This window comes from Ruditapes philippinarum, unplaced genomic scaffold (genome assembly GCF_026571515.1).
Source record: "Ruditapes philippinarum isolate M1 unplaced genomic scaffold, ASM2657151v2 ctg7193_1_1_1_1, whole genome shotgun sequence".
Classification (NCBI taxonomy): domain Eukaryota; kingdom Metazoa; phylum Mollusca; class Bivalvia; order Venerida; family Veneridae; genus Ruditapes; species Ruditapes philippinarum.
In genome coordinates this window covers 1-60,519 of record NW_026858210.1, presented here as the reverse complement: position 1 = coordinate 60,519, position 60,519 = coordinate 1, and the positions used below count along the sequence as shown (strand labels likewise).

Here is a 60,519-nt window from a genome sequence, read left to right as displayed (position 1 = left end):
CAATGTTTATTTTATATAAATCAATAGTTCAGATTTTGAAACTGCGGGCATTATTATAACAAAGTAATATCAAAAGCTTTTTCAAAAACAAAAAATTTTTTTTTAAAAAAAAACTGTATTATAAAAACAAGTCCCTTTTTTAAAAAATAAAAATTTAAAATAACAAATGGGGTGCTTTTAAAGGGAAAATGTCCTAAAGTGTGCCAAGTCCGAAAAAAGGACGCAAATAAAAAATTGGGTGGGGAAATTTAAACAAAAGCCCTTTTTTTAATAAACTTTTTTTTATCTTTAGTAAAGACATAAAGTTTTTAAAAAAAATTTCCCCCCCTTTTTCTGAAAAAAAAATGAAAAAAATTTTTAATTTGGCAATTTTTCCTTCTGCATGGCTATTTAGTTAAATGGAAAGTGCTTATTTTATAAAAATTTTCTTTAAAAAATGCAAAACTGTTTTTTTTTTTAACAATTTTTAAATTTTGGCGTCTAAAATAAAATTATATGATCTCTTCCAGCTTTAATTTGGTTTGGAAAAAAGAATCCCAAAGCAGATGCTACAAATGAAAATTTAACACTTGCTGGAAAAATGAAAAAGAAAAAAAAAACCCTTTAAAATAAAGCTTTGCTTCCCCACACCCTCCCAAAGGACTAAAAACTAAATAGAAAAAAAGGAAATCAAAAACCCTTTTACCCCAACCCCCAAGGTTGACAAATGGTTTTTTAACCAATTTACAGTTATACCTAAATCAGATGTTTAACTACAGGCCCTTTTTTCCAGGTTTTTGGGGAAAAACATGACCAATCCCCGGGGAATAGGGAATTTAAAAGCGATGTTTTCTAAAAATTGGGAGAAAATAAATGAATAAAAAGTTTGCGAGAAAAAATGAATGCAAACAATCCTGTCTAGAAGGGGAAATCTTCAAAACTTTTAAAACCCACTAATAACAGTGAAAAAAGCATTTTTTTTCATGGGATTTTAAAATTTTTTTTAATTCAATATTTATTTTGAACTTTCTTTTTGGGGAAATTTTTTTTCCTGTGGATTGGAAAAATAAAAAATTACAGTTCAAAATTTTTTTTTTGGGGAATAGGGGCCGAAAAACGGCTAAAAATAACCCAAAAAAATCCCAGAACTAGAAAATTTAGAAAAAGGTTTAAAATCCCCTGCAAAATTTTATAGACCCCCCCGGTTACATATAGGAGCCGGTCAAAACAAAACCAACAAAAAGGGGGTTTTTGCGCCCAGCAGGGAAACCCAAGACCAGCCTGGGGCACCCCGGCAGCCCTGATAAAGGATCCAGCTGTTCGCTTAAAAACCCTTTTTGTAATAGGGTTTGAAAAGGCGAACAGCATGGATTGATCAGACTCCCTTCAGGCTTTTTCGGGAAATCCATGCGGGTGGGAAACCCTTTATTTTGGGTTTTTGTCGTAAAGGGCGGTTTCATTTTTTTAAAACTTTCCCTTTATTATACATTTAAAAGTTTTAAATGAACCATGGTTTTAAAATTTAAAAAAAACCCCGCTAAATGTTTTTCCCCCCTTTTTTTTTAAAAAACCCCCCAAAATTTAAAAAAGGAAAAAAATTTTTTTTTTAAAAAAAAATTTAAAAGGGGGGGCCCCCCCCCTTTTCCCTTTAAAAAAAATTTTTAAAAAAATTTTTTTAATAAAAAACCCCTTTTATTCAATTTTTTTTAAAAAAAAAAAAAAAAAATTTTTTTTAAAAAAACCCCCCCCTTTTTTTAAAAAAATTAAAAAAAAAATTTTAAAAAAAAATTTTTAAAATTTTTTTTTTTAAAGGCCCAACTTTTTAAAAGACCTTTTTTTTTGGAAAGGGGGGGTTTCTTTTTTTTTTTAAACCCTTTTAAAAAAATAAAAAAAAAACCCAAAAATCAGGGAAAAAAAAAGGGGCCAAAAAAACCCCCCTTAAAAAAACCCCCCCCCCCCCCCCCAAAAAAAATTTAAAAAATTTTTCTTCCCTTTAAAAACAAAAATAAATAATTTTTTTTCAAAAAAAAAAAAATTTTTTTTTAAAAAAAAAAAAAAAAAATTTTTTTTTTTTTAAAAAAAAATTTTTTTTTTTTAAAAATTTTTTTTTTTAAAAAAAATTTTTAAATTTTTAAAAAATTTTAAAAAAAATTTTTTAAAAACCCCCCCAAAAAAAAAAAGTCTTCCCCTTTTCCCCTTTTTTTTTTTTTTTTTTTTTAAAAAATTAAAAACTTCCCCCCGGGGGGGGGGTTTTTCCCCCCCGGGTTTTTTTTAAAAAATAAATAATGTCTTCCCAGGGGGGCCTTTTTTTTGGGGGGTTTTTTTTTTTTTTTTTAAAATTAAAAATTTTTTTTTTTTGGGGGGTTTTTTTTTTAAAAAAAATTTTAAAAAAAATTTTTTTAAAAAAAAAAAAAAAACTTCCCCGGTTTAAAAAAAAAAGAAATAAATAATGTCTTCCCCCTTTTTTAAACCCGGGGTTTTTTTTAAAAAAAAATTTTTTTTTTTTTTTAAAAAAGGAAAATTTTTTCCCCCCCCTTTTTTTTTTGGGAAAAAAAAAACCGGGAGGTTTTTTAAAAAAAAACCCCCGGGGTTTTTTTTTTAAAGGAAAAAAAGGTTTTTTTCCGGGGAAAAAAAAAACCCCGAAAAGGTTTAAAAAAAAAAAAAAAGGGCCCCGGGTTTTCCGGGTTTTTTAAAAAGGGAAAATTTAAAAAATTTTAAACCCTTTGGGGGGAAAAAACCAAAAAGGGGAAAAAAAAGGGGGGAAAAAAAAAAAAAAAAAAAAGGGGGAAATTAAAAATTAAACTTCTAAATTAATGTCTTCCTCAGCAACCTCCTGTGTTGAATTCAATCAACACAAACATGCATGTTAAATAGAAAGAAAAGATTTAACATCCACTTACAGGCATCATAGCTTTCGGCCCACTCTCCATGCCTCGTTGAGGACTTTAATTCTCTCCACATCGTTCAGCATATCTGTACAAGATCTCCTACTGCCGAACTGGTGGAGTGGCGTGTCGAGCCCTACTCCACGTGGGCTCCGAGGTTAGTGCCGTTCTCGCTAGTAGCCGAGTTTGTACTACTAGGCGTGCTCACTTTGGTCAATACAGCCGGGTTAAACGTCCATCTAAAATGATATAAAAGTACTTTGAAGGAATGGTAGACATTATATAATTCTATACACATTTTTTATTTCGAGTTTTGAAAAAATATTAATTGACCAGGGAGTTTTCTCAGCTCAGACTCACATCTCAGGTACTGTAAGTAATTGGTAAGAAATATGCGCACAATAAACACTGGCCAATAAAAATCCAGAAATTTGAGACAGAGCTCAGAAAATAGTTTTATAAACATGAGGCCTGATAAAGACAGTAGATTCCTCTTTGAGCATTATTTCAGATAGGAATGAGTACCTAAGTGGAACCATCCGCCATTCAATAAACCAGCCTATATGGCATCCCTGGGCAGTGGCAAGATTCAAGTACACAACTAAATGCTGCAAATGATTTGTAGCAAGCAACTTTAATCAAATGACAACTGAAAGCCAAAGTTTACAAAAATATCTATGTACCATTCAAATTATCACACATAAAACTCTCTTTTTTTTCTTCTAAAAAAAAAATCAGACCTGCAATTTTTTATATGAGACTATTTGAACTTACTTAACCTTCATGAGGTCTTAGATTTTTTAAACTCTTAAATAACATAGATAATGTAAGGGAGGTAATACTTCTTAATAAATTGACACATCTTATTTCTTTTAAATTCTGAAATATTGCTTATAAACTGTCCATTTTAATCTTCGAAGATATCATCGCAAAATATTTAAAGCAGCACGCCTCCAGATTTATGTTAGTTTTCATGAAAATTTTGGAAATGTATTTATTTGAGTAAAATATTTTGAGGTGAAAAAATAAGGAAATTTACATATTGCCATCGGCACTTACAATCCAAGAAAATTACTAAAAGGGGTCAACATATGCAATAAAGCCCTTACTGCATTAGTAACCCAGTAGAAATATGGTGATAAAATACTGCACATTAAATAACATGTAAAATATTAATTGGATCTTATATGTTTTTACCTTTCTTAAAATTTTAGAACATTTTTCTCAAAATTGTTTTTCTTGAAATATTTTGGCTCATCTGGAGGCGTGCAGCTTTAAGTTCATCAAGTACACTTTATTCTTTTGTAGAAGGGAAGACCTACTTAGGTTTATTTCTATGAAGTTTGGTCAAAATCCACATTGTGGTTTAGGAGTACATGTTCTTTAAAAGAATTGCAGATAATGGTAGTTGACAAGCACATATAAAGACGAAGAGTTTTGTAAGCTTCAGCTGAGAGGGAAATTATTTCCTCTACATCTCAGAAAAAGATAGTAGAATACTGCCTCATATTTACATCTGAGGAAAGGACAGCCAAATATATTGGCTTAAAATTTGCAGAAAAACAACAATTGATACTGCCAACCTGTGATACAAGAATGATTGTCTCACCTATTTCCACTAGAATATGATACAACAATATCATGATCTTCATCAATACCAACCACTGTCCCAGTCTGTCCTAAACACTGTAATATATGATAAAATTTAGTTATACAATATACTAGGTAAAGAGGTTTTTTTAGTATTTATTGGAAAACTTAATTTTACCAACAGTTATTTTCCTACAAATTTGTCCCAAGTTTTGTTTTGTTTGTTTTTACTTAAATTTTTTTTTACGACAGCAGATACAATGACAGTATTCGTACTGTGTTTACCTGTAGTATCTAGAGTATTAAACATAACATCTTCTCCGTGTATTCAATTAAATGCCTCTTTTACTTTAAAAAAAAAGACTGTATAGCAATTATCAGTATTTTCAGACATCAAATATGAGCAAGAAAGCAAACTTACTTCAAACATTCCATCTGCCCATCCACCATGACCATGTTGGAGAGACTGAACTATTTCAAAGTCTAAATCTACATTAACCTGGTCACCAATAGCCAGACCACCAGGACCTGACCTTGACCCTGGACCTTGTTCACCTGTAAGTATAGTGATTCAATGATATTAAAGGGACTCAACTGAGGTTTTTTTGACATGAAGTAAGTAAGTAAGTAAGTAAAGTCTTTATTTACTGAGGCTACACATTTGGTTTCCCAATCTTCCATGTGGGCCTCAAAACATAAATATACATAAAATATACATAATTTACATAATGGTTATACAGCAAAATTTTCAAATAACATACATGAAGACAAAAATGCATAATATATACATGAAAACACAACAAAAACAATGTACATTCAAACAAAATACATATTCAAAACACAATGCATGTACATATATTACTTAATACTTAATCTATGCAAGACCAAGGTACTTATGTGAAATTCCAACTGATATAGGAAGCTTGGAATTTTCTAATAGTTTCAGATTTACGAATAGAATGAGGGATATTGTTCCATAGTTTAGGGCCTGAATATGTCAGAGATGAAGGGACTGGAAATAATTTTCCAAGATAAATGTTCCATTTGATGTAGGTCTAGACAAATAACCTGTGTGCAAAATTTCAGATCATTCGCTTACTCCATTTTTTCAGAACAATTATTCTAATTTTGAAAATGTCCCAAAATTGAAAACCATTTTTGACTCAATTCAGGCTTAGAATAGCACACAAAAAAACATTTTCAATAAATTTCCATGTATATTTCTTGATTATGGTTTACATATCTTTCTGTTTTGAGTGCCAACGTTGATCAATGTAAGAAATTCAAATGTTATCTTTTAAGGCTTTTGGACCTCAGTGGAGTCCCTTTAAAGGAGCTCCACTGAGACCTAAAAAGCTTCAAAACATAGAATTTGAAATTCTTACAAAAATCAAGAGGGAAAAAAAATATGCAAAGTTTGAACAATAACAAACATGCTCAGAAAGAAATTGAAAATCATTTTTGTGAGATTCTTCACCCGATTTGAGTGAAAAGCATTGTAACACTTTTCATTTTGGGTCATTTTGCACAATATTGAAGACGATTCTGGAAAAACAGATAGAAAGAATGATCTGAAAATTTGCACACAATTTATTAGTCCAGCCCTTCACTAAATAATGCAGAAATCTCAGAAAAATATTTCTATTTGTGTCATGTCAAAAATATTCTCAGTAGAGTCCCTTTAACAAACATGCTTTAAGATTTTAATATATTTTAAGTATTTGAAACATAATGCCTCTTATTCCCATAAAATAGCTATTGATATTAACTATTTTAACATGGTTTCCACCACTTTCTAATTACAAAACCTTTTAAATGTGTTAAAAATATATATGGTCTTTAGAAAAGAACGTGGACATGTAGTGCATTGTCAAACATCAAGTACACTACTGCTTGGTGAATGTTGTTCAACAATTTTCAAAATATCTAAAAATTCTTTTTCTAAGAGTATTGTCATTGGCTTTTTTGTCAATTTTTAATCAAAAGAATGAAAGATGTTTGAACATAACTAATGCTATACAACAGTTTCTTTTGCAAAAGAGCTCAAAATGTTTAATCACATCAACTTAATATCAGTGGCAGAAAAGTGGCATACGAATGACTCATTTGCACATAGTATGCACGGTCGTGCCATGCCATTTTTGCAAACTGTAAATAGTGGACAGGAATGGATAAGCTTCAAATATCAATATTAATTTTGAAAGTATTGCTGTATGATATTACACAGTACAAATTCAGGTGTGCAGTAAAGTAGATGGGTTAAACAAATACATATATATGTATTTCTTTATATTTTCAAGGAAAGTAATGAACAGAATATTAAAGGGACTCAACCAAGGTTTTTTGGCATGACCCGGCTGGAAATAAATTTTCGGAATTAATGTTCCATTTGTTAAAATGATATAAGTCTTGACAAATAACTTTTGTGCAAAAATTTCATCTCGTTTGCTCACTTTTTTTCAGAATCATTATTCTAATCATGAAAAATAACCCTGAATTGAAGACTTTTCACTCTAATTGGGCTATTAATACCAGACAAATAAGATTTTAAATTTATTAGAGTATATTTCCTAATTCTCTTTTACATATCTTTCTATTCACATGTTCCTCTTTATGTCTTTTTTATTCTTTTGGACATAAGTGGAGCTACTTTAATTTTGTATGGATTCCATATAAAATTAATATTAACCTTCCTTTCTGATATTACTGTTATGCTTAGAACTTGAATAATAAAATTTCACAAGTTGCTGAAATGAACTTGAAAATAGTACATACCTAAACATGGTAAATGATCTCGGTACACTGTCCCACCTTTGGCATCTGTAACAACCTTGAGGTCTGACTGTAAAATCACATAATGATATACAATATAAAACAATATACAACTATCTAAGTAGTGATGTGGGGACTATGACTTGTATATAAAACATAAAAAAACAGCCGCTAGCTGGTAGTATCAACTTTTGATGTGCATGGCACAACATACATAATTAAACAAGATATGTTTGTAAAACATGTATGCCCCCTATCAGCAGCCAATTATTCATGTGATAAGGTAATTATGCATGACTTCTGACCCAGTGATCAAACAATTAATAAGGGTTATCAAGTATCTACTGGTCATGACCTTGACCTTTGACCCCTTGACCCAAAACTCAATAGGGGTCATCTGCTGGTCAAGACAAATCATCATACAAAGTTTGAAGTTCCTAGGCCTAAGCGTTTTTACTTAATTGATCAGAAACCGTTTTTACTTACAAGGTCAATGTGACCTTGACCTTTGACCCTTGACCCCAAAATCAATAGGGGTCATTTGCTGGTCATGACTAATCACCATGCCAAGTTTGAAGTTCCTAGGCCTAAGGGTTCTTTTATTATTGATCCGAAACCCTTTTAACATACAAGGTCAATGTGACCTTGACCTTTGACCCCAAAATCAATAGGGGTCATCTGCTGATCATGACAATCACTATGCCAAGTTTGAAGTTCCTAGGCCGAAGTGTTCTTTAGTTATTGATCAGAAACCGTTTTTACTTACAAGGTCAATGTGACCTTGACCTTTGACCCCTTGATCCCAAAATCGAAAGGGGTAATCTGCTGGTCATGAACAATCACCATACCAAGTTTGAAGTTCCTAGGCCTAAGTGCCGTTCTTAAGTTATTGATCAGAAACCGTTTTTACTTACAAGGTCGATGTGACCTTGACCTTTGACCCCTTGACCCAAAAACTCAATAGGGGTCATCTGCTGGTCACCACCAATCATCATACAAAGTTTGAAGTTCCTAGGCCTAAGCGTTTTTTAGTTAATTGATCGGAAAAACCGTTTTTACCTACAAGGTCAATGTTACATGACCTTTGACCCCTTGACCCTAAAAACAATAGGTCATCTGCTGGTCATGACCAATCACCATACCAAGTTTGAAGTTCCTAGGCCTAAGGTTCTTAAGTTATTGATCGGAAAGCATTTTTACCTACAAGGTCAATGTGACCTTTCCCTTTGACCCCTTAACCCCAAAATCAGTAGGGGTCATCTGCTGGTCATGACCAATCACCATACCAAGTTTGAAGTTCCTAGGCCTAAGGGTTCTTTAGTTATTGATCGAAAACTGCTTTTACCTAAGAGGTCAATGTGACCTTGACCTTTGACCCCTTTGACCCCAAAATCAATAGGGGTCATCTACTGATCATGACCAATCACCATACCAAGTTTGAAGTTCCTAGGCCTAAGGGTTCTTTAGTTATTGATCCGAAACTGTTTTTACCTAAGAGGTCAATGTGACCTTGACCTTTGACCCCTTGACCCCAAAATCAATAGGGGTCATCTACTGATCATGACCAATCACCATATCAAGTTGTAGTCCCTAGGCCTAAGGGTTCTTTCGTTATTGATCGGAAACCGTTTTTACCTACAAGGTCAATGTGACCTTGACCTTTGACCCCTTAACTCCAAATCAATAGGGGTCATCTACTGATCATGACCAATCACCATATCAAGTTTGAAGTCCCTAGGCCTAAGGGTTCTTTCGTTATTGATCGGAAACCGTTTTTACCTACAAGGTCAATGTGACCTTGACCTTTGACCACTTAACCCCAAAATCAATAGGGGTCATCTGCTGGTCATAAACCAATCACCATACCAAGTTTGAAGTTCCTAGGCCTAAGGGTTCTTTTGTTATTGATCGGAAACCGTTTTTTACCTAAGAGGTCAATGTGACCTTGACCTTTGACCCCTTGACCCCAAAATCAAATAGGGGTCATCTACTGATCATGACCAAATCACCATACCAAAGTTTGAAGTTCCTAGGCCTTAAGTTCTTTACTTATTGATCGGAAACCGTTTTTTGCTTACAAGGTCAATGTGACCTTGACCTTTGACCCCTTGACCCCAAAATCAATAGGGTCATCTACTGATCATGACAAATCACCATACCAAGTTTGAAGTTCCTAGGCCTTAAGGTTCTTTAGTTATTGATCGGAAACCGTTTTTGCTTACAAGGTCAATGTGACCTTGACCTTTGACCCCTTGACCCCAAAATCAATAGGGGTCATCTACTTGTCATGACCAATCACCATACCAAGTTTGAAGTTCCTAGGCCTTAAGGTTCTTTAGTTATTGATCGGAAACCGTTTTTGCTTACAAGGTCAATGTGACCTTGACCTTTGACCCCTTGACCCCAAAATCAATAGGGGTCATCTACTTGTCATGACCAATCACCATACCAAGTTTGAAGTTCCTAGGCCTAAGGGTTCTTTAGTTATCACTCGGAAACCATTTGGTCTACGGACCGACGGACCGACAGACCGACGGACCGACAAGTGCAAAGCAATATACCCCCTTTTCTTCGAAATGGGGGCATAATAAAAATTCCTATCTTACTTGCAACATATTTTTACAGTTATATCTGGAGTTTTCACAAAAGATTTTCTTTTGATATCTAACACACAATATGACATGGATAAAGAAAACAGAATAAAAGTTTATAAAACATTCCTGAACATAATATTCAACTGCTACTTACTAGGTTTATCCCCCCAAAGACTACTTGTGCAACATGCTTTCTAAAAATTTGCAGCTAGCATTCTTCCAATAGTTCTTATAATATTGGTAGCTAGATTTTTGTATTTTTATATTGAAATCCCTTAAAATTTGAATGAACTGTTCCAAATTCACAGCAGGATAAATCCATTATGAAAATTCAGCAAGGTAAGCCTTAAGATTAATCAGATATAAACAGTATACATGTATATGATTTTAACTGATCATTTTAAATAATAACTGAAAGTACATGTTTAAAAAACTTTTCCAGGCCTTTGCAAAGTTAACATATACATTTGAGCCACGTCACGACAAAACCAACATAGTGCAACTGCGACCAGCATGGATCCAGACCAGTCTGTGCATCCGCGCAGTCTGATCAGGATCCATGCTGTTCGCTATCAGACCCTATAACAAGTAAAGAAACTGATAGCGAACAGCATGGATCCTGATCAGACTGCGCGGATGCGCAGGCTGGTCTGGATCCATGCTGGTCGCAAACCCATTATGTTGGTTTTGTCATGACACAGCTCATTTGTATGATACCTACCATTCCCTCAAAGCCCACTCTATAGAGATTCTTGGCTACATTGTCCCACAGCACATATGCTGCACTTCTTGGACTTGCTGCACTCCAGTCCTGAAAAGCAAAATTATTTTAACTTAATTCATTTAAATGATTTCGTTTTTGTCAGAGTCAATATCTACATACATGTATATATTTATGTACATTGAATGTTAGTGCCTTTTTTCATTTCTGATGAAGACATATTAAATCAAAACTAGCAGAATGTGTGGTCTAGATGTTTTACAATATTGTATTATTGTAATACTTTAATTCTTTAGTCTATATTGGCCATGTGCATGTATTTTTACTTACAAAGGGCTGATATCTCTTAAGTAATATGTGGCAAGAAATCAGCCTCTACACCAACATTTTTAGTGTTTTTTTTTCTATAATAACTTCCAGTAATGGTCATTAATTCTAATGAACTTAATAGTTAATCTTGATCAAGTCACATGTTGAAAATTCATTGTCAGAAGTCATTTAACTAATTTTTTTAATAAATAAGACGCACTGATGTATAACTTAAGTTATAAATGGTTCAATATTTCATGAAACCTAACTGTTCTATGTACAATAAATGCCTGTAATTTGGTTACTTTTCTCAGTTTTCATGAAATCTATGTATGTCTTACTGTCTTTATTTCTGTTACCTGACAAAGATTTCATTTAATCTAAGTATGTCTTTATTTTTGCTAATTTATGCAGATTTCATAAATCTATGATGCCTAAATTTCAGATACTTTACCAAGATTTCATTAAATCTATGTACATATATGCCTGTATTTCTGTTACTTTACCCAGATGTCATTAAATATATAATTTATATATAAACCTGTATTTCAATTACTTTACACCTATGTCTAGGTATTCCTGTTAATTTACCAAATATTTCATGAACTACCTGGATTTCTGTGACTTTGCCCCGCCTTCCATTCCCGCCATCTTGGTCCTCCCATTGCCAATCTACACCTCGAATAACTCTTGCACCAGGGAAAATTCCTCGAACTGTGATCTTTTTACTTTTGCGTCTCGAGTCAACACATATCCTGTTAAACAAAAATATTCTACTTATAAAATCATATAAAGCAAAAAAATAATTCATCTTGTATTTTAGTAATGGATGCTTGGTTTTATATACATGTATGTGAACTAACATTTCCTATTGAATTAATTATATATCTTATTTATGAATTGTTTATAGTTTAAAGTTTCTTATAAGTCCAACGGTGGCCAGTTGTTGTAATTTGTTAAATGTATTTTTCCTATATTGTTAATAACACAATCATGTCACTCTAATAAAAACCTACCTACCAACTTTACAGCTCCAGGCCTCCAGATGAATAACCATTACTCCAAAGATTAACATTAGAAAACATATATTTTCTTTAAAAATTTAAATTTCTAGCCTATTAGGGGCAAAACTTTTAAAGAATAAAAGTAAACCCTTTTATTTTTGGGTTTTTGATCCTGTAAAAACGATGTCGAAAAAATTTATTTTTGTCCGCATGGGAGCACACAGAAAAACAGATCATTTAATTTGGGACATTCACCCCTTTCCCGGTTTTTCCAAATTTTTGGTTTCTGCTACAAATATTAAAACATTGTTTCCCCTTTGTTTCTTGGTACCTATATAAATAAAGAGAGGGTTTTTTTCAAAGAAATTATAATAACATTTTCAATGACTGTTTTCATTGGATGTTGCTTTAATAGCAATACATTTTTTACATTAAAATTTTTTTTGATTTTAATTTTTTAAAACAAAATTTTTTTCCCAAAATTTAAAATAAAATATTTTGGACGAATTTGTAGGAAAATGTTTCAATTTAAAACATAGGTCACTAACATTTTAGTACTAGTAAGACAGTGTTGCAGCGTATTGTTTACCTAAAAGATAAACAAAATCCTGCAAGAGTAAATTAAATGCGAAATATAATGCAATGAGTATTCATAAAAAAAATCTCCCTTCCAAAAAATCAATGATATCCAGTTTTAATAAATTTACCGACTGTTAAATCTGTATAATGTGTATTTGTGCAACTGCTTTTCAATGAGTATTAAAGACGCTGCTTAGACTTTTAACTAGATGCTCACAGACATTTACTTGTGGTCCTGCTGTGTATTAATTTATGCATGTAAATTTGCATGGTTGGTGTGGGGTTGCATGCAGTTACTAACAAATATGGCAAGACTGATTCTGGGTGTAAGATTTTAAACATAACAAGTATCTCATAAATTATGCTCAATTCATAGCAATGTTTACATCGCCGAATTGCAGAGGCACTTTGTTCGATGGAGCTGCATATCATGTCACATAAATGTGTTAATTGCAGCCAATTATCGGCAGTTACTGTTATCATCAATTTAGTTCTAAGTTATGTCAAGGATTTCAGTTATTGACAAAAGCTGTGTGATACGAAAAGTTCTGTACATGCGGTAAGTTCTGTACATGTGGTAAATAGAAATGCGCCACAAAATTGATTTTGCTATGATGTTCAAACTCGGCAAAGTTCAGAAAGCTTAGGTGACTTAGTCAGGCTCTAATTAAGCTATTTTTCAAAGATTAATATGCGATATTTTACCACACACACTTGAAAACTGTGCAATTTTGTCAATTTCTTAGGGAGAATATCGCGAAAGCGCGGTGTTAGCAGTCAAACATTTAATACCTGTAGGTGCACTATCAAGAATTCTTAGATCATAGGCGCCTGCACATCTATAGTTAGCTGCTGTCCCGTTGTCCCATACAACTACAACCTCTTCTGGGCTTTCAAAGTTTCTTACAGTGCCAATATGACCCTCTCCCCCATCCTGTTTACCCCACTTCCAGTCAGGACCCCGGATAACCCTTGCTCCGACTCCCTCCATCATATTCACCCGAACCACACGGTTCGAACCTGCCGCAGCAGGTTCCATTACGTTTAAATCCAGCTTGAAAGGCTTTAAATATGATTCAGGAAGAGAAAAACTACAAAAATGTGTAAAGTGACATTTCTCATGACAGGATGGTTATTGTTGTCTCGTCGAATATCGTGTTTCGCGAGAAGTCTGCTCGATTTTCTTTGTAAAATATTTAAGTCATCGAACTAAATTACGCGGTAGTTGTTATCCTGACAAATTATTCCTAAAAAAATATGAAAGTTAGTTAACTTTAAAAAAAAGTCTCGACGAAGGGGCACCTGAGGTAGCAAAGCCTGAAAATTACCATGACTCACCTGTCTTGGTGCTACATAGAACTGAATGACAGACTAATCTCCCCCTTTCATGAAGGTTCTTCCCAAAACCATTTCCTCCCCTGACAGAAAATGCAGACGACAGTATAATCTCTACCCCCCCCCCCCCCCCTCCCCACTCCCTGAAAAAAATATGGTTTAAGCATATTTATTTAAGCTCGATTGCGAAACAAGTTCTTGCAATTTATATTAATCACTTTCGAGTTGGATTAATGGAACCAATCAGAACCGGTGTCATATGAAGAAACATGGTCGCTATCCGATTAGAGCTCGAACCCATATCCCTGGGTTGAGAGGCAGACACCTTAACCACTAGGCCACTATTCCCCTCCAATATTATTGTTATCATTGTTAATACTTTCAAACAAAATGAGGGTTATTGAAAATAGTGTAAACATTTTTTTTATTATCATTTTCTTTATTCTATCTTTTTACAAATAATATGATTAATTATGAAACAACAATATAATTGTGTTACGTTACAAAATGCAATCAAGATACATTTGTATTGAAAAGTTTGTCAATATCTATTCATTGAATATCATTACAATCAGAGACATAGATTATCTTTATATTTCAATTCGACATAAATATTCCTGAAAATCCTAACATTCAAAATGTGTTAAATTGATTGATATCTAAAAGTTAATAATGAAAGATTTTAAAAGGTTTAGGGTTTCTGACAGAGACTCTTATTATATGTCTCTGGTTGTGATTAATTGATAAACATCTGTTATTATGATAATTGTTGTATTATAGTTTGGGGACCTTTCTGTTGAAAATGTGTCAAAGTTAAATCGTATACATATGTACATGCGTTAACTGGAGTGCATGTATTAGTTACCCGCACTCCAGAGCATGCCCATTGATTGGCTCATTTTTGCTGGGGTTTACTAAATGTTAGGGAAGAGAAAGAGAAAGCGACAGAACTATAATATACAGATGCTCGTTTATTGGTTACTTTTTACCGGGGTTTCATATTGTGACAACATGGAACGTGTTTTTATGTTTGACTACGATACAAAAGAGAAAGAACATCAAAAACTCGGCAATCTGATTAATACTCGGGGGCTACGTCCCCTCGTACAAATCAGATAGCCTCGTGTTTCGATGCTCTTTCTATTACATAAACACCTTTTATAATAAAAATCAAGTGATAAATAAATCAACTCCATTTATTTCTTTAAATAGCTGGTAAAGTAGTTGGAGATATGTTCTTTAATGTCACAAAATCAAAATATTTACTGTTTCGATGCACACAAAAAGAGATATTTACAAAATAAAAATATGAAAGCAGTTTTTGTAAAAAACTGAAACATATTAATTTAATAAAATCAATATTAATCTTTGAATAAAAATAAGAAGGGGCAGTCTGTAAATATTGTGCATGCATATGCAGCAAATCTTCCTCTGAATAGAGAATAGTCTAACCTCCCATCAAAACTTTACCAAATGAAACTCATCAAAGTTTAGGGTTTCATTCATGTCATGAAATATTTGCTTTCATGTAGAGAGGCCACTCGGATGTTGCCATCATGGATTTTAGAAAAGCGTTTGATGTTGTATACCACGGTAGACTGTTGTTTAAACTAGCCCACTATAGCATCACGGGTACTACATACATATTCGTGTATAAAAGGTTTTATGGTAATTCGCAGTCAGCAAGTCGTTGTAGATTGGGCAGCATCCACCATGGCTCCTGGTAATTATGACCAATCTAACTAGAGATGACTTAAATTGGGCCACTTCAAAATTTTAAAGAACTATTTTCTAGACTACAACGGGTTGGATCTAATTCCGTACCGGGTTGAGTCCTCCTGTGATCTTTGATTAACCAAGGGGTCAGTCCTTGGGCTTCTTCTCATTTTGATCAACATAAATGACTTGCCTGAATCTGTAAAGTTAAATGTTTGTCTTTTTGCAGATGACTGCCTAATCTACAGATCTGTAAGGGCTTTAATTGATGCAGTGCAGCTTCAGGAAGATCTAGACAGTTTATTATATTATGGGTACAGAAATGGAAGATATCTTTTAACATTAGTAAATGTCATATCGTGCATATATCGAGAAATCGCAAACTTATAAAAACTGTTTGTACACTTCACAATCAATATCTTTCATGCAGTTGTCAACCAGGCAACTTACTCCCCTGTAGTATTAAGCTGGACAATCAACTGGTCATCATTTAGTATCAGAAATGAACATAGCCATTATTGTAGAAGAAGAAGAAGAAGAAGAAGAAAAAAGAAGAATATGAATAAACATGAATTACATTTGATATATATTTTGTTTCATATATTAGCTAGTTTCTGACATGATTATTTATAAGTGCAAAGTGTTCAAATTTAGGTAGGCCGGTAGGAGGGGGATCCAAGCTATTGCATCAAATGTTATGAATTGCATTTTTACGAAAATACATAAATCTTTAAAAAAAAAAAAAAAAAAAAAAGGCATTTTGAAGTCTTATAATTCTGTCTTAGCCACTGCCAAGTTGCTTATATTAGAAACGCATTGTCTAAAAGTATATTCAAATCTTATGAAATGCCCATATTTATAGATATTTATGTAATATTCAATTTTTATTTCGAAAAGGTCACGTCAACTGTCACAAACAGTTTAACTGTTTCTATATGACTCCACCTCATTCGGTATCGAGGCATGTTGGTAATTTCCACAGCCTCAGAACATATTCTACAAACTGTGATTTTATTCAAGCTTACATGTCAAAATGGCTGCTGCGAGTATGAAACATCAGAAAAAATCGTCTGTTCGCCGGTTGGCTGCCAAGAATTTTCTGTCAAACATTTCTCTAGATGGCACACATAGGGATACAAATTATATGTTTCACATTTGGAAGCGTCACAAGCATAAGCATGATGATTTGGAGGAAAGGTTAGAAAGTGTGGTAGTCCCCGGACAAATAAGTATGGATAATGAAAATGGGGCCCATCAATTAACAAATATCGTGCATGAAAGTAAAACTAACAGTTCATCTGAAGATCATGCAAGACAAAGATCTCATACTATGTATCTTATACAAGAGGGTGAAGAAGCTAGCAGCAAATTAGAGAAAGACAAAATATCTGAAAAATTAACAGGGAAAAGATGGAGGTATAATAAGTTCCATTAAATGATTAAATTTAATTAATTCACTGCAAGGAACGCGGCAGATTACCATACAAAATACAGTAAATGTCAGTCCACTTGCATTGAATAAGGCCAAAAAAAAAAAGGTTTGTTTCTGATAACATCTTTGAAAAAACAATGGGTCGGTAGGTAGGCATTTTTTTTTTTTTTTGTAAGAAAGGAAACAAGGTCCAGGTATAACCATGGACTTCCTGATTTGCCTTTTGGCTGTTAGTACATCAAATATTAAAATTGTTTTAGTGTCTATCTTTTTAGTATCATTGAAGGTACTAAAATTTTATTATATTTAAACTAGAAGGCGATTTATAACAGTTTCTAATAATTTTACAGAGCTGTATTAATTCCACTGTTTTATAAAACTTTCTGTCTGAAAATGAAACAACAGAATTTTAGGGATAATTAAATGAAAAGCAGTGCAACGAGACAACATTTGAGACCAGAAAACAAACGAAAAGTAATATATAAATCGCTCTGGAAAATGACGCTCCACTTTGAAGACGATTCGACGATTTTAACTTACCATACATCTAGCCTCAAAATCCAATGTTTTTCCGCCCGTAAATGATTTGTATATATCGTGCACCGTACTGCTATTGAAAACAGATTTGATGACGCTTATTTCATCTTTTCGTTGCTAACATTTTTCAATTTTTATTGCCAGTAAAGTTGACAATGACTGCGACCGGGGCGCAGCCATTTTGTTGTGGCTAAATTATTAACGAATTCACATTATGGTATAAAATCCGTTACGCCCGTACCGGGACGGCTTTAGTCCGATTTTTTTTTTTTGGAAGGCTGTAAATAAGTTTCGGTCGGCGCTAAAATGTTACGGTCGGTCGGATTACCATAAACAAACTTTTTTTTTTTAGGCCTAATTAATCATGATAATGTCAATTCCAGAACAGATGAAATGATAAGATTTTAAGTTACACAAAATCTTTAAAATGGTAATCAACATAAAAAGCTATGTATACATAGCACAATAGGTTTCCACAAGCAACCAATGCCTTTATGACACTTCATTTATGGGTATGACTGTTTGAATAGTGTTGAAAATGATAAGCCATTTACGGCTTTGTCCATGCAATCTGACCAGGCTTTAGTTGTTGGTTGAAAAATTCAATTTCATCTTTATATCATTAAATTTGATAATGGTCAGTTCTTGAAATTGACTATTTGACTTCCAGCTTATTTCATATACATGTATATTCAGAGTACTATTAATTAAATAACTTATTAACTTTCGCATGCTTATTCAAAACCCTTTACCCAGGGTCTTTCAAAGACCCTGCTTTACCTTAGCACCAACACCATACCATACCTGGTACAATTTTTACAGATTTCATTAAATTAACTCATTGTGCAGATTGCTGTTAATGGAGAGTGGTAGTATAGTCAACATCACTAATTTCACATCATCACTAATCCCACAGTAATGGCATATTTCCATGTGACCAGAGTTAACATCGTTCAAAGTTGACTTATATTTTTTATACACCTAATAAAGATAGCATTTTTATCCGAAAAACATTTGTATATATAATAAAGATAGCATTTTTATCCGAAAAACATTTGTATATATTATAAATTATAAAAATAATTGTGTCTCGTTGAAAAAGAGCAAAACCTTTTTCATACTGTAAAAACAGTCCAAAAGAAATTAAGTCTGTTGACATTATGTGTCACAGACTGTCTTGAAACAACTTTTTATTATTTAACTTTTTATTTTGTAACATACAAGCATACATTCATATAGTTTGAATTTTCAAATTTTAATGTGATACAACGTATATATTGTAAGTCCATGCCTTAATTTTGTAACTATAGTAAGTTTAAGAATATTTCATGATATTTTATGTTATAGGGCTTCGTCGTGTTCAGGAGACCGAGAGAAGGCTATGCCGCGTAAACGTTTGATCCATATACCACTTGATCATGTACCGAGTATTACAGAAAAATTTGGTGAGTATACATTATGAGTCAGTGGAATTATTTGATTAAACAGTAGTGTACCCCTCCAAATTTATGTTAATTTGTATGAAAATTAAATTAAAAAAATAAAATCATTGGTAAAACTTTTCAAGTGTAACCAAACTTAAGTGAAATTTTATATAGGTATATAATTATGCTTCTAAAACAATTTTCAAACATCCAAGAATATGTAAAATATTTACTGCAAATATTAGTACACATTATATGTAATCATTAAAATATATGCATTCATTTCTTATTGCAAAACTTGACTTAGACTTTATAGAAAATAAATTTTTTATTGCCTTACTTTATTAACATGAAATGTAAATTCGGTAATATCTTTCCAAACAAACAAACAAAATTACAAAATAATGATTTTTGGAACTTACAATATTGATAAATCTTCATTTAAGCATTATATCTTTAAGAAATTAAGTAGGTTAACTGTTGACTATAATAATTGAGCTTGTGCCTTCGTATGTACCCACAATACGATACATTTTCTGTTACAGATCGCTCTTTGAGTAAGTACTCTAGCTCTGTGTCGGGCGAATCCAGTGATTCACATGATCACGATGTAAGATTTATCTCCCCTGATAGTCGTAGGAGGATAAAAAATGAAAGGTATGCTACAACAAAACCCTATTTTATTAGTAATGAGTTTAAGATGATAGTTCAATGTATTAGGTATTATTTTATAATTAAATAGATATTAACCTTTATGTTTTATTCAGTTGAAAGCAGGGCCTCTCCAACCCCAGGATATTGTGGAAACTTTGACCTTTTACAGTTTTTAAACCCCTGGTCAAGGCCCTATCTGCATATCTGCACAGTTTGACCCAGACTCTACACCATAACTTGATAAGATGTTAAAATTTTAACAGTTTCATGTTGGAATCCCTTAAACTAGTAATGGACTGTTCCAGATTCAAAACAGGATAAGTCCATTATATAAATTTAGCTTGTAAATGATTAAGAATAGTAGACTTATCATTGTCATTGAATTATAATGATCCCAGCCCTATAGGAAGGTTTAAACTAATAAAAATGTTTTAGAGATATTCTGCTGGATTAAAAGATAAAAAAAAAAAACATATTGAAAGTTGATCACCAAAACTTATTTTTTCAGTAGATCTATCTCTTTTGCTGCATTATTTCCTAGTTTCTAAATTATTATCACAAACAGATGTTTCTCATTGATTTTTAACAGGCGTTTAGCTGATAATTTGATTCAGGAAATCTTTTTTTCTGGCTATTTGAGACTTAAATTATTCTAAACAAACCTTTAATTGAACTGGACCAGAATCAAAATTTATAATTGCTGTGTAGGATTTCTAAAATTGTCATGACCAAGCATTATATTGTCTAGGACCAGGACTTTAAGAAAAAGCTTTTATTATTTAGCCCTTGGTTAATCAAAGTTGTTGCTTTGTTGAATCAAGTGCATTCAATTCAATTGAGCATGCACAGAAAAACCAAAGATTGTTTCAAAAGCATGTCTGTAATTGGAATGGTTTGACACTAAACATTTATGTTTAGGCTGATTTCTTTTTATAAAGGTATGGGATTTTTAATGCCTTCAAAGATGCTGATCTTATACTTAATCAAATATAAATTACTGGATGGTTGTTTAAACAGAGGCATGGCTACCGGAAGGTTCATTGCAGTAGGCATAAATGAGTTTATTTGTATTTTCTTATATTGGCATGTTTGATTATCTTTTAAGTTCATAAGTCTGAAAAAGTCTGAGATGTTGATTATTTTTGAACTTTCAAAAATATAATTATCCTAATACAGTCTTCTAGGAAGAAAATTGGCATGTTAGAAGACCTCAGAAAAGAAGGCCAATTGAATATTTGGCAGCCATTTCAAAATGGCGTCCAAATGACTTTTTGATCGAATTGTGATAAAATATTAGTTTTCAGAAGAAAGTAAAAATGAAAACAACTCAGTTTTAGAATGTTTTATTTTACTCACTATTCCTTGTTAGCCTTGCTGTTTGATCACATGACTTTTTCCACTTCCAAGTCTTCTGTCAACCAGATAGAATAGATAGAAGAACTTCTGAAAAATAGACAATGACCAATCAAACAGCCCTGAAGAGCTCTTCTTATTCTGGTAGCTCTTCCATTTTCCCAATGGAACAGGCCATTTGTGTAACCATAGTTGATATAATGTTAATATTGTTTTTCATATCATTATATTTATGCATTTTGATATCAAAGTTCATATTTTGTTGTTATAATGATGTTGAAAACATCATTATGATACAAACATGAGATATGATCATGTTTTTAAAGGCTTGATATCATATTGATAGTATTACCATTATGACACACTTTGTTTTTAAAAAAAACCTCAGTTCATTATTCAATAAAACTATTTTTATGCCCAGACTAAATGGTGGAGTGGATTTAGAATTGCCCCTGTTCGTCCATTCTTCTGTTATGCTGTCAGTCTGTAGGCTAACAAAGCAGTAGAATATTGAGGCAACCAAATCCCATGGACACATTTTAAATTCACTAAAAGAGGCTCGTTCACTTTATTTTAGCCATTTGAGTGACGATAAAATTTCATGAAGGTCAGGAACTAAAAAGATATCAGATTCTGTAGACTTAATTTTGCAAAACTTTTGAATTTTAGGAATAGTTCGGAAAAATTTGTGAAACCTAAGTAAGTTATGAATATTAGCTTTAACTGTCACCATTTTTTGCTACTTATGCATGTATGGAGCTTGGCATATAACACATGGTAAAAATGTGCATTGTGTTGCATGATTGTATATGTCAGTCAGTTAGTCGATCCTGTTGTTGCATTAGCATGACATTAGCAGAATACTCTAGTGGGAGTGATAATGAGCTAATAAAGCTGTTATTGATATTAAATATAGAGACAGGATAGTCTCTTTAATTTTACTTGCTGTATAGAAAATGAATCGTTCATACTTTCAAGGAGAAATATATTAGTTAAATATACTAACATGTACATGTATTACTCAATCCAGGGCTTTTTTCACAGGTTGGGGAAGCAGCCCTGCCCTTAATTTTTGGGGGAAAAAGGTATATAAAGCGGTATATTTGCAAAAGGGGGAAAAAAACTTGCTGTAAATTCAATTTTGGGGAAAACTGCATGATTTAAAAAAAAAATTCTTTGGGGAAGCAGTCCTATAACAGCCCCTGCTATAGAAGGAAAAAAGCCCTGCAATTTGAGGTATTTATTAATCATGTCTCCCAAAATTATTGGGAGACATATTGTTTTTGCCTTTGCCGTCTGTCTGTCCGCACTCACAGGACAGTACCGTTGTGGCTAGAGGGACAATAGGTAACTGTTCTTTCTCTTTGATGTCATTCATTCCTTAATGCTTTTATGTGGCTATTTTCTTTTGTGTGGCTAAAAAGAACAATAGGGAGAACAATAGGTAGCCACATTATTACTCTCCTGTAAGAACTTCCGTCCGTCTGTCAATACAAACCCAGAGGTACTTGTGTGACTTGGAGAACAATAGGTAACAGAAAATTCTCTTTGATCCTATTCATCCAGAGTTAAAAATAGAAAAATCTTGTCCACCCTTCACAGGTCAAACTACTTATGGGATTTCAACCAAACTTTTCAGGAGTGATCAGTACCAGCCCTAGTTGTGCACATCACGGACACTTTACTCTTTGCTGAACAAAATGGCCGCCAGAGCTAGAAATAGAAAAATATTGTCCGGCCTTCACAGCTCAAACTACTGGTGGGATTTCAACCAAACTTTACAGGAGTGATCAGTACCATTCCTGCTTGTGCACATCATCGGCACGTTCTGCTTTGCTGCACAAAATGGCCGTCAGAGCTATTAATAGAAAAATCTTGTCCACCTTTCACAGGTCAAGTTACTGGTGGGATTTCAATGAAACTTCACTTGAATGACCATACATAGTTTTGGGAGACATATGTTTTTGTGACAAAAACTCTTCATGTCATTCATTTGGGTTTTTCAAATAATATTTGTGATTGAATGGTTCTTTGACCATGTTTATCTGTTCAGTTTATCTGCAATGTTAGGAAAACAGCTTTGGCCTATGTCAAATCAGTTTTAAGTTGTATTAAAAGCTTTATTTTGATTTTTGTTATTTGTGTTCTTAAAATTCTGTTTTGTCTTCTGTTGCAAGTTTGGGATCGCTTTCTGATTTTTCTTGTATTAAAGTGTCTTTGTCTGTTGTTCTTGTCTTGTCTGGTTGTATGAAAGCATGTGTTGAGGATGTCTGGTTGTATGAAAGCATGTGTTGATGATGTCTTGGACTTTTCTGCTTTTTCTATTAAATAGACTTCCTGTCATGTAAGGAAGTGGTGAAGCAGGTGTAGGGGAAGTTGAAAATATGTACAGAAGATACTGAAGCTGTTCCTTGACCTGTCAAACTGGAAAGTTGTGACTTGTCATATGACCATAATGCTGTTGGTGGTAATTTAGAACATAAATGATCATATTCAGAATAGTGAGAATAAATCATTGACATTGAAGAAAAGATTGAATTGATTTAAGACTAAAGTAGATTTTTAAAGAGGTAAAAAAGAAAAATTTCATTTTGTGAGTTGCTTTAGAGTTTAAAAAATTTGAGATAATTTTTTTTTTTTTTAATGTAAACTATTAAATATTGTATGGTATGTGATTGTCGTTGGATACACTATTTTACTGAAAATGCATTTTTCATGTAAATTGGAAACAATTTTAGTTTGGCCTTACAAGGAATATATTTTTGTCAAGACTTTACCCTGCTGGAACTAGAAGTGTGATAATCCTTTGCCACCATTATAGAGCCAGGCCAACCTGCACAGTCTCAATCTGACCAAGCTTTATGAAGATTCAATGTTTTTTTGTTTTGTATTTTTACATAAATATTTAAATATCTTAAACTTGAAATGGACTGTTCCGAATTCTTATATAGGGAAAATCCATGACACAAAGTTAGGTTGTACTTTAAGGCATGTAAGAATTATAACTAAGTTTACTGAAGTCCATTATTTATATACTGTATAAGTGGTTAATTTTGCGACATGGAAGTATTTGCTATTTTTGCGTCTTGAAATTATTCGCAAATATCTAATCACACTAAAATTATTTCTGTTTAGGCAAACTTTCTTCTTTCATTTGAAAACACATTTTCATAAAGCATCTTACATGAATAATTTTGACTGTTCAGGTACTGAAATTGATTGTTTGTTTAAGTTTGGTCTTAAGAAATCACAAATTTTTGAATAAAACAATATATTTGTTAGTAACACAATAGGTTACTATATTCATATAACAAAAGAATGTTTCAAAATATGACAAAGAAATGTGTGATCCTTTATCAAACTTACAATGTATATTTCAAATAATTATATAAATAACAAAGGTATTCAACAACTGAATAGAACGATTTTAATAACAGCATATTCTTTACTTGTACCAGCTTAATTAATGATATCACAAAAACAGCATTAAATTCAAGAAATCATATTTTCACAAATATTTCAGCACGCAAAAAAAGTGCAGCCAAACAGGGACTCGAACCCGGGTCCTCAGAATACTGTTCTGTGGCTCTACCGACGGAGCTGTATGGCTGCTTACGCATCTTTTCCTCTAAAGAGTGAACAGTTCCTAACCGTGACATTACTACTTTCAGTCAATGAGATTTATATATATTATGTCTACATCTAATTATTATCTATTGCATATTTTATGCTCACATATATATTATTTTAATGGTGGGTTAACTGTTGTATTTTATTTCAGTTACTGCAGGAAACAAAAATTAATCCTTGACAATAACTTTGTTTTGTCCTGATTTGCTGAAACTTAATGTGTTTTCTTTTTACACCTATTGATTTTTACTAAACATTGGAAAATATGCTGTCATTAATGAAACTTGATAATGAGAGATTTGTTCATAAATTCTAAGGCAAAACTGTAGGTCTAACTTTTCATTAAAGGAACTTGCTCATGGATGTTGCTGTAATTTTCTCGAAACAATGTAGATATGTTATCAGAATTACGTCTGTTTGAGCTGTTAATAACACGTGTTTTGTAATTAAGGTGAAATGGAAATTGGCTAGCTTTCACTTTAGTACATTGATTTTTTTTATTGATTTTTTTTAACATTGGCTAGTTTTTTTCCCCCAGTTTACTGGACATTGGCTAGTTTTGCAATAGAATGATATGTTTCATTTTACCTTTGAACATTGGCTAGTTTTACCCATGGATCATCTGTTTTTTTCTTTTATTACATTGGCTAGTTTTGTAATCTTGAGATTGTATAATATTTCCTTTGACCATTGGTCTGTTTCGTTTAAGGATTGTTTTGTTGTTGTTTTTTGTTGTTGACACATTGGCTATTTTTAAACTCACCTGAGCACAAACTGTTTCCCTGAGAACAACAAAGCCCAGAACGTAGATATTTTTTCATGTAGCACTATCATTTAGTTCTCTACAAATGTTAAATAAATCACTTCCTTGGGGTCAAAATTGGCCCACCCTAGTTGACACCACATAGCTTAGATATATAGGAAAGCGCATATATATATTTTTGTGTTAATGATGTGGCCTAAAGATTAGATATTTGGCATGTAGCATTTCTATTTACTTGAATGAAACTTTAAAACTTTGAAAATCTTCTCTCAAGTAACTACAATGCTCAGTGTTTAGAAATTTGGTACATATGTATGAAGGATACAAAAGTTCCTTTACAAAAGTTATATTATGTATCAAACTCGACCATTGGGCTTTAATGATTGAGGCATAAGAATTGCAGCTACCATTTATCCCTGTGTGATCGTTCAAGGTGACTAAATAAGTTTGAATAACTGGAGTCTAAGGAACACTTAGCTCCTAGGCTCCAGGAGGTGAGGTGGTTTTGACCCCTGGCGTTGCTTTGAACTTTGTAATACCTGAGGACAGCCAAAATCATTTTTCCTGTTTGGTGCCATATGATCTATTCTGTATTGGAGTGTGGTAAAACCAAACAAAATACAATATATTATTCTTCATTGGTTCGACTGTAATAGCTGTGTCCTTTTGGTCACTTTGTTCACTTTGAATTCTTATTTTGTCCTATAATAACTTATTTTGGAGGTCACCTTTGTCCGCTAAGGGAACTCTTTTGTTGAACATACTACTTTTCCTTAGAATACCACTTTTGTCGAGCCGGCAAACAATATTGCTATTATTCATATCTTCAAGATTTTCTTGAGGTAGCTGCTTTTATCTTGAGCAATTAGGTTATATAATTATATCTGAAAGCTTTTAAGGGATTCCTGAAGCTAACAAAATAAATTGCCTAAATAAAAAGCTACTTGCAGAGTGGGTACTGAGAGTATTCAAATTTTGTGCAATTATATTTATGTCTGTAGTTACCGGAAAGAATTAGCAGTCACACTTCAAATGATGTGATACTGTTAGTAATAGGATAAAATAAATCTCCCAGCATGTATGAGGTAATATAAGAGACAGTTTTTTTTCTTCTTTATAACTGCCATAAAACCTCTTATAAGCATGCCTTGTAAAAAAAAATCTGCTACTTTAAATTGTTTAAATAAAAAAGTTGAGAAAGATATAGAATTATTACTAAAGATTGTTGTCAAATTGATAATTATAAGTTAACAAAGAAAAAAGTCTTTTTTTTAAGTAAACAGTTTTTGGACTCAGAAAGTGACCTTTAGCTTTGAATGACCTTGAATGTCAAAAAAAAATAAGTTGTTTTGGGAATGCTCTTTACTGTAGTATACTATTCTTTATCTGATGTGTTTGACTTGTAGAAATAAGAAAATTTGAGAATTGCTCTTGCCAATGAGCAGCTCTTTATTCTGAGATATAAGATTTTGTCACAGTAGGTTGAAAAATATTGTAATAATGAGTCTTATTTAATTTACAAGTTTTAGAAATATATATATATATATATATATATATTTTTTTTTTTTTAGGGAACATGATTTTAGCTCACTCAATTATTTGCTTTTAAAGCAATTTCATGTACCAATGGACAGGTTCATTACACAATTTTAGCAGGGTAAAGGTGGAGTTGATATTTTAAACTTTATGTTTATACTTCTTATTCATATGAAAATATCTACATGTAAATATTTATTTGGGAAAAAATCTTTTCAGAAAAATTCATGCAATTTTCCTTAATTTGTGTGCATGTACCAGTAAAAATATATTTCCCTTAGTACTGTTCACAGACTGTGTCAAGGTCATTTGGCAAGTGTATAGATTTACAATTGGAAGGACCCCTGGGTAGAAATATAAATTAACAATGTAGATCTTCATCATACTGTATTTACCCAATGCCATGCAAGGTGCCAACCAAAATTAACAATGTAGATCTTCATCATACTGTATTTACCCAATGCCATGCAAGGTGCCAACCAGTGCAGACCAAAATCAGCCAGCTCATCCATTAATAGTAGACCATTATGTCTAATTGTTGTCTGCAGTATTTGCTAATAAGTCAGTACATACTTTGAAAAAAAAATTCTGTAAGTAATTTGTTTTGTTTAAATGCATTTTGGCATGGTTTTCTTATTCACGCTTCTGTTTTAAATAGGCTTGAGATTTCAAAATTTTTAGTTCAAAAGCAATCACCCCATTTGTAAAAATAGGCTTGTTTATATATAAAGGCAATTGCATGTTAGGTGAGTGAACAAAGACTTATATGGATCTCTTGTTCTCCAATATGAATGATTTTAAAGCATGTGCTGAATGAAACTGTTACAGGATAATGATGGGATTCCAAGGACTTCATATAAAATGTGATAAATGTTGTCTACATGATTTTATATAAGGAAAATGTTATATTAAGGTGAAGAGAGTCTTATGTGAATAATTATATCTATATATTTCAGTATACTGTGGTAATACCTAATCAGATATCAGTATCGTCTGTTTTCCTTCTAGTTTATTGAGTTATATATAAGATATGCTGAGCTTTTGCCTTAAATAGTCTCTTTTTTTTGCTGTACGGTTTTCTTTAGATTTATGGAATTATGAGACAGGTGCGTAAAGGTATTTCTATTAAGAGTAACAAGAAATTGTTTATTTTTCAGTTTACATTTCTTGTTCTGAAGATTTATTTATTGAATAACGAGATGTGAGGTGATCCTTGGACAGATTTTTTTTTTATAATTCACAGTTTGGTTTTTATATATCTACAGGTTGCTAATTGTTTCTAACTGTCGGTCACCTATTGTGATGTCATCAACACTTCCATATGGTGGCAGAAATACAGCACCTGGCAGGTGAGTGGTTTACATCTTGTTTTTGTAGCATTTTTAAAGAAAAGTGACTTTATTTGCAAATAAGCGATTTTTATTCCTCTATTTAAAAACATACTTTAATGGGGTGTTTTCTGTACATCCATATATATTGTCACCTTACGTGCAATAACTGGTTAACTCCAATTAAATTTAGAAGGACTTAACCAATTACTGCACTAAGGTGATGATAAGTACATCACATCTTCCTGGTAAAATATGTACCTTAAAGAGATAAAAACTCAGTAGGTTCATTGCTAATGTTTATTGTTTGATCCCTTTTGATTTTGAGGTCCGGTCAAGGTCACTGTGGTCTTAACTACTTAAAGTTTGTCCAACCAATAGTTATAGGAAGCTTTGGTCTACAGATTTTGTGTGGAGTTTTTTACAACTAGTAGGTGACCCCTGTTTTATTTAAGGTCCAGATCAAGGTCACCATACCCTTGAACACTAAAAGCTTGTCTGACATAAAAATTAGAGAAGACTTTGGTCTTCAGTCTTAAGATTTGGTATGGAGAATGGTCATCACTAGAAAATGACCTCTATTGATTTTGTTGTCATTATATCAAAGGTGACTGTGACATTGTTCAATTACAGCTTGTAAGATTTATAAATAAGATTTGGTATGAAGGTAAGTCAATAAATTTAGTATTGAATCTACACGAATATGATATTCTGTTTATCACATAATATAAAATAAGAACAATAAACTATAAAAATGAGTAATTTTTCAATGACACGCCTTTAGTGTAGCGCTAACATTAGCGCGCTTTAACGCTATGTTTCTATATAGTGAAATGACGTCATGTCAAAGTGTTATTACACTAGTGTAATATCGTTTTTATTAAATGGCTTTATTACACTCCTGCGCCGCGGTTTATGTGATAAATTACTATAGATCACAAATTATAAAACTGTGATTTATGTATTGTTTGTTACAGGCATGAGTTATTTGACGACTTCCAGCCAGTCCTGAGCATGCATAGAAGTCGCTACCCATCAGGTACCAAGTCCATTAGCTCACAGGAGGACATGTTCCTGCTTGGACAGAAAATTGCTCGTGGAGAGGATGCTCCAGTAAGTCATTTAAGTGCTTTGTTTGTTTGTTTGTTTTGTTTTTTTTCAGCAAAATACTGAGTTATGTTTAGCCCTTTACCTTATGCAGTGGTGGCCTTTTTTCCAGAAATTGAGAAATTCAAGCTCAATATCATGTATTGAAATTGGCACTCACTTGAGAAATGCCAGTTTTTTGTGAGCTCACCTGTCACTTTGTGACAGGGTGCGCTTTTGTGATCGCTTTTCGTCCGGCGTCCGTCCGGCGTCCGTAAACTTTTACTTTAAATGACATCTCCTCATAAACCACTAAGCCAATTTCAACCAAACTTCACAGGAATGTTCCTTTGGTGGTCACCTTTGAAAATTGTTCAAAGAATTTAATTCCAAGGCAACCAAAAGAAAAAACTTTATTTATCTTTTTCTAAATAACCCAAAGAGATAGAGCTTAGATATTTGGCATGGAACATCTTCTAGTGAGTGTCTAAAAAGTTTGTTCAAATAAAAGCCCTGGGGTCAAAATTGGCCCCGCCCCAGGGGGTCATTGATTTATTCCTATATGTATATAGTAAAAATTAAAAAATCTTCTTTTAAAGAACCAAAAGAGCTAGAGCTATGATATTTAAGATGAAACATCTTCTAATGGGTGTCTACCAAGTTTGTTCAAATAAAAGCCCTGGGGTCAAAATTGGCCCCGCCCCAGGGGGTCATTGATTTTTCCTATATGCATATTGTAAAAACTTAAAAATCTTCTTTTAAAGAACCCAAAGAGCTAGAGCTAAGATATTTAGCATGAAACATGTTCTAATGGATGTCTACCAAGTTTGTTCAAATAAGAGCCCTGGGGTCAAAATTGGTCCCGCCCTGGCGGACATTGATTTTCCTTATATGTGTATAGCAAAAACTTAAAAATCTTCTTCAAAAAACCCGAATAGCTAGAGTTTAGATATTAAGCATTAAACATCTTCCAGGAAGTGTCTACAAAGATTGTTCAAATAAAAGCCCTGGGGTCAAAACTGGCCCTGCCCCAGGGGTGTCATTGTTTTTAAATATATGTGTAAAGAAAAAACTTAAAAAATCTTCTTTTAAAAAACCCAACAAGCTAGATCTTAGATGTTTAGCATGAAACATCTTCTAATGGGTGTCTACCAAGTTTGTTCAAATAAAAGCCCTGGGGTTAAAACTTGCCCCGCTCCAGGGGGCCTATGTACAGGTGAGCGACTTCAGGGCCATCATGGCCCTCTTGTTTGAAATTTTCTGCACATGCTTAATAAAATGTTTATTACTATCTGTTATTTTGATCCTTTCTGCTCAAATTATCATGTAGAAAAATAAGGCACAAGTAATTTTAATCAAGTGGCCAAATAGTTGAATTCAGCCCTTGAATATTTCATCACATTGGGTAAAGGTGGAATGACAACCAAAAAAATTGTACATATTAAGAATTGATATTATTTATTTATTTCATTCAGCACTGTGAAGTGCTACCTTCATTACTAGGCTTGCAGCCTATCCTTCCAGAGGTCAATAATCTTTACGTAAGTATATCTAGGAGTGTGTAGGCATTGAACTTATTAGAACATCTAGCTACTTAGTCCAGGTCTTTGAAATTCTCCCCTACTTAATTATGGGAAATTGGCTTGAAAAATTGGGAAAAGTATTTTTTCTTATGAATTAGAAAACCACCTTTTATCACCCTAAAAAAAGCCCAATTATATTAGGGAAAAAGCCTTAGTAGCAGGGTTCTCAATAACTTTCAGCTCAGCAGGCCAAAGTTGAATTCTAGCAGGCCTCGTAGGGGGGTACGGGGGCATGCTCCCCAGGAAAATTTTGAAATTAAGCACTTGATTTCCTGCATTCTAGGCCATATTTTGGCAGTTTGAAACTATTACAGAAGACCAAATGTAAAGGCATAATTTGAAAAAAAAACTATATAAAATTTCTCACACTATTAAATTCTATAAAAAATGTGTTACATTATGAGTAATCCAGTATTAAGTGTGTTGTCAAATATATTTGTTTGATTAATTGGATAAAAAAGTGCAGTTTTGCCTTAAATACTGTTTTTTAATTCATTTTAAAGTTAATGAAACACCATATCCTGCAATTCATTTTAAAATAGTGGACCAATACAGTTATGTCGGGCATTAATTGCAGACAGGAGAAAAATATTAGAAAATTACTGCATAAAAATCACTCTTATTCAATAATAAAATATCATGTGCCAGATGCCAATCATTGTGTTTCATTTTTAGGGATTAACGCTTTCATTGAACATAAGGGCATTTTAAAATTGCCAATTATGTGAATACTCACCTGGCATTTAATGATTAAATAAAAATAAGCAAATTATGTGTTGCCTGTCAAGCTGCAGACATGGCACACTAACAAGATTTCAATAGAGCTTACAGTTTCACATGTACATATATATATATACACCAATATACAGTTCATGTTTACAAAATCAAAACAGGCCGAGTGTTCACACAAATTTAAGGATCAGGACCAAATTAAAAACTTATATTCTTCATTGTTTATCCTCATAGATTATATATCTAATATTAATTTGATGAAGTTGGGTTTGCGATGGCAAGTTTATGAAATTTTAGATAAATTTATTGTTATTTTTGTAAGATAAGGGAATTTTACAGTTGATCCAAATATTGATCCTGATCCTAAAATAGATTCTTATTTTGAAGTTAAAAGCTTGAACAGGACCTAAATGTGTTAGTCATAAATTCTATAAACTTATTTGTCAGACTTTGGACAGAGCAAATGTCATAAAAACTTTTACTATTTATGCCAACAAATCTCAGTACATGTAATTCACTAAAAATGTATCAGTTATTTGGTATAAGATTTGAGTAGGAACATTGGATTTACATCTTTTGTCCCTGATTTGAACAACAAATTATAGATTTTATGTCATTTTGACCAAAGTATATTGCCCTTAATTTTTATACCTAGGGTATCAAAACTTTGATAACAAGCTTGTTATTCATATTATATTACTTGCATTAAAATTGCTTATTCGTAACTAAGCATTGTATATATCAGTGTATGAAGTTCAGTCAAAATAAGATATTTTATATAAAACATTTCTTTTTTTTTTTTTAAATTTTTCCCAATCCGTATGCATGTCCGAATAAGATACATCCGAAATCAGATCTATTTTCGACAACACATGAATGTATTTTAGTACACATTATCAGTGTAAATGACAACTATCAACAATTGATTTTACGATTTATAGCAAACAAATCATGTGTTTTAAAGTTTAAACCCTTGAATAGTGTCCAGTTTTAGCAAGTTTTTTCATTTCAATATTGCAGTAGGCTGGAAAAATCGGCAATGGAGTTGGACTTCCGGTTTCACTTTATGCAAGTTTAATTAAGATTCATATGCTAATAAAAGTCTGTTTTCAGATTTATTCCAATCATTTATTGTGTTTCTACTGAAAAATTAATAATTATTACGGAGCATCAGTATTTGACAGTCAAATTATCTTCTCAGTTTTTGGTATTAATTGAAAATTTTACAAATTTCAGCCGGCCAAAAAGTGTTTTTAAACGGTCATTTCGGCCGGCGGCCGGCTCTTATTGAGAACCCTGTAGTAGTAGAGTGTAAGTTTCAGATTAAATTAGAGTGGCGGCATGGCCAAGTGGTCAGACAAGTCGAGTGGGTTAAAATCTCATCATGGGCTAGCCTTTGTTTTTGTGAGCAAGAAACTTTACATTCATTGCCTAATACTGATTGGTTCTAGGAACAGATTTGACAGTGTTTCAATCAGATTATAGCTTTCTATACAATTGAACTAAAATAAATTTGTATAAACTAAGATTTAATTCTTTCTCAAAATGTTTGTTTGCAATTTAAACAGATAAATAAATAAATAAAAATGATAAAAAATAATTCTGTCACTATTGTTGAAGTAGATAGTATATTCTGTGTATGATATTATTGTTATTGATCATTTTCATGCAAATTCAGTTTATTTTTTTTCAAATTACTTTACCAACATATTACCTTTTGACACAAACTTTTTGCTTTTTTAATATCGGAAGTTATTGTAACATTTGTTTATTTCCACGAGATATTAAACATTCATCTATCTGTTAAATCACATTGGCTGGATCATCTCTGGAGAGAAAGCAGTCTGAAATTAGTTCTGGCGGGAAAATAAAGTTTACTTCAAAGGCGATACTTTCTGCTGGTTACGATGAAAAGCTAAATTAAGCATGTTTAAATGTTATACAGTTATCACCTATGATTTTGTAGGATGTTTCATACAGCGAACTTTTGGAGCCGACTAAAAAGAGTAAAGAGATTAGACGGACATCATCGGAATCTCGATTAAACATGTCTGATCATTTGTCAGGTATGTTCACTTTTGTTTTGTACAAATTTTGGCATGCATACTCACTTGAATCTCTCCTGCTTTCATCTTTTTGTGAATACTTTCGAATATTTGACTTTTGTCTTGGTTTTTTTTTTCATAGCCTTTACTTCATGTTACTCTTGTCTAAATATTTGTATTTTTGTCTTAATTTTCGGTCATATTGCAAGGTCTTTTCCAGCAATTTTAGGAAAAAGGTCCCATGACTTAAAAGTTTGACTGGGAACTTTTCTCTTGCGTATTGGTCAAATTTCAATGTCGTTCATTTGAGAACAATGGGTTAAATATGATTTTCTGGCATTTGTTACAAAAGTCATGTGTTTAGAACAAAAAATGTTAAAAGAGAATTAAAGAAGAATATTTTTTTTGCATAGTTTATAAACTAAAATAAAAAGGAAAGGTTTAAAAAATAGTGAAAATATCTTTTTATGAAACAAATTTTCTTTTGAAAACAATGCAATGAAAATGTTTATTTAAGGCTTTATAAGATGAAAGCAGATAGATATTAAATGTTTAGTTGTTGAACACTGGTTGTGAAGTTTGGGGTTTCACCAGTTTGTTATTTTGTAAACATGCGTCTGTTGTTGCCCCTGCTTTATTTTCTAGAAATTTTTAGACCACATAATTATGTTTCAAGGTTTATAGGATAATATTTACCTTTTTATTTTAACTACTTGCAATATTTCAGATGCTTTATTATTTATAACATATTGCTTTAACTTCAATTTTACATGTTAACTGAAACTTATTTACATATTTGTATGCTTTAGATTAAAAATCTGATAAAATCTTGACCTTTGCAGATTTGAGTTTCTGGACTCAATCTTGTAAGTTTAGTTGAATTCGAAGTTGTTACAGAAAATTTTAGTTCACTGTTCGAACAGTTAATTAACAGATATAATTGTTTTGTTATTAATAATTTTTCTATGTTTTACACTTGTATCAAGGCATTTTTGAAAAAAATCTTTGCCGATGTGAAGAAAATGCTTTGAAAACAAAGCAATGCAGTCTGGGTAAAATGGTAAGGTAAAAAAAAAAACTAGCAGGATATTGTCATTGCTGAAAATTACAATAATTCTACAGGTCGAATATACACTCGTAGTGTATCAGAGGACCCTAAACTGTTGTCTCCTCGTGGTTCTATCGCTATGGCGACCCTTCATCGAGGTATATCGGCATTTATGTTATTCACCTGCATGCTTTTCTTTCATGTGTGCTTGCGCATGATGTGTCTGTCTTTATAAATAAATCTATATTTATCCAAGATTCTTACCTCTTTTTGTAAATCACTGTGTGTAACTGTCACTTTGGTATGTAGGCTACTTCTCAATTAATTTTTATGTATCTTTCACGATTTTTGAAATATAAACATTTCTAGATATAAAAGAGAAACATAATAAGGGGATCTTTGACATTTCTGATGTGTGACAACAATGGAAGTTTTTATGTTGTTTATGCAAAGTACCTGTTAGACACAGTGCATTTTCTTTATATGGACAGTTTTCACCTACCTTTGTGTTTTGAGTGCCTTTTGATTTTATTTGTTCTCTAGACATTGCTATTTACCTAAAATTAATGCCTAAGATTTTCAATTTTATGTGGATATTTTTTGTTAACAATGCAACCGTTTATTGATATAAACAGGAAAAATGTAGTTGACTTTTATTTTATTCACTTACATTTAAATTTGTACATATACTTTTGATGGTTAGAGTTTTTATTTAAATTTGTATGACTGTATGACTAAAACCTTAAATTTTATCGGTGTTATACAATAGTGGTATCAAGGATCTTATTTGATGGGAAGTGAATAACAGTATTAATAAGTATAAGTGGTTAAGTGGGTAACATGTCAGCTAGCACCACAGTGATGCAAACGGTTTTTCCTTGAACAAGAAACTTTTCACTCATTGCTCAGTACTGGTTGATTCCAGGAATTGATTAGAGAGTGTCTCTATATAATTATACCTTTATACACAATCAAACTAAAGTAAATTATGTTTAATTCAAACTGTTATGATAAAAAACACTAGTTTCATTTTCCTGAATGTATCCAACTTATGCCAAGTTGATGCAAAAAAGTAGTATTGCTTTATTTTCAATGTTATTGAAAAAGCTTAATTCTTAATTAAGATAGTTGACTTATTTCCCAGATTTATGCAGAAAGCTATACTTTTATGCAATTTTCTCAGATTTCAAGGTTACAGCAGAGTGGACATGACTTTATTTTCAAAGACAATTGTGTCCAGTTAAATGAGCTTTATTTTCGAAGCTGCAATATACAAAACTTTCTATCTAATCAGAAGAGTTGCTTTGAATTTAATTTTACTGTGGGACTCTAATTGTTTGATTACACATCCTTTTTGCAATATGCTATACCGTTAAGCTTACAACTTTCTCACAAGACATTTCCAAAGTCACATTAGAAAGCTACATGCCCTTGCAAAGTGCTTCTATTTAGTTTTATTGTAAAAAGATTCCCTCACAAGTTGCTTTTATTTCAAGTTTGACACAAAAAGATCCATTATCTTGTCTTATATTGCTAAGGTTTAATAAGATTTTGGCATTCTTTCCTTGAAAAACTGCTTTATCCTCCCTCCAGAGAGGTTACAATGAGTTGTATAGTCTGATTTTATAGATCTGTCAATTATGAATACATTATAGCACTCATTTAAATATTCGATTCCACATCGATTCCGTCTGTATAGATTACGAAAATTAATTTGGAGTAATTTATGACTAATGTTTTAAAAGGTCACACTCTCTGAATGTCTGTGTATTGGGCATATTCGCAATAGCACAGTCGGTTGGGTAATTACCTCATACTCTAGAGGTCTATTGTTCGATCCATACTTTTAGTCAGTGTAACTATTTTATAGAAACAAATTAAATTTAATCAAATCTAACTGCGTACATTTCACGAAGTTTACCGATCATTTATCGAAGATTAATATATTGTGTGCATTGACCGTGAAATCAGTATGCAATTGACAGGTTAATAAAATCAAACAATATCAGGGTTAAAACAGTACTAAGGGCAAATTTCGATGTTTTTCAAATGTCAATTTAAGTGCCAATAGATGAGTAGAGAATTTCCTTGATTACATTTAACTTCTCTTTAAATGTAATTGATCACATACTTTTAGCCACAAATTAGCAATTACTGATACCATATTTGTCACATGCAATTAACTGTTCTGTCAAAGATCTTGCTGATTCCTGAAATTAAAAAAGGAAATGTATTTTATGCTACTGTAGCATCTGCGATGTGGTGGCATAATAGCGATTCACCTGTGTTTGTGTGTATGTATGTATTTATGTGTGTTATATAGATTACATAGCAGGATTGATCCTTGGATGAAGCGCTTCGAAAATTGTTCATAGAATTTGATTCCATGCTGAAATCTGGAGAAGGAGTTATAAAAATAATTTCAAAACTCTTCTTGTTAAGGTCCCCAATCCCTAGAGCATAGATATTTTGCATAAGGTATTGTCTGGTAGTCTTACCTCTACCAAGATATGTTCAAATTATAGCCCTGGGGTCAAAATTGGCCCCACCTAATGGGTCATTGATTTTCATTATGTACATAATTATAGTAAAACCTTTAATGTCTTCTTGTCTGGAGGTACAAGACTTAGAGCTTTGTTTTTTTAAATATGATGTCATCTTTAGGTCTTTTAACAAAGTTGTTAAATTTTTGCCTCTAGTGTCAAAATTAGCCCTGCCCCAGGGGAGTCATAGGATTTCCTTATAAGTATATAGAAGAAACTTCTTCTCTGAATTGACAAAAGACTAGAGGTTAGATATTTTGCATGAAATATTGTGTAGTGGACCTCTACCAAAATGTTCAAATTATAGCCCCGGGGTCAAAATTGGCCCCACCCGGGGGTCTTTGATATTTGGTATATAATTTGGTATATAATATTCTCTATAGGTCCTCTACCAGAGTTGTTAAAATTTTGCCTCTGGTGTCAAAATTGGCCCTGTGACCTACTTTCTTGTCCTTTGATGTACTGTTTTGTATAGTCCTGAAATTTAGGCCATGTGAAATAGGACCTTAACCAAATTCACTAAACTTAACTGCATTATGGCAAAGTTCATTTGTATACAAACAGAAAAAAAAACTCTTCTGTTCCTACTCTACCATTTAGTGTTGTATTATATAATGTGGTGGCATAGCATTTTTCTAAAATGCAATCTTGTTTTGGATTATTATAAGTTTTCCCTTTTATGTGTAGGAAAGTTTAAACTCTGTCAGCTTTCCTATGGTAACCAATTTCCTCCTTTTGTATGGTATATGTCAGAGATAGACTATTCTTGAGGAAAGTAAAAAAACAAAACACCTTTATGGCATCTATTGATTTTAGGTGTGTCACAAAGTACAGTATATTAGCAATCTTTGACAAAAATAGCAATTACATTGTAGATGTATATCTCTGTTTTTACAGATCAATAAAGGTCAAGGTTGTAATAAATCAATAATAAAACAATGTAAAAGGCCACAGTAATTGAAATTAGCCAATTAGAATTCAACACTTGAAACATGGACATGCATTGAAGTAAAATAGAAAACTTTTTTATGACATAATTATCCTTCTTTTACCATATTCTCACCTTAGTGCAGTAATTGGGTAACTACTTCTAAAATTTAAGAGGAGTTAACCTATTATTTCACTAAGCTGAAGATACATATTTCACAATGCATTAGAATTATGTAACCTCACAACATGTCTTCTTATCTTTCTTAAAGGTTTTTAAACATGAATTAATATGCGATTCACTTTGACAGAAAGTAATATGGATGTTATTTACCCTTTCAAGAATTACCAAGTGGTTATGGTTGTTGACTTTAAACCACTTGCCCCTCACCGCTGTGGGTTTGAAACCTGACAGGCACTTTGGATTCTTTCATGTGAGGAAGCTATCCAGCTAGCTAACGGAACATCCGTGGTTCTACTCAGGTGCCTGTTCATGCCTGAAATAATGCACGGAAGGGCAACGGACGTCTTCCTGCACCAGTAAAGCTGGAACGTCGCCATATGACTTCTACAGTGTCGGTGTGATGTAAAACCCAATGAAACAATCAAGAATTACCATTACTTTGAAAAAAGTTTTATAATAATAATAATGATAATGAAATTTTATACATTGTTATTATTATCATTATTGTCCCCCGCCTTTTCGAAGAAAAAAGGGGGATATAGAAATAGGCTCCGTCCGTCTGTCCTTCCGTCTGTCCGTCCGTCTGTCCGTCCGTCTGTCCGTCCGTCCGTCACACTTTCGTGTCCGGTCCATAACTTTGTCATTTATGAAAGGAATTTGAAATAACTTGGCACAAATGTTTATTATAATAAGACGATGTGTCATGCGCAACAATCAGACCCCTACCTCCAGGGTCAAGGTCACACTTGCTCATTCAAGGTCAACATTGCCTATTTGAGGGTATATGTCGTGTCCGGTCCATAACTTTCTTATCTATGAAGGGATTTTGTAAATACTTGCCATAATTGTTCACAATGATCAGACGATGTGTCATGCGCAAAAACCAGTCACCTACCTGCAAGGTCAAGGTCACACTTGGAGGTCAAATATTAACCTAGTCTGTTACAGGGTATATTTCGTGTCTGGTCCATAACTTTGTCATTTATGAAAGGAATTTGAAATAACTTGGCACAAATGTTTGGTTATAATAAGACGATGTGTCATGCGCAACAACCAGACCCTTACCTTCAGGGTCAAGGTCGTACTTGCTCATTCAATGTTAACATTGTCTATTTGAGGGTATATGTCGTGTCCGGTCCATAACTTTCTTATCTATGAAGGGATTTTGTAAATACTTGCCATAATTGTTCACAATAATTAGATGATGTGTCATGCGCAAAAACCAGTCACCTACCTCCAAGGTCAAGGTCACACTGGGAGGTCAAATACTTACATAGTCTGTTACAGGGTATATTTTTTGTCCGGTCTAAAACTTTTTCATAGATCAAAGGATTTTGAAAATACTTTGCACAAATAGTCACTTTAATAAGAGGATGTGTCATACGCAACACCTGCATCCCTACCTCCAAGGTCAAGGTCACACTTAGAGGTAAAAAATTAACATAGTCTGTTATAGGGTATATTTTGTGTCGAATCTAGAACTTCTTCATAGTTCAAGGGATTTTGAAATAACTTTGCACAAATAGTCACAATAATAAGCCGATATGTCAGGTACAACACCTGCACCCCTACCTCTTAAGGTCAAGGTCACACTTAGAGGTCAAAGGTTAACAGAGTCTGTTATTTGGTATATTTTTTGTCCCATCCATTACTTCTTCATAGATTAAGGGATTTTGAAAATACTTGGCACAAATAGTCACAATGATTAGATGATATGTCATGCGTAACATCTGTGTCCCTACCTCCAAGGTCAAGGTCACACTTAGAGGTGAAAAATTTACATAGTCTGTTATAGGGTATATTTTGTGTCCAATCTATAACTTCTTCATAGTTCAAGGGATTTCGAAAATACTTGGCACAAATAGTCTCAATAATAAGACGTTATGTCATGCACAACACCTGCTCCCCTACCTCCAAGGTCAAGGTCACACTTAGAGGTCAAAGCTTAACATGATAGATTTTTAAATTCCGTGTTTCATTTTATTTTTTTAACAAATTTATTGTTACATTTGCAGATCTAGCATTGATCATAATTTTGGACTGAATGTCCTGAGATCCATACCTCAATCTTTTGAAATAGCACAATTTTATGCTTCATATAAAACTCCCGGGGCGGGGGACGTTGGTAACTCTGTTACAAATTCTTGTTAGTATTATTATAATTATCATGATAATAATAAGTTATTGTTGTATAGAATATAGCATTGTAAATGTATTATTCAAGATCTGTATATAATATATAGGATTGTAAACATATTATTCAAGAATTTTTGCTAATTAGAAATATTTGATCTATAATGGTGATTGGCATTTGTTATGCAATAATATTTGTTGTTTCAGAATTCTCTAGCGATTGTATAGAGCTCTTTAATACTTTAATATCATTTTAAATGTAGTTGGTTTTTAACACTTAGTGAATTTTGCTTTTCAACATAGTTTTTCAGTTGTATATTTTCTTGTTAGCTTGAGTAAACAACAGATAAATGTAAAGATCAACCACATGTATATGGTCTCTGGTGCTCAGAGTGGCTTAAGTTGCTGACTTTGAACCACTTGCCCTCACCGCTGTGGGTCCAAATTGTGTCAGGGACTTTGGGTTATTTCACATGAGGAAGATATCCAGCTGGCTTAATGAAGGTTAATTGTTCTACTCAGGTGCCTGCTTGTGTCTGAAATAATGCACAGGGAGGCACCTGAGGTCCACCAGTAAAGTAAAGCTGAAAAGTGGCCATATGGCCTATACAGTATATTTGTGACTTCCAATCTGACAAAACAAACAAATACACATGAAGAAAATATCATTTAACTTATTAAATACTGAATTCATTTAAGAACTTTGCCCAGCTTTGAATTTTGAATTCCATTCAAACTTTGGTTGTAATTGTGTTTACTTTATCTTCAATTAGATAATCAGGAAATGATGATAATTAGGCTGAATTCCAGCATTCTTCATATAAGTTTATTTTAGACATGAGTGGATCAGTTATCAAAATAGTACATGCATATTTCATATGCAGCAGTGATTTGTAACCCCTGAAAGCCTACATCCACAGGTAATTGTGGGGAATTTTGGATTGCATGAAGGTAAAAATTTGAGTAATTTTTTCCCACGCTGGGGATGTGGGGGATTACAATTGACTGATGCAATTTATTTTAAAGTAATCAAGTTGGTTGTCAAAGGGAGACTTACACAGCATCAATGATATTCATAATGTTATCATGTAAAAAGGATAATAGCCTTGCTTACTAACTTTGAGTGAATAAACAAAATGGTCTAACAACATGTACTGCATAGTGGTAAAGATTGCTCAATGGACCAAATTTTCATATGCCTGTTTAAAAAAAGGTTCATGTTATAGGAACAATCTGGTTATTAGATTGGTGAAAACTAGGCTTGTAGTTTTTATATTCATATTTTGATGACTAGCAAAATATCAAAAAAAAAAACATTACAAAGCTGGCTACCATAAAGGACCTCCACCGAGGTCCAAAAGCCTAAAAGCATAAAATTTGAATTTCTTACATAGATCAGCTGGAACACTTAAAACAGAAAGATATGCAAAAGTAATTTAATAATATATTGTAATAATATATTCTGAAATAAATTGAAAATTATATTTTTGTGCTATTCTTAGCCCCATTTGGATGATTTTTTCAAGATTAATAATCACTTGGGAAAATGAAGTGGTCCAATGATCTGAAATTTTGCAAAAAACCTCAGTGGTGTTCAGTTTTAAGAAGTGCTCAGCATTGAAGACTTGGTATTCCAGTGTCTGTATAATGTACATGTAATTTGGTAAATTTGCATGTCAGTCTTTCTACTGGGTAATATTTCATTTATTAAGGAACTATAACAATATTTTAAGCAACTCTTGTAAAAGATGAATATTTTGTTAACTGCATTACAATATAATTTTTTTATTATTATGTATGTAGTTTTTTATATTGATAATTTCATGTGTAGATCAACACATTAACAAATGTTTAATTATGAGACAAGCTGTTCCTATAAATCATCGTCAGAGAGATAAATGTACATGTATAATATTTTCCTCATAATTATGTTAGCTTAGTAACTCCTTTTTACAATAGTATGCAAGTGTGTTGTAGTACATTTTGTACTTATAAAATTAAAAAAAAAAAAAAAACACCTTCCCTTTTCACTTCCCACTGTATTATTATTAGTACTTCACTTCATTTTGTTGTCATTATTAGACGTATTAAATACTTAAAAGATCACATTTGTTTATGTCACCCTGTCATAATTATGATGTCATAAGAATTTTGTCAGACCTTGTAATTTCTTTTCAAAATATTATTTCTTTCGGTTTTAGTTATCTGTATGTATAGAATATATAACTCCTAGGTAAGAGATTCTACCTATGGGACCAGTGCAGACCAGGATCAGCTGCCACATCTGTACTGTCTGATCATGGTCCATGTTCCCTATTCAGTTAGATCATATTTTTGAAATTTTCCCTAAGAATGATGAATGGTTTTGTCCACATTGAAAGATGAATGAGTTCAATTATGATACGATAATTTAGTCGCATAAAGGTTAATGTACATAAAAAATTGGTAATATTTTTAAAAGACAGTGCTTCAGTTTTACAGTTTATACACTTGGTCTGCCAATTTGTATTTTGTCCTTTTGTTATGTAATAATATTCTTTTTTATCGCAAACAGGCATATTCTGTTTTACTGATAAAAAAAAAACATGTGTTGATCCAGTATGATATATTGCTCAGTTGATCTGATTTAATTAGCATAGTTGCTAATTGGTCCAATATAATATATTGCTAAGTTGATCTAATGTATCGCACAGTTGGTCCAATATAATATGTTTCTCATTGCTCAGTTGATCTAATACCAGGACATAACTAGAACAGTGTTACATCACATGATAAACAACACAAGGACCTTGATTGTTTGGGAATAGACTGTTTAGAATTACTAACAGCACAATATATAATCAAGAAATTGGATGTTTGGGTGAAATAAATTTCTATGTTTCCTTTATTATATAGCCATTTAACATGGTCTTGGGGCAAGTGTATCTACTGATTTCCACTGTGCATGTGTATCAAGTCATGCAGACTAAACATTGATATTGAGTTTAATATGATCACTAACAGCTGGTAAAGAATGTTTTTGTGGCCTTTCATTTAATGTTGCATTATGCTCATTTTTAATTGTCAAGTTAAGCTAAATTCAAAAGATTGAATATTATAATTGTGATTGACCAACAGTTGATATTGGTAAATGTTTAGGATAAAATATAAATTTGCCTTAAAAGTAAAAAGACTTCTAAATTGAATCTTACAGGTAAATTTCTATGGATATTTATAGAAATTTCTTGGACCACATGAGTTATTTATCATTCATTCCAAGTAAATCATAAAATTGAAAAAGGAATTATGGCAACATGTAAACTTATTTTACTCTCACCTGTTCACTCATATTATACCCTTAGATGGGCATTGAGTCACTATAAGATGTGTTCAAAATGTACATGGTTACGACATAATGTACCGTCAAATAAAATAGAAAATTATTTACATTATATAAGGAGCAATGTTTTTAGCACGACTGATGTCCATGCAGTCTGACCAGGCTCTATACTGTTGGCTGTCTGACTTCACATTTTTATCTGGTAATAATATACTGGTCAAGTTGATTTAAGAAATATAGTGGGTTGAAGGTTTAAGTGTTTGATATACACGAGTATTTTTGGTTTAATTTCAGTTGTGGAAGAGGAGGAAGAGATGTATAACCCAAATTTGTTAGATGATCCGGAGCTGCAGTCTGGAGGATACAGGACAGTGCTCAACTTCTCCTCTTACATGGTACGATTAACACCATTGCTTACAGAACTGTGATATTGTTGCTTATCATATTGGTGTTTCAAAAGTTAACTTGGGGACATTACACTCTCATCATGAAATGACAAAAATGTGTCACATTGAACGTTCCGTGATATCCAACCAGATTTACAGGTGTTGTGGGTGTTCCTAAATTCAAATTTTCATCATTTCTTGTTTAAATATTTAATTCTACTTAAGCCTGTTCTAGGATGTATTAAAACTAAGCCGTGTCATGACAAAACCAACATAATGGGTTTGCGACCAGCATGGATCCAGACCAGCCTGCGCAATTCCGCGCAGTCTGATCAGGATACATGCTGTTCGCTTATCAACTCTATTACAAGCAGAGAAACTGATAGCGAACAGCATGGATCCTGATCAGACTGCACGGATGCGCAGGCTGGTCTGGATCCATTCTGGTCGCAAACACATTATGTTGGTTTTATCATGACACGGCTCAATTCTGTTCATGAACAGACTCCATCAAACTGAGTATGGAACATTTTCTATTTTGCAGTAGGCAATCTTTAAGGATTCTGTTTTCTTATCTGTTTTACAAATACCGGAAATTTCATCTAGCAATGGGTGTGTCATATGAGTCCCCTGCTTCAAAATTATGTCATTTCATACACAACTATAAGAAAATAGTAACAGATGGAATGATATTAATTTCCATGACAATTTATTTAGGTAAACCATGTAAAATGTGGTAAAATATGCAAGAAAAAATATATTATGTGTAAATTGACGAGATCAGAATATCCGTCTCCATGGTATTTTTTTAGTATAATATAGTGTATTTCGTTGAACTTGCAAGTATTTTTGCAAAATTTACTTGGTATCATATATATATTATCAACACAATGCATATAAACATCCATGTTACATAACCTTATTAAATGAACCATCTGATACATAATACTGTATTATTTGTGGATTTTTTTTTCAGACTTCTGTGATAGATTATGTGAAGCCTTCAACTTTGAAGAAAGAACTGAACGAAAAATTCAGGGAAAAGTTTCCAAATGTTCAGCTTACCCTTACAAAGTTCAGAAGGTAATAATTTACATATATATGTTAACTTTCGAAAGAATTCATTTACAGCTTTTATGTTATTTGTTATAAGGTAAAGGTTGACTACTTAGCCTGGCAAAATTAATTTTTCATTTTGCGGAGGTTGTCTAAAAAAATTTTTAGAATTTAAATTATAAATCATACAAACAAGTACAGAAATGGTCTAGATAATTAAGTTATTAGATTATACAGGACTTTAAAGACTGTTGATTACTTTACCCTTTACAATGGCGAAAAAATCAAAATATTACCAAGGCTGTCACAGTCTGAAGGGACAGGTGAATTCTTTTCAGAATTTACATCATAAAATATAATACAAACAAGTAAAGAAATGGTTCAGATAAAACAGACAAGTAGGTCAGAATCAGATTTTGCCAGCCCTGCTTTAACTGGAAGTAAAAAGCCTTTGCTAACCTGATGAAGCCTGGCCAGCCTACAAATTCATGCAGTCTGACCAGCAAACATGCCATAATGTATGGGATTTTTTTGGAAATCAGGTGTCTGTCCCGGAGTCGTTCTGGAGACCATTTATGTCTTGGTAAAAATAAAAATCTAGAATAATCCACTTTCCAGCCAGAAATTTTACGTTTTAATGTAATCTTATTGTCAAGTTAATATTGGAATGTGTCCCAGAAATATGCTAAATAATTATGGCATGTATGCTAACAAGGCTTTATATTGTTTGCTGACTAAAGTTTAAGTTGCATATATATGTCTTGATCAGAGATTTACATAACATGTCTCTATGTATCTGGTCTTGTTATACCTAAAAATCCTAAATTAATAATGAAAAAATATTTGTTGTTTTCTTTTCAGTTTGAAAAAAGAAATGAGAAATATAGGACATGTTAAGGTGAGACATATATAATATTTAAAATCAGTATTCAACTAAATTTCCTGGAAATTTTGCATTTAAACAATTATTAAACTGGATATTCTGTTAATTGTTCAATATTCTGCTAAATTTTCCAAAAAATTGCATGTAAACTCTAATTTAAATGAATATGCAGCTAAATCTCCTGGAAATTTGCAACTGAAGTATGAATTAAATGAATATTTTATTAGATTTTCAGTATTTGGCTAAAAAAAATTGACATCTGACCTTTAATTGAAAATTAATATGCAACTAAATTTCCCTAAAATTTGCAACTGAACTATAAATTGAATGAAGATTCTGCTAAATCACATGAAGATTTGCACATGAACTATGATTCAATTGAAAATTAGTACCTGCACTCCAGATTTTGTAAAATTATATAGTTTCCCTTGTAGTTGAGGGGTTGCCTTTTTGAGTTGAGGCATTAGAATTGCAGCCACTGTTTAACCTTGCATGACGGTAAGGGGTGACTGAAGGGGTTTATATTAATTGAGTCTATGCATCACTTAGCTCCAGCAAGTGAGTTGGTTTTTTGATCTCTGGTGTTGCTTTAAGTTTGTAACACCAAAGGTTAGCCAAAATCATCTTTCCTGTTTTGGTGCCTTATGACCTAAACTGTATAAGTAGGCCATAAAATCAAACAAATAAAAAATTATCTAGGTATTTTTTTAAAAAAATCAAAATATATATTATCAATAAAAGCTTATTACCATCTGTAGGAATACTTTTTTGTTGAGTAATAAAATAATGGATAGACATGTTTTGATGTAGTGCATGCAAGGGCTTTGAATGTTTCTAGCTATTGTCGTCATGTAATATATACAGTATTACTATTTAATTTAGTTTTCATAATTATTGTATTATTTTTCAGTGCAATATAGATTTATGGACTGTTGCCCAAGCATATGTTTTCTTTGAAAAACTGATATTAAAGGTAAGTTAGTGAAAGAGAAATTTTAAAGTAAAGAACTGGTTAGTCTTGTGAAGTCAGAGGCTTATGTTATTGCAGATATTTGTATGGATATGTAAATGAGCCGTGTCACGACAAAACCAACATAGTGGGTTTGCGACCAGCATGGATCCAGACCAGCCTGCGCATCTGCGCAGTCTGATCAGGAGCCATGCTGTTCGCTTACCAACTCTACTACAAGTGGAGAAACTGACAGCGAACAGCATGGATCCTGATCAGACTGCACGGATGCGCAGGCTGGTCTGGATCCATGCTGGTCGCAAACCCACTATGTTGGTTTTGTCGTGACGTGGCTCAAATGTTTGTAATAATTCCAGAAAACAACTGGAAACTGTATCAGATAATGATCATGTCTATAAAATAAAGATTTTTTCCTCAAGAAAATTAATTGATCAAGTTACTGGGAACAAACTTGCAGTGTTAATCTTTATCACATCAGTTATAAAGAATTCACATTTTTTACAGGTTTTATGGGTGAGAATGAATTGTTGAAATTAGCTACAATACACTCTGCTAATATATTGCCAGTAATTAAATAAATCAAAGTTATGTTATCACCTTTAAAGAAGTCATGGTTTAATTTAGCTTAACCTACCAATTATCATATTTCATTTCAGTTATTGATCTCAAAGCAGAATCGCAAACTTTGTGCAGGTGCTTGCCTAATGTTGTCGGCCAAACTGAATGATATCAAGGGTACAGAACTCTCTAAACTTATCGATGTAAGTACACAATTTTTAGTTTCTTTTCACTGACTCCACTAGTTTAAGTGTTTTTATAATACTTCTCTAGCCTTTTACATGGTGCTTATACCACATGGCATTTTGTGATCTGTGTGGTGCAGAAAACCAATAGTGGAGTTGGTCCAGTATTTATTTCCTTCAGTAACTTTTTTAATATTCCATATAAAGAATAGTGATGACAAGTTTAAAAAAATTGTATCGTCAGATGACCTTAAATAGAGAAATTAAATGTATGTGACACTGTAAGAAGTAAAGAGAAGTAAAATGGTGGCGTTTTATCGACATTTTTGAGACATTATAGTCATCCAGAGGTAGACTTATGCAGAAATGTAACTGTTATCATTAGCGTTCAGGACTCATTTACATTCAGGAATCAGTATATATTTGATAATTCCATATTTCAGCAACTTGAAGACGTTTTCCGGCTGCACCGGAAGGAGATGTTGGCATACGAGTTTGCTACTCTGGTCGCTCTGGAGTTTTCCCTGCTAATAGCCGACAGCGAAATTTACCCACATTATCAGAGGCTCCTCTACCAATCTTGATAGTGGTTATATAATAGGTTCATTTATGTATATTTTATCAAAATTGTGATACAAAAATAGGAAATATTATTTTAGTTAGCTTAGGCCATTCTCTGATATGAATAGTTAAGAATTCTCCACAGCTTACAATTATTTCCCAGTCATTTGTATACCTGGCTCTATCACGCCTTTGGAAGGATGGGGGGGGGCCAAAGGGGGGGGGGAAGGCTGCTAGCAAGGGAAATGACCCCTCACTGAATAAGATAGGCAGATAGGCAGAGTATAGTGAGGGAAATAAGGAAAGTTTTCACCTCTGTCTTTGTGATAGAGGGTGAATATGGTGCTTATGTTTTGTTCTTTAATTGCTGGGAGTATGTTTAATTTACAGCGTAGGAACTTAAGCTTTACTAAGGGCTTGAAAATTGTAAAGCCAGAAGTTCCCACTGTTCCCAGGGGGCAAAAATGAGGTACAAATGATTATTGCATTTTGTTTTTCTATCACATGAATAATACATGTATGTTATGATATTTGATGTTTAGGTAACGTTCAAAGCTTTAAAATAGTAATGGTAACAACAGTCAACCTATAACTATGACAAACCTTTGACTGCCACAAGTTATTTCCAATATCTTTATTTATTAGTTATTGTTTTTATAAAATTAAAATTAAAAAATTCATTGTTCAGCTTCTTGGAAATGATTGGGATAAATATTTCCTTTTAAAACCGAGAACACTATTTATGTCACCATGTATTTTTATCATGCTATATTTATAGCAATAGTAGTTTTAACAATATTTGGTTTGCATTTCATTGAAAGTCCTAAATCTTAAAGATCCTATATGTTGTATAGATGAAGGATGTAACAACAATTGAGTGAAATTTTATATATGTATCTAATTATTCTTCTAAAACAATTTCCAAACATCCAAGAATATGTTAAATATGTGCTACAAATGTTAATATGCATTATAAGTAATCTGTAAAATATATGCATTCATTTCTTATTGAAAAATTTGGCATAGACTTTATCGAAAATAAATTTCTAATTACCTCCCTTTATTTATGTGAAATGTCAATTTCAGTAATATCTTTACAAATAATGCTTTTTGGAACTTACGATATTGATAAAACTTTATTTGAGCATCATATTTATGATATAAAACCATAAAAAATAAACAAAAAATGAGACATTTTTTGTTTCAAAGAAAATGTCCGAACTTGTGACTGCTATGTTGAGACTTCTCAATTTTTGAATAGCCATGCAGATTTCACATTTACACATTGCAGATTGAAGCGCATGCCATTGTATTATGTAACGTCTCTCAGGATAACGAATTAATTCGAAGTCTTAAACTTTTACTAAAGATGAAAATGTTTATTGAAAAAGGTTTAGTTGGTGTTTGTCATAAGTCCTAGGTCTTAGGATACACATAGGACTTTCTATGAAACGTAGCCCTGGCTCCTTGTCCAGATTGTGTCAATGTAAATAATCATTTATAACACAATTATAATGTAATAATGTAAAGTGTAAAAGAAAGGAATTGAAATATTTGCAAAATTATGTACAATTACAAAAAAAATATATTTTAACCCATTACCAGATATATACGCCTTTCTACGCCTTTTTCACCCCCCCCCCTTTTTGCGTTCTCAAATGGTGAAAAAATGCCTTATTTAGGCCCCCAAACACTTGTTTTTGTTTGAGAAATGTTGTTTAAAAAATTGACCAGTTTTTCGGCGCGGCCCCCCATCCAAAAGATACATCAGGGGGTTGCCAGAAGGGGGATGTGCCCCCTTCTGTTTGGGGGGTTTGAAGGGGGGCGGAGTCCCCCTCATCGCCAAGAAAATTTTGGACTTGTGGGAGGCTAAAAATGGCCCCAGGTCGACCATAAGGTAACGTGTAACCAATACTGAAAAGCCTTTGACTCTATCTCAATCCATTGAGAACTGGCAGCACTTTGAAATCAATTTTAATGGAAAAAATCAACGCAAAATAGTGATTTTTGGCAATTTTGAGATGTCCCCTAGTTGCCATGGTAACAGGAAATTTCAGACTGAGCATGTTGTTACAAAGGCAATGTTCCAGTCAACATTTGTGCCAAGTTTGATTAGTATTGAAGCAGTTTTTATAGTTTTATAGCAACTTGAACTTGTAACGGGAGACTTTTCAATGAAAACAGCCATTTTTCACAAAATGCTCATGGGGTAATGGGTTAAATCATTCCACATACATGTACATTGGGGAGAACCATGTGATATGGTGTCTTGTAACCATGTGTAGGGATGTAAATTCCGAGAAAATTGGTGAATTGTATTGGAAACATGATTGTTAAACTTATTAATGTTATTTAATGCTGTATAGATTTATTGTGTTAAAATTAATTCTTATATTTAATGCTATATAGATTTATTGTGTTAAAATTACCTCCTTTTATTTACATGAAATGTAAATTAGGTTAATATCTTTACAAATAATACTTTTGGAACTTTCAATATTGATAAATCTATATAGCATTAAATATAAGAATTAATTGTTAGTTCAGATATGATGAACAAATTTTTTTTTGGAACAATCAATAATTGTTAGTTATTTGGTCAAAAGCATCATTTATGATGAAATAATTTTTATGTGACAGTAGCTAGATTGATATTATTTTAGTTAGAAAAAAAACTTACTGGTTTTATAAAATTTACTTTGTTATAAAGCAATAGATATTATTATTTATTATTTACTTTGTTATAAAGCAATAGATATTATTATTTATAAAAAATTTTGACTGGTTATAATTATGGCCCTTTATAAATCATTGTTTGTAAATATAACCCAAGCCGCTATGCTCAGGTTATATTGGAATCAACCATATATATGAACATATAACCTGTCAGAAATATTTATAACGAATTTATAATATTGCAAACTTCCTTTTTTAAAAAAAAAGTGAGATTTCTTCATAAATTGACAACAGCTGTGTATATAAAGCTACATGGATATATAAACATCAATATTATCTAATGAAAAGCGACGATACAAGCTTACAGTATTATAAATAGTTTAAAAAGATCAAACATTGTGAGAAATGAAAATGTAATTATCTGTCTATTTAGTTACGATTAATTATGTGTTCGATGTCCCATTAAAATAATTTTACAATCATATAAGATCTCAAGGTTGCTATGGTATTAATAATTAATTTGCAAGACCATTGTAAGTGGAAGCAATGTGATTGCCTAAAAAAATCACATTTTTTTAAGACTGAATAATTACAAAGCCAAAAAAATAAAACAGTCCTTTTGATACCTTTTATTCTTCATTTAAGCTTGCACATATGTATTCCATATAATATAAAAACTTTAGTAATAGACATGAGTGAAAAATGTCAGCACTGAATAAAACCAACTATTCATACCACTTGTTTTCAACAACAACAAATATTCAGGCACTAAATAATGAAAATAATTATTATCCACGATATCCACATTATACAGAAATTACATTTCCATGATACATTCATGGTATAATTTACTTTCAATTCCACATTTTCCTGATGTAACATTCCATTTAAATAATATCTAAAATAATTTAAATTATGCAATTTTAACTGCTAAATTTTTTTTATATATCAAAGAAATAAATCAGGGGGAAAAAAACCAGGGGAGTAGAGGGGAGAATACGATATGTCTTGATATGCAATGTTCTACTATTTGTCTGAGACAACATAATCTGTGAGATAGACCTGTTGATTCTTTGCCTTTTCCTATTCATACTGGTGAATTAGAGTCAAATCGGCCCCAAGTCAGATCGGCCCCCAAAAGAGTCAAATCGGCCTCAAGTCAGATCAGCCCCATTTTTTTTTTTTTTTTTTTTCGTTATTAATTTTTCATGTTCATTATTTTTTAAATGTTGCATGTATATTGATAAAAAAACATTTGCATGGAAGGGCAGACCCAATGACAAACCGTGGTTTACAAAGAAAACAAGAACAAAACATGTAATAATCAATCTATTTATTGTCAGAGTAAAACAATTTAAACTTTGATCTTCCATGTACTTTTAACATATGAAACATAGTATAACTATTGTATATAAAGCATATGAGTAGTTTTTCACACATAATTGATGACTGCCACTTCTTAACACTATTACTCTGCTTCTTTTCTCAACACCCTTGGTTGGCATAAGCTCGAAATCATTTTTGACAGTGCTGTTGTGTATAGTTGTTTCTCACGATAGCTGCAAGCAGAAAAGTTAATAGAAGTATGAAAGACTCAACAATTATAATATAGATGAATTTTCATTTAAATGATATTATACAAATTAGAAATTAATATGAATCATATTTATATTGTATCACACATACATGATCAATTATCAGTCAGTCATCATTGTACTAGCCTGTGTTCAAATATATTGCTAATGAAATTCAACTTAACAGGGGGGAAAAAAAATGGTTGTTACGTCATTTTAAGTATTAGACACAAAAAAATGAAAAATTGTATTTACCTGTCCCAAGTTTAGTTTATCTGCGACTGCATTGATCGGTTGATCGTTGCATGCGCCACAGCTTCATCTCTGATACAAGCCACACTTGAGATTCCACAATGTATAACAAATTCATTAAATTGTAGAAAGGTGGCTCCACTCCAGCTTTAATATTCAGACCACAATGCCATCCTGCAAATGTACAAAATAATAGATGTTTCTAGCGAAGTTATAATACTAAAAACAACATGCAGACCCTTAGATATTAAAATGGAATGAAATGTTACATAACAAAATAATTAGCTGCTACATTAATAACTGCTATTCTGCGCATGGGTTGAATGTTTCAATATCGCTTATTTTTACATTTTTACTAAAATATATCATTATACATGCAATATTAAACTTAACTTCAGAATTGTTGTTTGTTTGGACTGACTGTTAAAATACGTTTCAGTTTTGTACTGTCCATGTTGATGATTCAAACCACGTTCTTCTGATGTATTGGAATAGAGGCTTAATACGCTCCGATGTATTGAAGTCTTCCATCTTATCAAACACTTTGATGATGTGTTCCGCGGGTAGGAAATCATGCCTTGTAGAGAATATGTTCCGTGGTTATGCATATATTTTGTGGACAACCCAAGTCCCTTCAAATATAAACAAATGATTTGAACATATATTACAAGAAGATGTACTTTTTAAAACAATATGCTTTTCAATAAGATATAGATAATTATCGGATATAGAATTCATATATCACTTAATGAAATATATACATTATATAATGGTTAACTTCTAAATCAAAACCACTCATAATTATAAAACAGGAAACAATTTTAGCAGGATAAATAACAAAGAAAAAAATTTATACCTGTATTTTATACCTGTATACGACGCCAAAAAGCCGGGCCCCAATGGAATGAGCATCCCTTCATAAGTATGGTAAGGAAAACATGCCTCATAGCTTTCCAAATGGCTTTTTCAACCTTTTGTTGGTTCTTTAATCCTCACTTGATTGCCTGAAAAATGAATTATATGTAATAATATATAAATAAAGTGGAGGAAAAAAATAATCACTAAAGCACAACTTAAAAAAAAAACTTTTGTTACCTTAAATGTTCTGTCAAGATACCATCGCCGGGCTTGTGTTTACAAATCCAATTGCTCATCTGTTGCGAGGATGAGATGTATTCTCTCGTCAACCTAACTTCCTTTAGGTAAAAGTTTGCCGGAAATGCGGTCTCAGCCAACTAAAAATTAAAAAAAATAACACATTACAAATAAAAACAACAAAAAAAACAAACAAAAGAAACTATTGACATTTGTATCATTCCACGGAAGTATTAAATGGTATATGTGGTAGTATTAAAACAGAACAGAACATTTCTCCAAATCATATACTATATACCTAAAAACAGCTGTTATCATTACACCAGTAACAGATCCAACTCATCATTTTGATTAACGTTCCTGTACAGAACAATTTATCTATTATTTCTTAAAACATTGTATTACTCAATTACAAAAAATATTGTGGCATAATATATACAAAAATGTATAGATAGTGTATCATTTTTTATTTTTTTTACCTCAAAGGTTCACTGGTTCTTCAGGGTGAAGATCCTGTCAATACTGGTTCACAACACCTGCTATGTAATCTGTTAGAATGTCACCCACTGATGTTAGACCCTTCAAATCGTTCAAAGCCTCTCCCACATTGTCTGCTGCTGGACACATGGTTTCTTGAGCAGCTGCCACTTAAGCCTGAAAATTAAGCCACAAAATTTACATAGTACAAAATTTTATGTCAACGTATATTCAATTCAGGCTGTAGATTTATTTATACACACCCTTACAAGCTATGCTTGTTCGATATCCTCTACTTCACATTATATCATTAACATGTCTATTGATGTTTACTGGTATAATTCTTTCCTATCATCAGAAATAAATATCTATATTTTTATTAAGCGTTCGTAGAATTATTGCTAATTTTATCATTTCACATTTTATCACCTCACATTAATATACTTATTGACAATATGAAAATGCATATACCAAATTGATTTAAAAGTACAAACCTAAGCAGTAATTTTGGGGCATAGTCCACAGTCCGGTACCTCATAACAAGATTATGTCAGTAAACATAATATTCATATAATAAAAGCAAAAATATACTTTAATTAAAATTTTAGTTGACATATGATTATGCACACGTTAGTATTGACTAGGTTATTTCCCCCAGAATGTAGAAAGAATTTTGGGCATATTATGTTATACCCCCTGGCGTCCATCTGTCTGTAAGCAATTTGGTTTTCGTAGTATAACTTAAGTTCCATTTGGCCCACAATATTTAAATTTTATAGGATGATTGTCCATATTGGGTAAAAGACCCCTATTGATTTTTGGATCACAAGGTCAAAGGTCAAGGTCATATTACCTTAAAACTGAAAACAGTTTCCGGAGCATAATTTAAGTTCCATTTGGCCCACAATATTCAAACTTCATAGGATGATTGTCCATATTGGGTAGAAGACCTCTATTGAGTTTTGGGTCACAAGGTCAAAGGTCAAGGTCACTATTAGGTCACTATTACCTAAAACTGAAAACAGTTTCCACTCAATAACTTAAGTATTAATCCATCTACAGCTGTAAGGTCAAAGGTCAGGGTCACAATGATCTTTACACTGAAAATTGTGGTTTTTTAAGTTCCATTTGGCCCACAGTGTTCAAACTTCATATGATGATTGTCAATTTTGGGTAGAAGACCCCTATTGATACTTTATTTAATTCTCATGTCTTATAAAATGCTTCATCCTTACTAAAAAAACACTTCCGGGCATATAATGCTCTGCCTAGCGGTGCTAGTAAATGTAAATATTGTAGTAATGTTGGTTTCTGTAAAAGGATAGTCTATTTTACATTGATACAATTATTTTCTTTTGGATGAAAATTTGTTAGTAGTAATAACCATTTGTTGTTACAAATATTTTGGCCCTGTATAGAAAAAAGAAATGTTATTTTAATGTGCAAAAATAATCGAAGAAGTGTATGCATTTAAATTCAAAAATATTAAAATATGGCATAAAGTTCTTACATTTAAAAGTAATTTTTACAGTATAATAAAAAGTGATTATAGGGGTCACATTTGGAATCCTTTTCAAATTTCTTTTCTTAGTTATAAAGTTAAAAACAGAAAAAATTAAAAAAAATTTTAAGTTTCTTTAATAAATGCTAAATTTTTCTATTTTTTATTTTGATAAGGCCTACAGGATTTTAAAGTGTCTTGTTTCTTTTCTCGACTCAGCATATCCTTTTGGGGGTTCCAGTACCCTCCACGTCTTTTATTTCCTTTAAAAAAATGCTAAAACCCCATCCGGGCTCATTTGCTGACCTTTTTTCCCCGTGTTCGCCTTCCGGTTGATTTAAAGGGGGGCCCCCCAACAGGGGGTGGAGTTAAAGGGGCGTGGCTTTTTAATTTTTGGACTTTTTTTTTGGGATTTGCTTTTCTTATCAACAGCTTTCCGTCTGGCTTATGTTCTTTGAGCCAATAGTGGCTTGGATGTGACTATAAAGATATGAGGAAATGTATTATTATCATTAAATAGTAAGATCTTCAACACTGAAGTTAAAAATTAGAAAAAAATTAATAGTTGTAACATATTCTTAATATCAAAAGCTTTTAACACAAACCAGTGGTTCCTTTTACTTATAATACTGAGGCATAAAAATTGTCTTCTTTCTTTTTTTTTGTCAAATTTATGTAAAATATCACATATTCTTTTTCGTCATTTTTTTCTTTACAACTGTCTTTAAATTAATTAAATATATATACCAATTGAAGAACAAATATTTCAGAATATACGACAAATTTTATGAATAATAACGTTCTTTATTCAAAAAAACTTGAAATTGTTTGTTTTGTTTTTTTGGGCTGTTGTGTTTTGGACTTCAAACCACTTGCCCCTCACCCCTGTGGGTTCGAATCCCGACAAGGACTTTGGATTCTTTCATGTGAGGAAGCTATCCATTAGCTTACGGAATGTTGGTGGTTCTATCATTACCCTTTTGGCCTGAAATAATCCAAAAAGGGCACCTGATCTTCCCCCCCAAAAAACCCGGGAACTCCGATATACCTAAAATGTTGATTGACGTAAACCCAAAACAAAAAAAAACAAAAGGGTGTTTTATTAATTTAAAACCCAGTTTTGACCGTTCATGAAAAAACCCAACATAATGGTTTTTTCCCCAGCAGTATCCGAAGCCTGGCATCCTGCGTCGTTCGGCCATCTTTCGCAAAATCCCCCCTTCAAAAGTAAAAAACTATACAAAAGCATGGATCCTTAAATTCGCGGATCGCAGGCTGTCTATATTGGTCGAAAGCACTTTTTTTTTCATGACCCCTTATTTTTTCATTTTTTAAAAATTTCCTTTTTTTTTGACTTTTTAAGATGGTTTTTTTTAATTTTTAATTTTTTTTTTTCTAAAATTTTTTAAATATGGCTTTTTGAAAATAAAAAACATTGTACTTACCCCCAGCGTCGAAAACCCAACTTTGGTTAATTTTTTTACATGCTTTTTGGTATCTAAAACTACTAAGGGAATGTTGAATTTTACATTCCAATTTAGACATAAAGGGTTTCATTTTACCGGGGCCATCCATTTTTCACTTTTTTTTCAAAATTTTCCCCTTTTTTAACAAAATTATAGGGCCCATTTGCGGGAATATCAGCATCTTTCCTACAAAACAGCTCTCACTCATTTGTTCCAATGCATAAAATCATAAATATGCTATTTATTTTCTGCTTTGTAGTTTCTGAACAATTTTTTCCCTTTATCAAACAATTGGTTTTAAATTTGTCTTCTGGCGAAAGGTTTTGATTTACTTTTTATTTTACAAAAAATTTTTTTGGGGCAACATTAGATAATTTTTTTACTTTCAAAATATTCTAAAAGATTTTTTTTTCACTATATTTTTTTATTTAAAAAAAAACACACCCAAAGTTCATTTAATTCCATATTTGTTAATGTAACACTATGCTGCTGTCAGGAAGTGGTAATGTACATGACATTCTTTATTACACAAATATACTATACAAATAACACATCCATATGAAGTGTCCTTTTTAATTTTCCTTTTGTGGTACTTGCAGGTTGTTTTGGCCCCAGGCATCCTAATATTCACATGACAAGAAATGTTCTGACCGTCATTCAGTTGTCTGCACCCAATCACTCAGTCCCCATTAGTTTGTTTCCTTTTAGAAAATCCTCTATAGGATGAAGTTCCTGCCTTACCTCTAACTGTTGGAGAAGCACTTCTTCTTTGTTGGTCTGGTTGACATGGTCTTGTAAATAATGTGAGTGTTGACAATGGCACAGTTGAGGCAAAACATAAAATGGTACTTCGGCCACTTTTTTCTGAACTGATGTTGTTATTCCAATCCTCCCATAAAGTTACTGTAGGCAAACACTGTGTTGGGCTGACAAAGCTGTAAAACTTTCCTACCAAACATGTTGCTGGGCATCCCTTGTGTCACACGGATCGTTGAGGGTAGACAAGAGCTGGTGAACAAGCCTCTTGTCTATCCATACAGTAGCTGTTAGGTTGATGTCACCATATTGAATGATCTTAAAGTCCCATGGTGAGCAAGTTCTCGTGGTTTCTTCAAGTCCTTTGAGAAACCCAGCTTGATTAGCTCTGACAGTCCCACATGCGTACAGTCCAAAATTGAGTAGACACTGGAGCAGTGGCAGAGTTGTGGAAATATTGTCAAAAAAGACGCAGCGAAATGTGATTCGGATCATGATGTGGTCAGTCAGGTTCATCACTATGTTGTAACCAAGGCCATACCGTTGTCATATACTGGCGAAAAGCTAAGTGTCTTGAAAACTTTATCATTCCTTCATCCACTGCAACCTTATGTGATAACGTATATCCCTAAAGTAAGGCTCACTGGTGCCCATTAGAATAATGATACCAAGGTAGGCTTTCATCTCTGGCTCCATTACATCAACCCATTTTATCATCAAAAGAACAGTGTTCAGTCATCTTCTACATCACATAGGCATTTGAGTATTCTGTCAGTTATATAAGATTAATTGGAAACATCAACCAGAAGTAATCTAACAGTGTGGCCGTGCTTGGATCAAATGGAGGGTGGGGACCTGACTGCTCAGCAAAGTTGTCAAAATGAAAAAGAAAGAAATGAAAAATAATAGGAATTTTTTAGATAAAATTGTTTTGTTGATTGTGTTTTGATGTTACTGGAAAAAATATTTTAAACTGATTGAAATATCCTCAGTCATTGCCATTGATGCTTCTCTATTTAAAATTTCAAAAATATGTAGTTAGTGATTATAATTATCATGCTGCTCTATTCTTAAAATAAATGTAAAACAGTATTTTTTTTCAATACATGTAATCAAAAAACACCCCCCTCAGGTTCCTAAAAGTTGCTAGACCAACCATCAGGCCTAAATCGTTCATCTACTTAGATTCAGATTCAGGGTAAATTGACATCTCAATATCTGACTCGCAAGTCAGAAAAATCCAATTCATCACCAGAATCACTATCAAAGTAACGCATGGTTATAAAATGCAAGTGTAAATAGAGTAACCACTACTTTCCTCTTAAAAGGAACTGACACTAAGTCACTACATGTACAATTTCTTACCAAAGCATGAACTGCACCCTCAAAACTAAGCCACAATGTGAATAATGTGAACAATGAAGTAATAGAACAAGTGCTACAAGATGTTAGGCATATGCTAGGGTTACATATAGACATAAACTATATATTATATGTTAATAAATAAGTGATTTGATATTGGCCCTGTTATTTGTCCGAGGGCAGTGGTATTGGCCCAAGGCCGAAGGCCGAGGGCCAATACAACTGACCCGAGGACAAATAACTGGGCCAATATCAAATTATTTATCTATTGACAATTTTATTAAATAACTACATGTACTTATAATATTTCACATTTAATCCTCAGATATTTCTTCTTATTTTAAGTCTAACATATTTTAATTATAACAAAGAACAACTGTAAAAATAACTAAATTATATCAGTTTGTATGGAAAAACCTACATTTTGTACATGTACAACAAAATGTCAGACTGTGAATGTTTAGAAACTGAGAATATTTTGTTTCATTTACGTCTACACATAGACTGAGTAAAAACAAAATGGCTGCCATTTCCCAGTTTCTTAGAGAAATCTATATCATTTTTTGGCCCTGATATATTAGCCAATCAAATTACTTCAATTGCGGGCTTTATATCTATATCACTTTTCGGCCCAGGGCCGAAAAAGTGATATAGATATTGGCCCTGTTTTTTGGCAGGCCAACGTGTTATTGAACGTGGCAGGTGCTTTTTTATAGGACTAATCTAATAACGTAAAGTTATTTAATAATACAATTTATTTACTGGTATTTGTATTCTTTATAAGAATTAAAGTTAGTGACTATTATAAAAGCTTAACCAAAAAGGGAAACAAACACCAACAAGTTGGTCAGGAATTTTTTTCTTCCAAAAGTGATGCTAAAGAATTTTCTTCTAAAAGTGGTACTAAAATAGAGGTGGTTTCTATAGGTAACAACTTAAAAAAACAAGAAGGCCAAAATGGCCCTTTATCACTCACCTGAGTCTAGATATGACTTCTATTGTGCTAAAATGCAAAAAAAC

The 60,519-nt window shown here is 32.5% G+C and overlaps 2 protein-coding genes across 8 annotated transcripts; one reads left to right on the top strand and one right to left on the bottom strand.

The window, feature by feature from the left end:
* Nucleotides 1-3,000: 3,000 nt before the first annotated feature.
* LOC132752494 (E3 ubiquitin-protein ligase MIB1-like) lies at nt 3,001-13,472 on the bottom strand. Its single transcript, XM_060742822.1, has 8 exons — nt 13,226-13,472; nt 12,444-12,462; nt 11,461-11,605; nt 10,542-10,631; nt 7,230-7,296; nt 4,876-5,009; nt 4,474-4,550; nt 3,001-3,103 (listed from the first exon to the last, which is right to left on the bottom strand). The coding sequence occupies exons 1-8, from the start codon at nt 13,470-13,472 to the stop codon at nt 3,001-3,003; spliced, it is 882 nt and encodes a 293-aa protein (XP_060598805.1).
* A 3,045-nt stretch (nt 13,473-16,517) lies between these two features.
* On the top strand, nt 16,518-49,356 carry LOC132752495 (CDK5 and ABL1 enzyme substrate 2-like). 7 transcript variants are annotated; one of them, XM_060742823.1, is made up of 15 exons: nt 16,518-16,900; nt 18,801-18,898; nt 19,423-19,534; nt 21,554-21,583; nt 28,079-28,162; nt 29,119-29,254; nt 30,703-30,768; nt 33,509-33,608; nt 34,710-34,793; nt 44,036-44,136; nt 45,104-45,210; nt 46,045-46,081; nt 46,977-47,039; nt 47,693-47,797; nt 48,223-49,356. In XM_060742823.1, the coding sequence occupies exons 1-15, from the start codon at nt 16,518-16,520 to the stop codon at nt 48,361-48,363; spliced, it is 1,647 nt and encodes a 548-aa protein (XP_060598806.1). In that variant the 3' UTR covers nt 48,364-49,356. The 7 variants fall into 7 exon arrangements, with proteins under 7 accessions (XP_060598806.1, XP_060598808.1, XP_060598807.1 ...); XM_060742825.1 differs by lacking the exon at nt 34,710-34,793 and adding an exon at nt 34,430-34,453; XM_060742824.1 differs by lacking the exon at nt 21,554-21,583.
* Nucleotides 49,357-60,519: the final 11,163 nt, after the last annotated feature.

Coding starts and splice junctions, on each gene's coding strand:
- LOC132752494 (XM_060742822.1), bottom strand. CDS start 13,472: ATGGAACCTGCTGCGGCAGGTTCGAACCGTGTGGTTCGGGTGAATATG. Junction 10,632..11,460: donor GCAAAGTCACAGAAATCCAG/GTAGTTCATGAA, acceptor TTTGCTTTTCAG/GACTGGAGTGCAGCAAGTCC. Junction 7,297..10,541: donor GAGTGGGCTTTGAGGGAATG/GTAGGTATCATA, acceptor GTGATTTTACAG/TCAGACCTCAAGGTTGTTAC.
- LOC132752495 (XM_060742823.1), top strand. CDS start 16,518: ATGGCTGCTGCGAGTATGAAACATCAGAAAAAATCGTCTGTTCGCCGG. Junction 18,899..19,422: donor GAGTATTACAGAAAAATTTG/GTGAGTATACAT, acceptor TTTCTGTTACAG/ATCGCTCTTTGAGTAAGTAC. Junction 21,584..28,078: donor GAAAAATTTGTGAAACCTAA/GTAAGTTATGAA, acceptor ATATATCTACAG/GTTGCTAATTGTTTCTAACT.